General features: G+C 45.1%; 3 protein-coding genes and 1 non-coding gene across 8 annotated transcripts; 3 read left to right on the top strand and 1 right to left on the bottom strand.

Annotated features, from left to right (window-relative positions):
- The first annotated feature begins 443 nt into the window (after window positions 1-443).
- Window positions 444-4382, top strand: LOC106561648 (dnaJ homolog subfamily B member 9). 2 transcript variants are annotated; one of them, XM_014125807.2, is made up of 4 exons: window positions 463-547; window positions 1157-1210; window positions 1373-1603; window positions 2313-4382. In XM_014125807.2, exons 3-4 carry the CDS (start codon window positions 1387-1389, stop codon window positions 2753-2755), a joined length of 660 nt encoding a protein of 219 aa, XP_013981282.1. In that variant the 5' UTR covers window positions 463-547; window positions 1157-1210; window positions 1373-1386; the 3' UTR covers window positions 2756-4382. The 2 variants fall into 2 exon arrangements, with proteins under 2 accessions (XP_013981281.1, XP_013981282.1); XM_014125806.2 differs by lacking the exon at window positions 1157-1210 and having other exon boundaries at window positions 444-547.
- Window positions 4383-5292: 910 nt separating this feature from the next.
- LOC106561645 (dynamin-1-like protein) lies at window positions 5293-27950 on the top strand. 4 transcript variants are annotated; one of them, XM_014125798.2, is made up of 20 exons: window positions 5293-5710; window positions 6779-6923; window positions 7923-7958; window positions 8932-8978; window positions 10469-10540; window positions 11887-11973; window positions 12246-12408; window positions 14102-14222; window positions 14480-14611; window positions 14793-14999; window positions 15698-15818; window positions 16093-16248; window positions 21893-21982; window positions 22152-22244; window positions 22345-22398; window positions 22934-23005; window positions 23615-23776; window positions 23982-24091; window positions 24883-25042; window positions 26063-27950. In XM_014125798.2, the coding sequence occupies exons 1-20, from the start codon at window positions 5609-5611 to the stop codon at window positions 26117-26119; spliced, it is 2187 nt and encodes a 728-aa protein (XP_013981273.2). In that variant the 5' UTR covers window positions 5293-5608; the 3' UTR covers window positions 26120-27950. The 4 variants fall into 4 exon arrangements, with proteins under 4 accessions (XP_013981273.2, XP_013981275.2, XP_013981274.2 ...); XM_014125800.2 differs by lacking the exon at window positions 22934-23005 and having other exon boundaries at window positions 5294-5710; XM_014125799.2 differs by lacking the exon at window positions 7923-7958 and having other exon boundaries at window positions 5294-5710.
- On the top strand, window positions 25788-25862 carry trnaa-ugc (transfer RNA alanine (anticodon UGC)). The gene has a single exon. It is a non-coding gene; the product is annotated as a tRNA-Ala (tRNA).
- On the bottom strand, window positions 27066-33756 carry LOC106561647 (troponin T, cardiac muscle isoforms). The gene is made up of 12 exons (XM_014125804.2): window positions 33584-33756; window positions 31606-31654; window positions 31484-31494; window positions 31209-31230; window positions 30426-30483; window positions 29909-30025; window positions 29724-29801; window positions 29393-29506; window positions 29109-29221; window positions 28803-28893; window positions 27993-28030; window positions 27066-27249 (listed from the first exon to the last, which is right to left on the bottom strand). Exons 2-12 carry the CDS (start codon window positions 31635-31637, stop codon window positions 27210-27212), a joined length of 714 nt encoding a protein of 237 aa, XP_013981279.1. The 5' UTR covers window positions 31638-31654; window positions 33584-33756; the 3' UTR covers window positions 27066-27209.
- Window positions 33757-71242: the final 37486 nt, after the last annotated feature.

The raw sequence follows: 71242 nt of genomic DNA on the forward strand, positions 1-71242 counted from the left end.
GGAGCCACTTGATGCCTCTAGGGCAATTCAGAAGGCTGATTGAGGACCTTATTACTGATGAATGTGTTTGTTTTTTATGACCGACCATGTTTCTCTTTCTACTTGCATTTTGTATTTATATTGATGAGTGTATTTTCTGTATGACTCCCATCTCATTGACTCCCTGATAAAATAAAGGTTAAATAAATCAGTGTTTTATATCTGTGGTCATGTCGTCTTCAACAGAGGAAAAGAGGGATGCCGTTTACAGCGTTCATTTACACCAGTACATTCGTAACAACCTAAGCGTTACGAAACTAAAATTGGATCAAGGGCCTCACGTTGGAAATGAGCAGTTTATCTCCATAGAAAAACAAACCCGCTTCCACAAGGTTTATTTTCCCGCGGAAAGTGAGGAAGTAAGGGCGGAGTCAGAAGTCACTTGGTCGGGAACTGTCCAATCGCATTGCGATTTGTGTTGTTTTCGTTCAGTGTGATGGAGCGTCAAAACAGAGCGACGCGATAACCGCTAGCTAACTGAAGTTATCCTTCCCAGTTCAGCGAGAAGGTAAGCAAAGCTGTATTGTCGCAGCTATGTGTCCTCGCATAACTTCATTATTAGTGTCATTGAATTATTGGTTTTAGATTTACTGGGCAATCAAGCTTGCTAGCGCTAAATGCCATCTAGCTAACGTTTGCTAACCACCAATATATAAACTAGCTAAATAGCAAACTAATTTAACATCATCAGCGTCATTGGGATTAATGAAAAAGATACATGGAAAATATTGGTAACATCGTGTCAGTTCAGGTAAACTGACTTTTTCTTAGGGAATTCATACTTCACTCATCCAAGCTCAATTTGTCTGGCTGGCTCCATCAATATTGCTTAACGTTAGTCAAGATGACCGTGACTCAGTGTGAGCTATGCAGATGATCAGTGTAAATTTGATAGCTGTATCACTGCTCTCAACTCAAGGCACTGTTTAACTAGCTGCTATACAAGTTTATGTGGGAACAGGGGATCTTTATGTTGGACATGATATTACTACTAGTAGACATTAAGACCTTTTCTGCTCACTCCTTTGCATAATCTACTGTATTATTGACTGTATGTTTGTTTTACTCCATGTGTAACTCTGTGTTATGTCGAACTGCTTTGTTTTATCTTGGCCAGGTCGCAATTGTAAATGAGAACTTGTTCGCAACTTGCCTACCTGGTTAAATAAAGGTGAAATAAAAATAAATTAATTAATCACAATTGGCACTTGTTTCAATGCGTTGAAGTTTGGAACATGTGTATGCTCTAGTGTAGCTTATCTCAACCATAGACGTATAGGCCAAGATATGGGATCTCAACTGTTCTTCTACTCTCCCCATATCTACTTTACAGAAGCCACCAGCACCATGGCAACTGCACAGTCAGCATTAACATTTGCGGTGTGTATCCTGATGATAACAGAGTTGATACTTGCCAAGAAGGACTACTATGACATACTGGGTGTGCGGAAAGATGCCAACGAGCGTCAGATAAAGAAGGCTTTTCACAAGCTGGCAATGAAGTATCATCCAGACAAGAACAAGAGCCCAAATGCTGAGGCAAAGTTCAGAGGAATTGCTGAGGGTAAGTGTGTAATAGGAAATTCCAGGTGAACAAAATAAGTAATTCAAAAGTAATTCCGGTTTATTATAAGTTGCAACAGTGAGTCTCCTCCAGAGCAGAAGCAGAGAAAATGTCTAACTGGCCTTTTCAGCGTCGGCCCTTTATATCCTATTCAGAGAGCACAACATGTTCTGTAAACACCAGCCCGAGAGGCTTGTAGGAAGTCAAAACAAACAGGCAGTGACTTGGTCAGCTGCTACAGAATCACATGGTGTTCACAGAATGTCATCAATACAGCCGTGAATAATCAGTGTCCTCGGTTCTTTTACCTCCACTCTGGAGTCAATCACTATCAACAGACATGAGAGTAATCCATAACAACATTCAGCTTCTAGTCTAGTGACCATCAACCTGCACCTTGACTGTAACACTGGAAATTATGTGTACTAAAGAAACTCCAAATATGCTAAACATTGTGTTGATCACTCTAAACTAAATATGAACTTTGGTCATCTTAAATATTCCCATTATTCTTTACTCTTTCGTGTCTTTTATTTATGTAAAAATGTCCATCTTCTCACATTCCTTCTAGTGTGTTATTTCTTTATTATTATGCTGTAGCCAAATTACATCATTGTTGTTAAAAACGAGTGTTTTTATTTTACACTGTACTGCTAATAGAATCATTGCTATGATCTGAAACCTTTTCTTGCACTTATGTCATCTACAGCATATGAAACATTATCAGATGAGAAGAGGAGACAAAAGTATGACCAGTTTGATCACGGCACATTCTATAATGACATAACCAAAGACCGAAACGGCCCAAACGTCCACCAGCCCTTCAACTTCAACGACATGTTCAAGGACTTTGATATTTACAGCCAGAACCGGCACGCCCATCAAAGGCACTTCGAGGACCACTTCCGGACCCACCAGGAGGCCCACCACAGCAGACACAAGAGACACTTCCAGGGTGCCTTTGGAGCAGCAGGTGGTGGTGGCTTTGATGACGTGTTTGACGACATGGAGAAGATGTTTACTTTTGACAGGGACGCCACTAAGCGGACGGAGAGCACATTTCAGGGTACTACAACGAAGCAACACTGCAGAACAGTGACACAGCGCAGGGGGAACATGGTCACCACTTACACTGACTGCACTGGCTCCTGAGGACAGAGGTCTTGTCGGTATCCACGTCCCCTGAGTCGTGTTCATCAGGCACAAAATGGAACAAAGCAGCCTGAAATGGGGAGGTACTATCTGAACTTGTCCAATAAGAAAGGCTTGTTTTCCATTGCATAACATTTTGAAATGTTTCTCTATGTTGTGCTCTAATGAACATGACCCTGCCACAGCTTGCACATGGGTAGGCCCCTGTGGTGGGAGCAAGCTGTTTTTGTTGCTGCTGTGACCTAAGTGCTGGTCATTGCTATTTTGTTGAGTCACAGTAGCTAATGAAAACACTTTTTAGCACACTCAGTTTAATTTTTAACAATTAATTAAAGCACTGAAAAGCTTTTGAAGCATATCGCTCACAGTATAGTTAGGAATTTAAATGTTGTAGAGAAATATTTTTGGGGTAGTGTTAAGTCTAATCTGGATCCAGATTTTCATTAGCTACTTAGAATGATATATATCATTCTATATACCGTATATTTAGAAACCCCCTTAATATTTACATAGGCTTTTTGAGGAGAAGCTATTCATTATATAGTCCCTTGCAAACCTAAAGATGCAATTGAACATAGTATCAGTATTGTTGCCTTAAGCAACTTCAATTGTTCATGAGTTATTTTATTTCATGTTTTTTTTTTATGGAAGAATGTTTTTACTTGAGCGTTGTTATTGGAATTCGTCAGCCAAAACGTTTCAGTAACTACTACCACTGCCGAACCCAGACATTTTCTGTGTGCATGTAGTATTTTGTATAGCCTACGGCTCCATTGTGTGAATCCAGCAGCCTTTGGTTGGAACAAAACAGTGTGGATAATGAACTGTGACAGGTTTGCTTTAGCTTGATAAATGGACAATGTCTGCAAAAATGTTCCCTCAGAACATTTACTTAAACTGTATGGCAGCATTTTGATGCTGCCTGAAGTTCCTTTTTTTTGTGGTAAGGGATGCTCGCCACTTTAAGTTGAAATTAGGAAATAAATATTCAGATCGACAAGAACTTGTACTGGCAAAGATCATAACATGTAAACTTTTTGCTGTTGATGTAGCTAGCTACATTGTTATGATTTTCACTCCAGAGGAAATTTTAACATCTCTTCTGCTGTCTGCATGGACCATTTGAATTTATAAGCTAACATTGGTGTAAATAAAATCCAGAGTTGTTCATCCAACACCTCATAACCACCCCATTACCTCATGTTTCACTAGTCTGTAGACTATAAATATCTGTTCTCCTGGGCTTGTATTCAGAAATGTTCTATGAGTAGGAGTGCTTATCTAGGATCAGTTTTGCCTTTTTTTAAAATATTTTTTTTAGATCAACATGAGTAACATTTTACATGGTCAGGTGGAACTGATCCTGGATCGGCAGCAAACCTATTCCGAGACGCTTAATGAATATGTCCCCAAGTTTATGTCATGTGCAATATTTGAAAGCCAGCTCCTCTTGTATTCATATGTTTTGCCACTGTTACTAGCTGGCTTTGTCATTGTGATATGTTGATGTATGACCCATATAGCACTTTCGTTATTGTAATCCTATGGATAAAATGTGTGTTACCTTGACTGGAAATAGGGTATAGTCCTTTGAAAATGGAAAAATAAAAGGCTTCAGGAAATTAAAGATGAGAACAAACTGTGTATTTTCATTCTGTGAAATTGTACCAATCTTTGTCAGGTGTGTGGCAGGTTTGCACACTCTCAAGTCAAATTTTCTCTGCAACCTAACTTTTATTTGGGGTAGTGCGATGATATGGTGTGTGGTCCTACGAGGGAAACCATACAGTTTATTAGGCTACAGATGAAATAAGGTTGAACGGCGATGAGCTTGATGTTTTCCAATAAATATCGAACGTCATATTCTGGTGACATGATGATCGACGCTTGACTGACGTTTGACATCCATAATAATTTTATTGTAGAGTAGCCTTCCCCGCACGCTATCTGCGAGCAGTTTCCTCGAGCGCACGTGCCAATACCAGAGTAGGTATATTTTCTATTTAACGCAACCGTTTTCGTGACAACTAATCGGTAGAGTTACATTTTTATTCGGAACATGTAAACAGAAAAAGTACATTTTGTGTGCACTACGTCACCACGCACTGGTTTTTATGCGCAACAAGTCCGTTTGGAGGAAACGCCACTCAAAGATGTTTAACTTACCCAAGATAGATCACAGCGTTTTAAGCTGAATTAAATTAATCATAGTGGTCAGAGACAAGCGAGTATTTCCGTTAGGGAACGCCTACTCTGAAGTGCGCGTGTGCATTAACTCAATTCGCCCTTTGCACTCCTAAACAACGCAATTTTTGTAAACAGTCAACTCTGTTCGTAACATATTATAGTTTTAGAAACCGAAAACTGTTTTGAGATCAAATGTTCCATTGAGGAAATTGTCGGCCCAAATCTATATTCTCCCACATCCGGCCACTGCTCTTCCTCTCACCACCATATTTGGTAGTGAATGGAAACGCCAACCGGATGCTTCACATTTATTCATCCGGTTAAATCTCAGTCTCATTGTTCTATCTGTGCGCCACTCAAATCTGTCGCCAATTGGATGGAAACCAAGCTACAGTAACATTGGTGCGTCATGATGTCAACGCTTGTAAATGTAGTTTATTTTTGTACTTTATTACATTTTTTTTTACTGTTCCTTTGACAGTTTCCCTATGTAAAAACTCCAAGTCCCATAATGCAACGCTGAATATTATTATTTTTTTGCGCAGTTTTCAGGGCAGTTTACATTGTAACCGTGTGAGGGACATTGGATGACTTTGTGCCTGTGGTTAGCAGGGTTGCTTTTTTTAGTTAGTCCATTTATTTGGCAGGTATAGCTTTTTCAGAGCTATGGAGGCCCTTATCCCGGTCATCAACAAATTACAAGATGTGTTTAATACAGTTGGCGCGGACATTATCCAACTGCCGCAGATTGCTGTTGTTGGAACGCAGGTAAGAATCAGCCAGTTAGCGAACTTTAGCTATCTAGCATGCTACCGAGTTTCATTCACTCTTACGACGTTAGCTAGCTACTGTTGTCTATCACGCAGATCCAGTCATGGAACATAGAAATGTAGCTTCGTGTGCTCTGTTTTCAAGGCAAGGTTATCTGACGTTAGTTACTTAGCTGTAGCTAACCACTATCACGTTAATTAACGTGTTAGCTAGCTAGTTTAGCACTATTGTGAGCCGATAACTGGAGCGAATTTGACAGGCAGTGCAACATGGCCAAATACCCCTGTAATATACTGCTATGTTCAGCAGCAGGTGTCATAAGCCGTGACCAAAGTAAAGCAAACAACTAACTAGAGGTGATTTTGAAACGCTCCAGTGTTTTGGTTTGTTTACACTCACTTGTATCCAGTCTTCTCCTTGCCTTGGAAGACTTGAATATTTTTCAATGAATGTGAACATAATTGAACTCTTCCAAGGCATCCTCTTTGTTTGATTTCTAGAATTACCTTCCATCTGCTTAGATGAACAGAGATTATATACTTCAAATAGGCGGCACCTGTACCCTTCTCTCCAGGGGGTACACCCTTCTCTTGTAGGTGTTACATAACATGTTTGCAGTAGCCGCCATCCCCTCCCAGGCACACACAATTCCACTAATTTGCTAAGAGGATGGCACTGTCTCAGCCCTTTGGCAACCTCTGAACTGAAGGTGCCATGGCGACAAGAAGGCAGCCATAGGATGTTTCCCCAATTATCTGGCCTCCAGAGTGTTTCTGCATTGTCTTGTTACTGCTTTTCAAAGGACAGATTCACTCAGAGGGGTTTGTTAGAACTGACAGTGATTTCAGGGATTTTTCTGTTTTCCACATGACCGAGTGCAAACTAAAATAAATAGGTCAACTACAGCAAGGCGCAGCTGAGGTGAGATCAGGCAGGTTAAAATCAATGTTGTTGTGGCAAGATTTAACTCTGTCAATGCATCAGTTCTTTTGTTTTGTAAGTGATGCTGACTTGTGTTGTTTACTTTTTGTGTTGTTACTGATTGTGCTGTGTTTCTGTCTCCAGAGCAGTGGGAAGAGTTCAGTGCTAGAGGCTCTGGTGGGGAGAGACCTTCTGCCCCGTGGTACTGGCGTTGTCACCCGTCGGCCCCTCATCCTCCAGCTGGTCCATGTGGATCCAGAGGACCGCAGGAAGACCAGCGAGGAGAATGGTACTGTGAAACACGACACCATCACTGCTCTAGGGTTGTACAATTCTGGGATGCTTCTCATCAACGTTCCCAGGTTTTTCAGAAACCATGGTTAGAGTATTCCCTCTCTGCTGAGGCTATTACCTTCTGATTCTGGAAGGAAGTCCTCAAACCAGGGTTTCTGAAAAATCTGTGAACTTTGGCAAAGTGACATTCTGCTGGTGGCTGCTCTGTGTCTCCTGGCAGTTAACTGAGGATGGTGTTGTGGTTTTCATCCTTCCTGTCCCTCATGTCTACAGTCCACAGATTACTATTTAAACCAATTTAGTTGAGTGTGTGTGTCCTAGGTTGTGTGTTGTGTGTCTTTGTGTCTGTCTGTCTGTGTGTCTGTCTTGTCTGTCTGTGTGTCTGTGGCATGCTGTGTTTTGATGCTCTCTGTGCCTGTGTGTTTCTGACTCTGATTGGCCAGCCTTTTTTAGCCTGGTAGAGTTTCTTAGGCCAGGACATGCTCGTATGAATGACTGCACCAGCAAGTCATGTCACAGTGCATTATTCAGTTGGACTGTGAGAAGTGCCATGTCACCTCAGCAGATATAGAAGTCTGCATTCACAGCAGTGGACAAGCTAGCAAGTTCTAGCCGTAAATTAGGCATATAAGCTTTAACAGTGTTTCCCTTATCAAAGTTCTACAGGCACCTGAATGTTCTTACACAGCCACCAAGTCACAACAGCGCTCAATGTCATGATACTCCATCCACAATGACATCCGAATGCAAAACCAGCTTATGAGATATGCCGCTATTAGGCTTTCCCCAATAGAATGACAAATGTAGTAAAGCCTGTGTGCTTTATGAGACATTCTGCCCTATAGGCGGAGTGCTTGAGTCTGCCCTGCAGCAGGGAATAGTCACATGGAGGATGATGTAAACCACTGCACTGCTGCAGATGGCCTTGATGCAGGAGCTGCATCTATAACTACTAACCCTTCTCTCCTGTCGTCTGATCTCTTCTGAACCACAGACCCCAATGCTTGGAGAAACATGCGCCTTTACCAAGGTCTCTGTTTCCTTGTTCCGTTATTTCCTGTTGTCTGTGTTCAATCAGCAGCTTCTTACTCTAGTCTACCCCTTTCTGTTAGCCCCCTCTCCCATCCTGCCTTTTAGCCTGTTGGTTTTGCGCTGACAAACCCTGTGGCTTAGCTTGATTCAGCGAATCAAGCCCAGGAAGGTCAAACTCTGATTCAGACAAAGCACTGTATTTTCTGTATAAGGAAAGAACATCCTAAGAAAAACTATTTTGGAATGCATGGTCACAGTGTGATAACTTATTAGGTGGTAAGTATGGCCCTTAAGGGCAAATAAAATGTTATGTTTCAATTCACGCCCCTTTTTAAACATGCTGAAAAACAAACACCTCTTAAAATGTCCTCAAATAGCTGCTTATAGCTAACTAACAGCTGAATCTTGTTTATTTTATTTCATAGATAATTATAGGTAATTATTTCAGTTGAATTAATCCAACTAATGCATGTATTATTAGTTTAAATAATAACATTGTTTTATGAAAGGTGTTTGGTAGCTAGGTAGTAGTAATGCCTATTCCTGTGCTTCCCATAATGCACCAACCATGCTTTTCTCACAGCTGGCATATTTTTTTTGCTTTTGTCAAAAAACACATTTCTCACTGTATTGTTTGTTCAGATCTGTGTCTGTATCCCTCTGGGTTATTGGCCCGCATAACGTATTCCCATCCCAGCTGAACAAACAAATAAATAGGTTTACATCCTCCCTTGACACCAGTCAACATGGCAGTTTAATTACAACACAATGGGCTGCTTTCCAAGACACAGATGAAGCCTAGACCTTGAAAATCAGGTACAATGTAGCGTCCCCGTTGATGTAGTTTAGTCCTAAACTAAATCTGTGTCCGGGAAACTGGCCCTAAGAGTAGGCTGCTAGGCCCACTCCAAATGACATCTGGCAGATAGACTGGGAAAGGGGACTGAGACTGCCTTGTCATATTCCCACAGGTGTCGACGGAGAGGAATGGGGCAAATTTCTACACACCAAAAACAAGGTAGGCGATGTCTCAGTACGAACAATGCAGGTTGGTGACAAGGCAAAGCACTCCCTCAGCATTCTGTTATTCTCAGTGGAGTTCCCTTTCACTGCCACAAATAGACACACAGCTTAAACGTTTCATAAACCTAAGCAGATATAAACACACACAGAAGGCTTTCGCAGAGCCACGGGTTCCCAAGACTGAGTTTGGGAACCCTTGGCTATTGTATTGATTTGTTCACATTGGAATAACTAGATGTTTTGTGTAGGAGAGGAACTATCTCTAAGTCACATGATCAGTCGCGCACCCCCCTCTCTTTCTCTCTCTGTCGCACCCCCCTCTCTCTCTCTCTCTGTCGCACCCCCCCCTCTCTCTCTGTCGCACCCACCCTCTCTCTCTCTCTCTCTCTGTCGCACCCCCCTCTCTCTCTCTCTGTCGCACCCCCCTCTCTTTCTCTCTCTGTCGCACCCCCCTCTCTTTCTCTCTCTGTCGCACCCCCCCTCTCTTTCTCTCTCTGTCGCACCCCCCCTCTCTTTCTCTCTCTGTCGCACCCCCCTCTCTTTCTCTCTCTGTCGCACCCCCCTCTCTTTCTCTCTCTGTCGCACCCCCTCTCTTTCTCTCTCTGTCGCACCCCCTCTCTCTCTCTCTCTGTCGCACCCCCCCTCTCTCTCTCTCTCTGTCGCACCCCCTCTCTCTCTGTCGCACCCCCTCTCTCTCTGTCGCACCCCCTCTCTCTCTCTCTCTGTCGCACCCTCTCTCTCTCTCTCTGTCGCACCCCCTCTCTCTCTCTCTGTCGCACCCCCCCTCTCTCTCTCTCTCTGTCGCACCCCCCTCTCTCTCTCTCTGTCGCACCCCCTCTCTCTCTCTCTCTCTCTCTCTCTCTGTCGCACCCTCTCTCTCTCTCTCTCTCTCTGTCGCACCCCCTCTCTCTCTCTCTCTGTCGCACCCTCTCTCTCTCTCTCTGTCGCACCCCCTCTCTCTCTCTCTCTCTCTCTGTCGCACCCCCCCTCTCTCTCTCTGTCGCACCCCCTCTCTCTCTCTCTCTCTGTCGCACCCCTCTCTCTCTCTCTCTGTCGCACCCCCCCTCTCTCTCTCTCTCTGTCGCACCCCCCCTCTCTCGCTTTCTCTGTCGCACCCCCTCTCTCTCTGTGGGAATAGGGCTGAATATACACTAGAGGGAAGGGAATGGGGCTGAATAGGTCTATATAAAGTAGAGACCTGTGCAGCGAACTGCTCTCTGGTGCTCTAGATGTCTTCATGGTCACGAACAGAGAAGGCCTTGTGACGTGCTGTAAATGGATGCTGTGGGTGATACAGGATTTTTTTTACCTTCATGCTTACATTTGTAAAATCAAATTATATTTAGATTTTTGCAGTAGCCTTTTGATGTTGGGACCAGATCATAGTAAATCATATTTAAATTGATGTCATATGCACCTAATATAAACCCTAATGTAATAATGTGTTATTCCATTTTAAGGTTAAACTGTTTTTTTTTTTTTTAGATCTACACAGACTTCGATGAAATCCGTCTCGAGATCGAAGCTGAAACGGAAAGAGTTTCTGGCAATAACAAGGTATGTCAATAACAGGGTATGTCTAACAAGGTATGTCAATAACAAGGTATGTCAATAACAAGGTATGTCAATAACAGGGTATGTCAATAACAATAACAAGGTATGTCAATAACAAGGTATGTCAATAACAAGGTATGTCAATAACAGGGTATGTCAATAACAATAACAAGGTATGCCAATAACAGGGTATGTCAATAACAAGGTATGCCAATAACAATAACAAGGTATGCCAATAACAATAACAAGGTATGCCAGTAACAGGGTATGCCAATAACAGGGTATGCCAATAACAGGGTATGTCAATAACAAGGTATGCCAATAACAAGGTATGTCAATAACAAGGTATGTCAATAACAGGGTATGCCAATAACAAGGTATGTCAATAACAAGGTATACCAATAACAAGGTATGTCAATAACAATAACAAGGTATGTCAATAACAATAACAAGGTATGTCAATAACAAGGTATGTCAATAACAAGGTATGTCAATAACAATAACAGGGTATGTCAATAACAGGGTATGTCAATAACAATAACAGGGTATGTCAATAACAATAACAAGGTATGTCAATAACAGGGTATGTCAATAACAAGGTATGTCTATAACAAGGTATGTCAATAACAAGGTATGTCAATAACAGGGTATGTCAATAACAGGGTATGTCAATAACAGGGTATGTCAATAACAAGGTATGCCAATAACAAGGTATGCCAATAACAAGGTATGTCAATAACAGGGTATGTCAATAACAGGGTATGCCAATAACAAGGTATGCCAATAACAAGGTATGTCAATAACAAGGTATACCCCACAAGACATGCCACCAGAGGTCTCTTCACAGTCTCCAAGTCCAGAACAGACTATGGGAGGCGCACAGTACCACATAGAGCCATGACTACATGGAACTCGATTCCACATCAGGTAACTGATGCAGCAGTAGAATCAGATACTTTTTTAAGTACAGCCTATGGAACAACGGGGACTGTGAAGAGACACACACAAAGGTACAGGCACATGCATCAGCACACATTGTGATATTGTTGTATGGTGGTATTGAACATGTTGTGGATATGTGGTGGTGTAGAGATGTTATATGATGTACTGTTTTATCTTTAGTTCATTCAGTACGAACATAGTTCACTGTTTTAAATGTAATGTGGGTGCTTTGGTGTGTCTGGACCCCAGGAAGAGTAGCTGTTGCCTTGGCAACAGCTAATGGGGATCCGTAATAAATACGAATGTCAACAACAAAATAATTTAGTGTGAAGATAGTCCCAGACAAAGTCAAACACGTGTTATCTTTACCAACTGCTGAACTGACATTTCTGTTTGTCTTCTTCCAGGGAATCACGGATGAACCCATACACCTGAAAATCTTCTCCCCTCACGTAGTCAACCTCACACTGGTGGATCTGCCAGGTATCACAAAGGTACACACAAACAAATGTTTTATTTCAAATTGAAATGCTAATTGAGTTGCGCAAGTGGGATCGAGTTGGTTTGAACCCACCTCAAAACGTACTTAGTCTGCTGAGCTAAAGTCAAGGCATTATCTCTTGGAGATAATTCAAGTCTTCAGAGCTCAGGCAAGGGTATTCATGTTACCAGCATGGTTCACTGAACATTGAAGGAGACAGAACCCCAAGTATGGTTTGAAATATGAGATGGGCAGGCTACGTTGACAGTGTGTATGTCCACCCAGGTGCCGGTGGGAGACCAGCCCAAAGACATAGAGGTGCAGATCAAAGACTTGATAGTGAAGCACATCTCTAACCCCAACTCTATCATCTTGGCTGTGACTGCTGCCAACACAGACATGGCCACCTCAGAGGCCCTCAAAGTGGCGCGCGAGGTCGACCCTGACGGTAAACACCGTCAGGTTTCTCCCGCTCTCAATTTCTTCTCTTTTGTGTGTAGCTGACTGTCTGTCTCTCGCTCTTTGTCTCTCTTCCGTACGCTCTCTCTCCTGCTTTCGCTCTGTTAATCTCAATTGGCTGTCTCCTACAGTGGTTTCTCAAAATCCTTTAATCCTTATGTCAGACATGCCATGGCATACACCACCTAGTATAAACCCCTTGGTTACCTGTGTGTAGGATACACCGCCTAGTATAAACCCCTTGGTTACTTGGCTGTAGGATACACCGCCTAGTATAAACCCCTTGGTTACTTGGCTGTAGGATACACCGCCTAGTATAAACCCCTTGGTTACCTGGCTGTAGGATACACCGCCTAGTATAAACCCCTTGGTTACCTGGCTGTAGGATACACCGCCTAGTATAAACCCCTTGGTTACCTGGCTGTAGGATACACCGCCTAGTATAAACCCCTTGGTTACCTGGGTGTAGGATACACCGCCTAGTATAAACCCCTTGCTTACCTGGCTGTAGGATACACCGCCTAGTATAAACCCCTTGGTTACCTGGCTGTAGGATACACCGCCTAGTATAAACCCCTTGGTTACCAAGGTGTAGGATACACCGCCTAGTATAAACCCCTTGGTTACCAAGGTGTAGGATACACCGCCTAGTATAAACCCCTTGGTTACCAAGGTGTAGGATACACCGCCTAGTATAAACCCCTTGGTTACCTGGCTGTAGGATACACCGCCTAGTATAAACCCCTTGGTTACCTGGCTGTAGGATACACCGCCTAGTATAAACCCCTTGGTTACCTGGCTGTAGGATACACCGCCTAGTATAAACCCCTTGGTTACCTGGCTGTAGGATACACCGCCTAGTATAAACCCCTTGGTTACCTGGCTGTAGGATACACCGCCTAGTATAAACCCCTTGGTTACCTGGGTGTAGGATACACCGCCTAGTATAAACCCCTTGGTTACCTGGGTGTAGGATACACCGCCTAGTATAAACCCCTTGGTTACCTGGCTGTACGATACACCGCCTAGTATAAACCCCTTGGTTACCTGGCTGTAGGATACACCGCCTAGTATAAACCCCTTGGTTACCTGGCTGTAGGATACACCGCCTAGTATAAACCCCTTGGTTACCTGGCTGTAGGATACACCGCCTAGTATAAACCCCTTGGTTACCTGGCTGTAGGATACACCGCCTAGTATAAACCCCTTGGTTACCTGGGTGTAGGATACACCGCCTAGTATAAATCCCTTGGTTACCTGGCTGTAGGATACACCGCCTAGTATAAATCCCTTGGTTACCTGGCTGTAGGATACACCGCCTAGTATAAACCCCTTCGTTACCTGGCTGTAGGATACACCGCCTAGTATAAATCCCTTGGTTACCTGGCTGTAGGATACACCGCCTAGTATAAATCCCTTGGTTACCTGGCTGTAGGCTACACCGCCTAGTATAAACCCCTTGGTTACCTGGCTGTAGGCTACACCGCCTAGTATAAACCCCTTGGTTACCTGGCTGTAGGATACACCGCCTAGTATAAACCCCTTGGTTACCTGGCTGTAGGATACACCGCCTAGTATAAATCCCTTGGTTAACCTGGAGTTTCTCCTGACAGGGAGGACCTGATCCTAGATCAGCACTCCTACTCTGATTATTTTATGAATATGGGTTCTGCTGTGTGTAGGCAGGAGGACGTTGGCTGTGGTGACCAAACTGGACCTGATGGATGCTGGGACAGATGCCATGGACGTACTGATGGGTCGGGTCATCCCTGTCAAACTGGGCCTCATAGGAGTGGTCAACAGGTCTGCACCTTTACACAATACACTTCAGTCTCTAACATGTTGAATAGAGCAAGACGTCAGCCTTCTTGAAAATCCTGTATATATTTTAAAGGGAGAGGATTGCCTCTCCTCGTGCATCAAAGGGTTTTAGAAGCCAACAGTCCCTCAAGATCAAAATGGAAAAAGGGCCAGCATTCCTTTTGACGTTTGGTTTACAATGTTCTCTAACAATGTCATTAAAAAAACTCACACAGTACCACCTTCCTTCCTTTTCCAAGGAGTCAGCTCGACATCAACAATAAGAAGTCAGTGGCCGACGCCATCCGTGATGAATATGCCTTCCTACAGAAGAAGTACCCCTCCCTCGCCAGCAGAAATGGAACCAAATACTTAGCCAGAACGTTGAACAGGTATGAAAATAGAAATGTATTCTGCAAACAAGTCTTAAACAGAAGACAAGTTGAGGTTTGAAAACATTTGACCAACTTCTGATTTTGAAGTGTAATGTCACTTTGGTTGTGGACGACTATCATGCTGCATGTTGCCCTTTTCTTATTTCTAACTTCACATTCTTCTCATCCTCGTTGCCAGGTTGTTGATGCATCACATTAGAGACTGTCTCCCAGAGCTGAAGACTCGTATCAATGTGCTGGCGGCCCAGTACCAGTCCCTGCTGAGTAGCTATGGTGAACCTGTAGAGGACCAGAGCTCTACTCTGCTGCAGCTCATCACCAAGTTCGCTGCAGAGTACTGCCACACTATCGAGGGCACCGCTAAGTACATAGAGACAACAGAACTGTGAGCAACTTATACTCCCCCCCCCCCCCTTTTAGTATTTAGTTCATTTATTTGAAGAGAAAATTAGGAAGGATGGAAAGAACCTCTTGCACCTCTACTAATTGCCAGAAGGTGGCGCCAGTTCAAATTGAGCTTCACAAGTCAAACAATTGGAAGCTTTTGCAGTCCAATGTTTATTTATTTAACTAGGCAAGTCGGTTAAGAACAAATCATTTGTTACAATGACGTCCTACCCCGGCCAAACCTGGACGACGCTTCGCCAATTGTGCTCCGCCCTATGGGACTGCCAATCACTGCCGGATGTAATACAGCCTGGATTCGAACCAGGGACTGTAGTGACGCCTCTTGCACTGAGATGCAGTGCCTTAGACCGCTGCGCCACTCGGGAGCCCATACAACTGTGTAGGAGGTAGATTAGCTTGGCTAGATTAAGTAGCCTCCTACTTTGATCATTCAGTTACATAGCGAGAACTTGGGACTTCAACATTTTATCTACTAAAAGAGGATTCTGAGATAATTGGCTTTAAAGTTCCAAAACCTCATTGGTTTGAATGGTGTCCGCATTCAAACCATATATATATTTTGCATAACAATTGTGGCATTTAGAGTACTATATAGTAGAACAAGGCTGTCAACTCAATTTTGACAAATGCCGATAGAACCTTAGCTCTCGAAATGACATTGTTGTTCTCTTCCAGGTGTGGTGGAGCACGAATCTGTTATATTTTCCATGAGACGTTTGGTCGGACGCTGGAGTCCGTCGACCCGCTGGGAGGTCTGACCACCATAGACGTGCTAACAGCAATTAGGAATGCTACAGTGAGTTGTATGCTACTGGTTATGTACAGCCTCACATTTGTTGGGATCCATGTTCATTTCAAGTACAATGATGCAATGTTCAGTGTTTTGACGATCAGTTTGACACATCTGTTTAAGGGGTAAGCTTGTTATTTTAGCTTGAGTTCAAAGCAGAAAGACACATTTACCTTCTCTCTTAAGAAAATGAACACTTAACTATTCTTCTAAGCTGTGAGTTGTGTGTTAGCCAGAGACTGCTGGGTAATGTAGTCTCTCTCGCTCTCTCTCTCTGTAGGGCCCGCGGCCAGCCCTGTTTGTACCTGAGGTGTCATTTGAGCTGCTGGTGAAGAGACAGGTGAAGAGACTGGAGGAGCCCAGCCTGCGCTGTGTAGAGTTGGTTCACGAAGAGATGCAGAGAATCATCCAGCACTGCAGCAACTACAGCACACAGGTAGAGGGACACACACACACACACACACACACACACACACACACACAAGTTCACTCTGTTTTGGCAAGGTGGTGGCCGACAGACACGGTCGCCTTGTTCCTAGCTCCTTGCCAACTTTGCAGTATATATTTTTTTTGTGTTATTTCTTACATTATTTGCTCAGAATGTTTCTTGTATTATTGTATACAGCCGGAAATAACTTTTGGATATTAGATCGGCGGTCACTTACCAGACATTCGACTTCCCTGACCTGGGTCCTTTGTTTTGAACTTCCCGAGGCAGTTCTGATCATCCCAGGGGCTGCACCAAACCACCCACGTCGGAGAAGAGATTTACATCTTACATTTTAGTCATTTAGCAGACGCTCTTATCCAGAGCGACTTACAGTAGTGAATGCATACATTTCATACATTTTATTTTTTTTCTTCCCCGTACTGGTCCCCCGTGGTAATCGAACCCACAACCCTGGCGTTGTAAACACCATGCTCTACCAACTGAGCCACACGGGATAGCAGTGGGGCCCTATTCAGACTCAGGCGGCGTGCATACCGTCCACTGCTTCCCAGTATATTACTCGCCAACGTTCAGTCCCTGGACTAATCGTGTTAACCCACACGAGGCTGCAGGCCCAGACGGCATCCCAAGTCGTGTCCTCCGAGTGTTTACGGACATATCCAATCTCTCCCTATCCCGGTCTGTTGTCCCCACTTGCTTCAAGATGTCCACCATTGTTCCTGTACCCAAGAAAGCGAAGGTAACTGAACTAAATTACAATTGCCCCATAGCACTCACTTCTGTCATCATGAAGTGCTTTGAGAGGCTAGTTAAGGACCATATCGCCTCCACCTTACCAGACACCCTAGTCCCACAACAATATTCAGATCCATGGACGATGCAATCGCCATTACACTGCCCTATCCCACCTCAAGATAAATACCTATGTAATAATGCTGTTCATTGACCACAGCCAAGCTTCTACAGATGCACCGTTGAGAGAATCCTGTCGGGCTGTATCACCGCCTGGTACGGCCCGCACGCAACCGCAGGGCTCTCCAGAGGGTGGTGAGGTCTGCCCAATGCATCACCGGGGGCACACTGCCTGCCCTCCAGGACATCTACAGCACCCGATATCACAGGAAGGCCAAGAACATCACGGACCTCAGCCACCCGAGCCACGGCCTGTTCACCCCGCTATCATCTAGAAGGCGGAGACAGTACAGGTGCATCAAAGGTGGGACCCAGAGACTGAAAAACAGCTTCTATCTCCAGGCCATCAGACTGTTAAACAGCCATCACTATCAGGCCTCTGCCCAGTTATATTTTACCTTTTATTTAACGAACAAATTCTTATTTACAATGACGGCCTACCAAAAGGCTCCTGCGGGGACGGGGACTGCGATTAAAAAAAAAAATGAAATATATAAAACACAATATAGAGAGACCTAAGACAAAAACATAGCAAGGCAGCAACACATGACAACACAGTATGTTAGCAGCACAAAACATGGTACAACCATTATTGGGCACAGACAACAGCACAAAGGCAAGAAGGTAGAGACAACAATACATCACGTAAAGCAGCCACAACTGTCAGTAAGAGTGTCCATGATTGAGTCTTTGAATGAAGAGATGGAGATAAAACTGTCCAGTTTGAGTGTTTTTTTGCAGCTCGTTCCAGTCGCTAGTTGCAGTGAACTGAAAAGAGGAGCGACCCAGTGATGTGTGTGCTTTGGGGACCTTTAACAGAATGTGACTGGCAGAACGGGTGTTGTATGTGGAGGATGAGGGCTGCAGTAGATAACTCAGATAGAGGGGCGTGAGCCCTAAGAAGGTTTTATAAATAAACATCAACCAGTGGGTCTTGCGATGGATATACAGAGATGACCAGTTTACAGAGGAGTATAGAGTGCAGTGATGTGGCCGAATGGTAAAGAACATCTAGCCGTTCGAGCACCCTTACCTGCCGATCTATAAATTACGTCTCCGTAATCTAGCATGGGTAAGATGGTCATCTGAATCAGGGTTAATTTAGCAGCTGGGGTGAAAGAGGAGCGATTACAATAGAGGAAACCAAGTCTAGATTTAAATTTAGCCTGCAGCTTTGATATGTGCTGAGAGGACAGTGTACCATCAAGCCATACTCCCAAGTACTTGTATGAGGTGACTACCTCAAGCTCTAAACCTTCAGAGGTAGTAATAACACCTGTGGGAAGAGGGGCATTCTTCTTCCCAAACCACATGACCTTTGTTTTGGAGGTGTTCAGAACAAGGTTAAGGGCAGAGAAAGCTTGTTGGACACTAAGAAAGCTTTGTTGTAGAGATTTATATCAAAATCCAGGGAAGGGCCAGCTGAGTATGACTATCATCTGCGTATAAATGGATGAGAGAGCTTCCTAATGCCTGAGCTATGTTGTTGATGTAAATTGAGAAGAGCGTGGGGTCTAGGATCGATCCTTGGTGTACTCCCTTGGTGATAGGCGGTGGCTGAGACAGCAGATGTTCTGACTTTATACACTGCACTCTTTGAGAGAGGTAGTTAGCAAACCAGGCCAAAAACCCTTCGGAGACACCAATACTCCTTAGCCAGCCCACAAGAATGGCTTGGTCTACCGTGTCAATAAAAATGGCAGCACCACATTGCTTAGAATCAAGGGCAATGGTGACATCATTTAGGTCCTTTTAAGGTTGCTGTGACAAATCCATAACCTGAGCTGAAATCAGATTGCATACCAGAGAGAATACTATAGACATCAAGATATCCAGTCAGTTGATTATTGATACGTTTTTCCAACACTATTGATAAACAGGGCAAAATAGAAATAGGCCTATAAGTGTTAGGATCAGTTTGATCTCCCCCTTCAAATAAAGGACGAACCATGGCTGCCTTCCAAGCAATGGGAACCTCCCCAGAGAGGAGAGACAGGTTAAAAAGGTCAGCGATGGGCTTGGCGATGATAGGGGCAGCAACCTTAAAGAAGAAAGGATCCAAACCATCTGACCCAGATGTTTTTTTGGGGTGGTCAAGTTTAAGGAGCTCCTTTAGCACCTCGGACTCAGTGACTGCCTGCAGGGAGAAACTTTGTAGCGGGGCAGGGGAAAAAGATGGAGAAGCATCAGGGCTAGTCGCATTAGTGCCCTGAATCCTTGTCACTGTTCTAGCCGGTTACCACAGGATACTCTACCCTGCACCTTAGACTGCTGCCCCATGTACATAGTTATTGATCACTGGTCACTTTAATAATGTTTACACACACACTGTTTAAGCCACTTCATATGTATATGTATATACTGTATCCTAATCATTGCTCATCCTATATAACTACTTCTGTACACACCTTTTCTATTCATATACTGTCTACACTCACCAGACAATTTATTAGGTACACCCATCTTGTACCGTATCGGACCCCTCCCCTTTGCCTCCAGAACAGCCTGAATTATTTGGGGTATGGATTCTACAAGTCGGAAATGTTTACAGGGATGTTTCTCCATGCTGATGTGATGGCATCACGCAGTTGCTGCAGATTGGACGGTGTTACACCACCTCCACCAGCCTGTACTGTTGACACCAGGCAGGATGGGGCCATGGACTCCTGCTGCTTACGCCAAATCCTGACTCTGCCCATCAGCATGATAAAACAGGAACTGAGATTTGTTGGACCAGTAAACGTTTTTCCACTCCTCAGTTGTCCAGTGTTGATGAACGTCTGCCCACTGGAGCTGATTCATCTTGTTTTTAGCTGATAGGAGTGGAACCCGGTGTGGTCGTCTGCTGAAATAGCCCATCTGTGACAAGGACCAACGAGTTGTGCTTTCCGTGATGCCGCTCTGCACACTGTTGTACTGCACCATTATTTGTCTGTATGTGGCCCGCTGTTAGCTTGCATGATTCTTGCCGTTCTCCTTCGGCCTCGCATCAACAAGCTGTTTTCGTGCACAGGACTGTCGATGACTGGAAGTGTTTTTTATGTTTTTTCCTCACCATTCTCGGTAAACCCTAGACACTTTCGTGTGTGAAAATCCCAGGAGGGCGACCGTTTCTGAGATACTTGATCCGGCATGCCTGGGCCCAATGAATATACCACTCAAAGTCCCTTAGAATGGCAAAAAGACCTAACGGTCAATCAAACAGTAACTGAACGCTTCCGTGTCTGGCTCCTTTATATAACAAGCCACAGCCACATGTCTCACTGTCTGTAGGAGTGATCCATTTTCGTGAACGGGGTGGTGTACCTAAATAAACTGGCCCGTGTGAATGTAAACTCAGCAAAAAAAGAAACGTCCTCACTGTCAACTGTGTTTATTTTCAGCAAACTTAGTGTAAATATTTGTATGAACATAAGATTCATCAACTGAGACATAAACTGAACAAGTTCCACAGACATGTGACTAACAGAAATGGAATAATGTGTCCCTGAACAAAGGGGGGGGGGGGTCAAAATCAAAAGTAACAGTCAGTATCTGGTGTGGCCACCAGCTGCAGTGCATCTCCTCCTCATGGACTGCACCAGATTTGCCAGTTCTTGCTGTGAGATGTAACCCTACTCTTCCACCAAGGCACCTGCAAGTTCCCGGACATTTCTGGGGGGTGAATGGCCCTAGCCCTCACCCTCCGATCCAACAGGTCCCAGACGTGCTCAATGGGATTGAGATCCGGGCTCTTCGCTGGCCATGGCAGAACACTGACATTCCTGTCAACGCACCGCGTTGAGATTGCCTGCAATGACGACAAGTTCAGTACAATGACACACTGCCCCAGACCATTACGGACCCTCCACCTCCAAATCGATCCCGCACCACCAGAGTACAGGCCTCGGTGTAACGCTCATTCCTTCGACGATAAACACGAATCTGACCATCACCCCTGGTGAGACAAAACCGTGACTCGTCAGTGAAGAGCACTTTTTCCCAGTCCTGTCTGGTCCAGCGACGTTGTTGCCGGTGATTTCTGGTGAGGACCTGCCTTACAACAGGCCTACTAGCCCTCAGCCCAGTCTCTCTCAGCCTATTGCAGACAGTCTGAGCACTGATGGAGGGATTGCGCGTTCCTGGTGTAACTCGGGCAGTTGTTGTTGCCATCCTGTACCTGTCTCGCAGGTGTGATGTTCGGATGTACCGATCTTGTGCAGGTGTTGTTACACGTGGTCTGCCACTGCGTGGACGTTGTCCACTGTCCGTCCTGTCTCCCAGTAGCATGTGCATGTTCATTAATTGTTTATGGTTCATTGAACAAGCATGGGAAACAATGTTTAAACCCAATGAACAATGTTTAAACCCTTTACAATGAAGATCTGTGAAGTTAATTGGATTTTTACCAATGATCTTTTGCTGAGTTTATGTATGTGTAACTTCTGAGTGGTACTAAAGTGTGGACACACCTAATTCCAGGGTTTTTCTGTATTTGTACTATTTTCTATGTTGTAGAATAATAGTGAAGACATCAAAACTATGAAATAACACATGGAATCATGAAGTAAACAAATCAAAATATATTTAAGAATTCAAAGTATCCACCCTTTGCCTTGATGACAGCTTTGCACCCTTGGCATTCTCTCAACCAGTTTCATGAGGTAGTCACCTGGAATGCATTTCAATTAACAGGTGTGCCTTGTTAATTTGTTGAATTTGTGTTGTATCTCTCTAGGAGCTGTTGAGGTTTCCTAAGCTCCATGATGCCATAGTAGAAGTGGTCACATCCCTCCTCAGGAAAAGGTTACCAGTCACCAATGAGATGGTGAGTGTTTTCGCTTACATTTGCATGAATAAGCCATTATAAATGTTTGTAAATGCTCTCTGATTCACTACAATAACCCATAAACCCCATAGATTGAATTTATAGTATAATACTGTCTGTTTTGCTGTCTTTAAGTGTACCAAATCACGTTTCTTGTCTTTCTTTTCAGGTTCATAACTTGGTGGCCATCGAGTTGGCCTACATTAACACCAAACACCCTGACTTTGCTGATGCCTGTGGCCTCATGAACAACAACATAGAGGTATGAAACATTGTTCAGAGTTGGAAATTGCTTCTTTAAATTGTATTCTACTGTATATGAAGTGTTGTACTTAATGATATCATGTGGTTGTGTGTCATAGGAACAGAGACGTAACAGAATGAGAGAGCTGCCCTCGTCTGTTCCCCGGGATAAGGTAACAGACCGTCACGTGGTTAGGATTTGTTCGATTGCTACAAAAAGTACAGTTTTCTCATTGTTTCTTTATGGCTCCCAGTCTACCCTTTAGAGCAGTGCTAGAAGCCATATGTCTTTATGGCTCCCAGTCTACCTTTTAGAGCAGTGCTAGAAGCCATATGTCTTTATGGCTCCCAGTCTACCCTTTAGAGCAGCGCTAGAAGCCATATGTCTTTATGGCTCCCAGTCTACCCTTTAGAGCAGCGCTAGAAGCCATATGTCTTTATGGCTCCCAGTCTACCCTTTAGAGCAGCGCTAGAAGCCATATGTCTTTATGGCTCCCAGTCTACCCTTTAGAGCAGTGCTAGAAGCCATATGTCTTTATGGCTCCCAGTCTACCCTTTAGAGCAGCGCTAGAAGCCATATGTCTGTCTCTGTGTCTGTCCCTGTGTCTTGTCTGTCCACTACTTTTTATTTCCTCTAGTCTTCTGTCCACTCCTCCTTCGTCTTTCACTCTCTCTGCTCTCTGTCTCTTTCGCTCGCGCTCTCTCTAGTCCTTTAAGGGCCCAGGTGTTGAGTCTCTCTCCCCCACTGGTCTTCCTCCCCCAGAAGGAGAAAGATCCAAGGTGTGTCCCTGTGTGTCACTCTATGCCTGCCTGCGTCCTACCTCAACCAGGGTTGGGCTTCATTTCAATTCAGTTCATTTAGGAAGTTAACTTTTAGTCAAATTGGCAGTCGTCAATTGAGAACTAATTCAAATGGAATTGCCCTTGACCCCAAGCCACCCTCATTCTCCCTTGACCCCAAGCCACCCTCATTCTCCCCTGACCCCAAGCCTGTAGGCTGAAGGCCCTACTTTGTGTATGGTGCAATTGTGTTCCCCTTCTCTATTCCCCTTCCACCCCTCTGAGGGTGAACTACATTTCCCATCTGACACCTCCTCCCGGCATGTGTGCTTCTGTATGGAGGGAGATCTTGTACAATATGTGACCCTGCCGCTGTCAGAAAGTCAGTATATGTACAGACATGACTGTATAGTCTGTAGATGTTCCATCATACCAGCCAGGCTGATGTAATAGCCTGGAGAGAGGCATACGTTTTGGGAATACATGGTCACACGTGTATGATTGCGGCTCTACTGAAAAGTTATCTGTTTATAAAAGAGATTTTAATCTCAAGGAGACTGTATAAATGATCTGTAACTGTTCTGTCTGTGTGTATTTCCTGGTCTCCAGGCTGCAGGTGGGGGTTCCCAGGGAGACCAGGATGTAGGGACAGGGAACTGGAGGGGCATGTTGAAGAAGGGAGAGGAGGGGATCGGCGGAGACAAGTCCATGCTCCAGACCTCTAACCCTGGCAGCCCTCAGAGGGGCCACGCCGTCAACCTGCTGGATGTGGTGAGTAGTAGCATCCAGACAAATGTTTAGCCTGCTTTACCACATAATAATACAACAAAACCTAACTCTTAATTCTTAGGAGTAAAAGTTATTCTAAGAGAATTATCTCTAGGCTGTTTGAGAGAAGATTCTAATGCTAAGCAACCACATTACTTTTTGAGTTGTCAGTGATTGGTCTGTTTGTGTCCTTGTATCCCCCCCCCAGCCTGTTCCCGTTTCCAGGAAGCTGTCGGCCAGAGAGCAGAGGGACTGTGAGGTCATCGAGAGGCTTATCAAGTCCTATTTCCTCATCGTCAGGAAAAACATCCAGGACAGGTATGGTGCCCGCTGTGTTTCTACTTCCTGTTGTTAGACTCTCTCCTGTGATTTCTAGAAATAATATGTTGAAATGGTTTTCCTCTGTTTTATTTGTCGTTCTACTTGACTCTCTCAATCGGAATCTGTCCTCTTTTCCTTTTCACCTGCTAAGAAATTGAGAAAGTCATCATTTTTGCCCCTTACACTCCTTCTCTAATCCACCCTTTCTATACACTGAGTGTACAATACATTAGGACCACCTTCTTGATTTTGAGTTGCACCCCCTTTAGCCCTCAGAACAGCCTCAATTCGTCGGGTCATGGATTCTACAAGGTGATGAAAGCGTTCCACAGGGATGCTGGCCCATGTTGACTCCAATGCTTCCCACAGTTTTGTCAAGTTGGCTGGATGTCCTTTGGATGGTGGACCATTCTTGATACACACAGGAAACTGTTGAGCGTGAAAAACCCAGCAGCGTTGCAGTTCTTAACATTTACATTTTACATTCACACACTCAAACCAGTGCGCCTGGCACCTACTACCATACTGCATTCAATGGCACTTCAATATTTTGTTTTGCCCATTCACCCTCTGAATGACACACATACACAATTCATGTCTCAAGGCTTAAAAATCCTTCTTTAACCTGTCTCCTCCCCTTCATCTACACTGATTGAAGTGGATTTAACAGGTGACATCAATAAGTGATCATAGCTTTCACCCCGTCAGTCTGTCATGGAAAGAGCAGGTGTTCCTAATGTTTAGTACACTCGGTGTACTTCTCTCTCCCTCTTCACTTCCTCCTGCAGCGTGCCCAAGGCGGTGATGCACTTCCTGGTGAACCATGTAAAGGACAGCCTGCAGAGTGAGCTGGTGGGTCAGCTGTATAAGGCTGGTCTGCTGGATGACCTGCTCACTGAGTCGGAAGACATGGCCCAGAGACGCAACGAAGCTGCAGACATGCTCAAGGTACAGTTGTGTGTGTGTGTGTAGAACCTGCTCACTGAGTCTGAAGACATGCTCAAGGTACAGTTGTGTGTGTGTGTGTAGAACCTGCTCACTGAGTCTGAAGACATGCTCAAGGTACAGTTGTGTGTGTGGAACCTGCTCACTGAGTCTGAAGACATGCTCAAGGTACAGTTGTGTGTGTGTGTAGAACCTGCTCACTGAGTCTGAAGACATGCTCAAGGTACAGTTGTGTGTGTGTGTGGAACCTGCTCACTGAGTCTGAAGACATGCTCAAGGTACAGTTGTGTGTGTGTGGAACCTGCTCACTGAGTCTGAAGACATGCTCAAGGTACAGTTGTGTGTGTGTGTGTAGAACCTGCTCACTGAGTCTGAAGACATGCTCAAGGTACAGTTGTGTGTGTGTGTGGAACCTGCTCACTGAGTCTGAAGACATGCTCAAGGTACAGTTGTGTGTGTGTGGAACCTGCTCACTGAGTCTGAAGACATGCTCAAGGTACAGTTGTGTGTGTGTGTGTGTGTGTAGAACCTGCTCACTGAGTCTGAAGACATGCTCAAGGTACAGTTGTGTGTGTATAGAACCTGCTCACTGAGTCTGAAGACATGCTCAAGGTACAGGCCTGGGATTAGTTGCAGAACTATGGGAGTTTGAAGTATGACAGATGTGTTTTTGGGGCAGTAACTCCCAGCACCACAAATGAGAAGCTTGGTTGTGTGTTTTAACCCTTTTCTAACATGATCTAACTGAGCCTCCCTGTGGCTCAGTTGGTAGAGCATGGTGTTTGCAACGCCAGGGTTGTGGGTTCGATTCCCACGGGGGGCCAGTACGGGGGAAAAAATATGTATGAAATGAATTGAAATGTCTGCATTCACTACTGTAAGTCGCTCTGGATAAGAGCGTCTGCTAAATGACTAAAATGTAAATGAATGTAGCAGCTATTGTGACTAACTGTGACCTCCTGGCTTTGACGTTTCTGTATGAATTTGCTCATCTAAACTGTGTTTTCCGCTCTGTGTCTGCAGGCCTTGCAGAAAGCCAGTCAGGTGATAGCTGAGATCAGAGAAACACACCTGTGGTGAGGTCCTCTACCTCCGTACTCCCTCCCTCCTACATGGACCCTAAGCACTGAACCCTGTTCTGTCTCAAACTCACCTGGACTGCAGAGACGGCCAACTTGGAAATACACTGGTGTCAATTTGTGTTTGAGTATCAATTCTCCATCCTTCTGAAGTTGTCACTTCCACACTCCCCTGTCATGTTTTTAAAAGCAATGGATTGGTGTAAGCCTTGGCTGGAGGGAGTTTCAACCAAATCCATGACCGGGAGTGTAAAACGACACACTTCTGGTAATGAGTGGAGAATGGGGACACACATTTGGAAATAGTTGTAGATTGTATTATATGGACTTGATCTATACAGTATCAGTCTTCACCTGCATCACATCGCACACCACATGATCTTTCATATGTAAGTATTATATTGATGAACGTGTGAGGTCTACCTCCTGAATAATGTGGAGCTAAATTAAAGATGTTTACTCCAGTTTCTGGCTTGCTGGAATGTATGCTGAGACTTGTAAATGCTGTCTGTCTTCGTCATGTTTACTGATCTATTGTCTCGCATGCCTGTGCTACTGCTGAAAAGGTCCTTACATGGTATCTCTCATTTGTGTTGCTGATATTTACAAAGAGCAGAGAAATGCCACTCTGACGTAGAATAAGTGTTATTTGTTGGTTGAAAGCACCATAATGCAGCTGCAAAACGTACACTTCCATGTTCTCTGAATGTGGTTTGACGTCTTTTCACCAAACAATGCTACACCGTCTCATGTATCTGTCGCTAAATGTGTTTAAGATATCTAGGGTATTCATGAGGTCATTTGTCCTACTATATTGATCATGATAATTCGTTGTCATACCCACAATACCATGTGGTAAACTATTGGTAGTAAAGGCAGAATTGTGTGACATGTCTAACTTGAAGTGGCAGGTTTATTCTGTATGTTCTCAAAAAGTGGTACCAGGGTTGAATGAGTCATTTATTGACTTGTGATCCAGTCTGCTGTTATACCAGACGGAACAATAAACATCAACACGTATACAGACACATTATCATCATGGGCCGATCTCCAGTCACGGCTGCCTGCCCTCGACCATGGCGGCTGCTCCTTTACCTCACACGGCCCATCTTCTTGCCTCGACCTTTGGCGCTGAGGGGCAGGAAGGGGTTAAGAAATCTGAATCACTTGGCAGCCAGGTAGTAAGCCCAGTAGTGAACGTCTCTGTTGCAGCACTTCACTGCATTCTGAGTCTAACGCTTCACCCAGAAGTGTGCACTTGTTCTCACTCCCTCTCATGCAAGGGGGAGTCAGAGACTGGTGGGAAAAGTGGTCCATTTCTGGGTCAAGTGTGAATAAGTTGAATGGTTTGTCAGTCCATCAGGATTTTACTTCTTTTGGCTTGATGTTTATCATTAAATAGTTTTATTGTGCTGTAATTTCAGACCAGACCATGTTGGCAGTTTGCATCGTCACCACTTACAATGTCTTCAAGCTATCGTGCAGTGATCATGCTGTATGCAATGCGCACAGACGGACATAGGCAGTGTAAGCGATGGTCATGGCTGTTTCTTTGGTTTCAATCAATGTTTGTTCCACTGGTCATTAAATGACCCTCCCTGCTTGAGAGTTTGAAAGGAATGATGGGAAATGGAGTTGATAGAATGGCAACCAGTGACTCAGCCCAATTAAAATGAAAACCACAATGCTGGGTCTTGTTCATTAGGCACAACATGGAAGAAACTGTTCCAAACTGTACTCTGTACTTGTCCAATAAGAGATGCTTGTCTGTTTATTAGTCTACGTGTTTTTTCTTTTCATTTTGTACCCTAATAAACACGACTCAGAATTTCTTTGTTCCTCAGTCCAAATTTCTGAACCTCCGTGTTCCTTACCTCTGGTGGTCCTGGACCCGGGTGAGAAGCTGGTTAATCTGTAAGGGCACAAGACTTGCTGTAAGCTTTGATAAACAACACTTTTTAGTTACTGTGGTGGAAACCTGTACAGGTGGAGTCTATCGGAGAGAAACCCAGGAACCTGATGATACTATAGAACACAGAATTCACTTTTAGTTTAACTTGTTGTTCACCTGTAAACTAGTACTGTTGTTCAACTTTCATGTACCCACCAGGGTTGGGGTCAATTCAGGAAGTCATTTTAAATTCCAAGTGTCTTCAATGATTTTCAATGAGGGAAATGTCTATTTGTAATTTCGTTTACTTTCTGAATTGAAATGGAATTGACCCCAACCCTGGTACCCACTGCCTGGGACCTCTCATTGCCATCCGAAAGCAGACAAGACTATATCACAGTATTCCTCAGATCCCAGGGATGTTGAGAGGAGAAATGAACCCAGAAACATGCCGATGACCCTGTAGACTTCAGAATTCAGCTGTAAGTCACCTCTGATGTAGCCACTGCCTGGGGCCTCCCACATTGCCAACCGAAAGAAGAGGAGACTGCATCTCAAGGTGAGAGAATACACTGAGACGGGATTAGGCGACCTGAGACGATAGTCAATATTAAAGGTAAGACCACCCAGATCCCATCCAACTTATGAAAATCTTGCTGCTGTTGAGAAATACTGGAAACTATTGTATTTCATTGAGGGTGACTATTGTATACTTGTTTCTGTGTTAGGTCAAGGTGACTTCATCATACTTCTGTTTCTTGAGTTTGTGATGTGTGTTGTCTAGGTGACTTACATCATACTTCTGTTTCTTGAGTTTCTCACTGAGGTCAAACTTCTCTGCCTCCAACTCCATCATCCGCTGCCACATCTCACTGGCCTTCTCCCTGTTGGGCAACAGTGGATCAGAACACTGACTTTCTTTCCCCATAGAACCCTTGTTGTCTCACTGAAGAATGTTCATCATTCGAACCGTTCACATAGTCATGTCTTCAGTCATAAGCTAAAAAACATCAGACATTAACCATCATAAATAATTATGATAACACTGTCAGCTTTTCTGAGGATGGGCAAATTCTGAATATTAACGATGACGTCATACTTGAGTTTGTCCTCATTCAGATGGTCGATGCTGAGAGGTTTCCTTCGGTCAGCAAGAATCTTCTTCTTCTTCTCTCTCTCTGTCTGTTTCTTGGCTCCTTTGCGGTTTTCACTCTGAGCATTGAAACATCACAAATACCATTGTTCTCATAGATATTTTGGAGGATATATTTTGGAGGAAATGTTCATTGCCTCACATTACTTGATGCTTCCGTTACACTATTATCAATATCTATATGATAAAGAATACGCTGGGGGGTTTTGAAGATACAATATTCCACTGACCTTCTGCTGGATACCTCCATACTGGTGGGTCATGTTGGTGAGAGCCTTCTTCTTCTTGGCGTCATCATCCTGCTTCCTACGCTGATCCTCTGCCTCCTTCCTGTCCTTCTCCTCCTGCACACGGAGCATTAGGGAAGAAATATCTATCAAGATCTATCATAGAAATTACATCCACAATCTGTTGCCCCGTTAGCCATTAGAAGTTATATTGTATTAGTCATATGTGGTCCTGTGTGGGTCAGTTGGTAAGAGTATGCAACACCCAGGTTGTGGGTTCAATTCCAGCATAGAACACACATTAGCTAAGTGTCATAATGGAGAGAAGACTCACCGCAACCCTGGCCTGCCTCTCCTTCTCCCTCTCTGCACGAACCCTCTGCTGCTCTGCCCTCTCTGCGCGACGTTTCTCCTGCACACACGCGCACACTCAGTGACCAAGTTGTTAGGCGTCGCATTGCAATGTTTCTAGGAACAGTGAAAGAACATTCACTCCAGATTCTAAAATGGCCGACTCACAATCCTGTTGACGAGACTGATGAGCTCCTCTTCTTCCTTCTTCCTCTGGATGAAGTGAGACTCGATCAAAGACTGGAGCTCGGACAGGTCCTTCTCCTGACGCTTCCTGTGGATGTCCTGACCACCACACAGACGAATCAGATTAACTAATAAGAATAGTTTGTTTTGTTAAGACAACATACATGTAATACACCCTGAAAATAGTCATTTCCATAGTTAGACGTCATCTTTTATTGACTTTCTGTACCTCTCATTTGCTTCATCTTAACAGGATACAGTTGGAGGCAAGTCTGTCACAAATGGTTAGTTAGTTTTCTTATCATGATGTGTGTATCAGTGGAGGCTGCTGAGGGGAGGACGGCTCATAATAATGGCTGGAACGGAGCGAATGGAATGGCATCAAACACGCGTTTGATGTATTTGATACCATTCCACTCCAGCCATTACCACGAGCCCGTCCTCCCCATTTAAGGTGCCACCAACCACCTGTGGTGTGTGTTTATGTGATTCAACTTACATCAAAGTCCACTTTCTCGCCATCAGGCATCTTTGGTGCAGAGATGTTTGGCACAAACCTATGTAAATTAAAATAGTGTGTCTAATGTGTATATATCATTTCAATTTGAGCATTTCAGTAAATGTCATGTGATCTTTCAAGATAACTTATAATATAACGTATCATCATCTGTCAGTGGGAGAAAAAAAAATGGGCTACCCAGAAACACTTGGAGGAGCGTCCTCCAGGCAGAAATGACTAAGAGTGCCCTCAACTGGTGTGACCTAGAAAAACTTGCCCCGTACCGAGCGAGATGGAGGATATTCATCAACGGCCTATGATCCTTATAAGAGCCAAGGTCTTAAAGCTGGAATCCGTAGCGGTGAAACGGCCACGTCTGTTTTGCAATATTACAACAACAAAGAAGCTACTTCAAACAACCAACACTGTTTCCCCCCCCCGGCTATGACATCACTGCACGCGTAATAGAACAGCAGAATATGTACTATGATTTTTTATTTTTTTTAACAAATGGGCCTGGTGGCGGCCAGTGGCGCTGTTTCCACTTCTCAGCTTCAAGACCTAAAACAAGTAAAAGCTTTATTCAACCCGCATCGTGGAAGTTCAGCTTTACAGCGTGATTTGAAATTTAAAGGCAGAGAGACTGTATTCACGGCAAAAGCTGCATATGTCGGCTCAATCGGAAATGACCTTGACATTTCTATTGTGGAATCTGTAACGCTTCAGCTTCACAGACTGAAAAGAGCCCTGAATCAGTCTGTCAAATTCAATCTAAAAACTTACTTTGGTTTGGGCTTGGATCCATCTGTAATAAAGGACAGTGACTCTTAGCTTGAACATATCATACAATAGGTTGTAAGTATTATTAGAAGTATGTCATGTTAATCAGGATAGTACTTTAAAGCTGTACTGGATGGGGTCATAAAAGTATTATTGTGTAATACAATATACAGTGCATTGGCATATACACAAGCAGTAAATCTTTCAAATAGACAAAAATGACAAAACATGAGTAAAATCTCCATTTTATCGACATACATTCAGATAAGCAATCTTACCTTCTTCTTCCCTTCACAAAAGAAGTGGCATGAAAACAAAATAAATATTTCATTAGTTTGATATAGTGGAAGGTTTTGAAACATGAAATATATGCAATAATAATAATACATATGATACTCACTGCACTTCCTCCACTTCTTCTGTGTCTGACATGTTCTCTTATTTGAACCCTAAATACAAGATACACCTTTACTGGAGTACATGATATAGCTATAACAGTAAGCCATACGGGATAAAAACACATTGTAGACTTGGCTACTATCATCACCTCCCAGCACTACATCTCTCTCACACATCACTACATCTCTCTCACACATCACTACATCTCTCTCACACAGCACTACATCTCTCTCACACAGCACTACATCTCTCTCACACAGCACTACATCTCTCTCACACAGCACTACATCTCTCTCACACAGCACTACATCTCTCTCACACACACAGTACTGCATTTTTATCACACAGTGCTAAATCTCTCTCACACAGTACTAAATCTTTATCACACAGCACTAAATCTCTCTCACTGTACTAAATCTCTCTCACACAGCACTAAATCTTTATCACACAGCACTCAATCTCCCTCTCACAGCACTCTTGACATCAGCACTCTTCTCTTGACTGAGGTATTGAGGTATTGGCTCTGGCTTGTTGACCGGCTCAGAGGACATTGTCGGTCTGATCAGTTACTTAGCTCGTCTTAGAAGAACACTATCTATATATGCCTGAACTGTTTATTTAATGAGGGCTTGATCCAAACAAAATTTCACTCATCCATACTCCCTCCTATAGATACAAAGGGTCTACAGCAGGTCATGATCTCTTCTGACCAGTGGAAAAGGAGACAAACTGTTGTAACTGAGTCTAAACTGGGAATGGTGGCCAAGGCCACTGTCTGCTTTGGGCACGAACAGGACTGTCAGTCATGTGCTTTAGGACAGGTGGCAGTGCCAGACCCTTCACCACTCATGAAATTGATCCTCATGTCTGGTGATATCTAACGGCTTGCCAGAACCCTGTCAGTGGCTTTAGGAATGTCTGTAATTCTTTAAATTGTGTTACATTAAAGCAATAAGCCTAACCCTCTTGGCATATTCTTGCTCAATGTGTTGTGATTAGCCAATGATGCTATCTGAATGTATTCCAGTTTTCTGTTGCTTTTGGTTTGATGTTTTTAGATTTCTGTTGTCCAAGGTAGTGAGTTAATTGGTATTTGTTGGGTCTTATTACGGTGTATCTGTTGGGTCTTATTACGGTGTATCTGTTGGGTCTTATTACGGTGTGTCTGTTGGGTCTTATTACGTTGTATCTGGTGGGTCTTATTACGGTGTATCTGTTGGGTCTTATTACGGTGTGTCTGTTGGGTCTTATTACGTTGTATCTGGTGGGTCTTATTACGGTGGGTCTTATTATGTTGTGTTTGTTGGGTCTTATTATGTTGTATCTGTTGGGTCTTATTACGGTGGGTCTTATTACGTTGTATCTGTTGGGTCTTATTACGTTGTGTTTGTTGGGTCTTATTACGTTGTATCTGTTGGGTCTTATTACAGTGTATTTGTTGGATTCTGTTGTATATAAAAAAAGTCTAAATATTGGTCATAATAAAAATGTAGGTCATTATTTATTTTAAGAGTACCTACATGAGGGCTTCATAACACACACATAACACACACACACCACATTCATAACACATACATAAGCATTAGAATTGTTGAAAGTGTTATGAAGTTCTTATGTACGTACACTTCAAATAAAGAATGAACTAAATGGGTGAAGCCACCCCCCCCCCTTCCCCTAGGCTCAGTTGTAGAGAGAATAAATTGTCTGCAACTTTTATGACTATTCAGAGGATTTTATCATTTTACTATTCCCTTAACATTGCTTCATTTTCTTTTCTAAACGGTATTCACAATTCAGTTCATTAAGTCAATAGTTAATAACCATCCCATTTAGCCTATAATATATTGCAGCAGAAAACCAATCATCTTCAAGCAAAGAACCATCAAAAGTTGATTTCAAGACAATGTAACGGTATGTCTGTGATGAATACCAAAGCAGTTATGTCTAGAGGTATGTTAGTATGAAGTAATATCCCTTACCTGAGCCCAAGGCAGCGATAGAGGGAGAACAGGGATACCAATACAGAGGCTGCAATTCTTTGGGGTTCAGAATCCAAACAGGTTTAGGTTTGGCCATCAAGTCTACATAGTGTGTTCCCTTCCTACTCATGTGACTGCACTGCCCTATGGTTGTTCAGCTATTGTTAGAACCTTAGACAATTGAACCCCAACATATCAGAAGGCAATACTCATGCACACACGCAAGCACTTTACACACAAGGTTATGTTGAAATTCTTACCCTACACTCCCCTCCATTCTTACCCTACACTCCCCTCCATGAAAATTGGCACAGGTCTGTCAACTTTTCATCCATCCAAATATATTTTTTTAAATCTCATGAAAGACAAAACATCAAAACAAATCACAAGACATTCTCAACATTGTTATATTTTTTTGTTGCTGTAGCAGGGACAATGAACAAGCTTCAAACGAGACAGTCCTTTTAAATTATAGGAGTAACTTACAGTACTCTTCATTTACTCAAGGACCATTCAGAGGCAGATACTACCTCATAGTCCGAATGCCACAGTGAAACATCAGTGAGTATAGCACTGTATGTTAATTAGAAGCCAAGTACAGGATTATTTTGTGGTAATAATCAGTGAAGTATGCTGTATTTTAGACAGATGGGTCTTTTATTTTTCCCCTCCTCCTTTTTCCCCTGCTCAAATATCATCTAATGTTAGTTTTCAATGGTGTTTCAAAATGATGCAAATATAATTTGAAAACATTAACCTTTGAAATACAATGAATGATTAGCAATTATTACAACAACATAAATAGAACATTCTCAAAAAGGCTTACATTTTTTGCTTTAGTCACACTTTTCCTGGATCGTCCTTAATCCATTAGCCTTGTCATACACTAAGCCCTTTACATCGTCATGGATAAAAACTGAAGTCAAGCCCAACTTGAGAGGACATGAGAATGGAGCTGAAGGAGATGGCTGCCGTTTTACGATCCCGTGACTAATTGTGCTACTGTGTATATTTTTTTGCATTATTTGTAACTTATTTTGTACATAATGTTTCTGCCACCATGTCTTATGACTGAAAAGAGTTTATAGATATCAGGACAGAGATTCCTCACCCCATACTGGAGGATAACAAGGCCTTCATCCCCGTAATTTGCTGGAGAAAGAGACGGAGGTATCGGGGACAAAGGACCGGGTGCCTCGTTAGGATCCGACGCCGAGAGGGTAATCTACCTTTACCATCGGTCCTGTTAGCCAACGTATAATCAATCAATAATAAAATAGACGGACTATGATCACGTATATCCTAACAACGGGACATTAAAAACTGTAATATCTTATGTTTCACGAGTCGTGGCTGAACAACGACATTAATAACATACAGCTGGCGGGTTTTAAGCTTTTTCGACAGGATAGAACAACAGCCTTAGTAAGACAAGGAGTGGCGGTCTATGTATATTTTTAAACAACAGCTGGTGCACAAAATCTAAGGAAGTCTCAAGGTTTTGCTCGCCTGAGGTAGAGTATCTCATGATAAGCTGTAGACCACACTATTTACCAAGAGTCTGTATTTTTCGTAGCTGCCTATTTACCACCACAAACCGATGCCGGCACTAAGACCGCACTCAATGAGCTGTATACGGCCATAATCAAACAGGAAAATGCTCACCCAGAGGCGGCACTCCTAGTGGCCGGGGACGTTAATGCAGGGAAACTCAAATCCGATTTACCTAATTTATACCAGCATGTTAAATGTGCATGTGGGGAAAAAACTCTAGACCACCTTTACTCCACACACAGAGATGCATACAAAGCTCTCCCTCGCCCTCCATTTGACAAATCTGACCATCATTCCTGCTTACATGCAAAAACTAAAGCAGGAAGCACCAGTGACTCGGTCTATAAAAAAAAGTGGTCAGATGAAGCAGATGCTGAACTACAGGACTGTTTCGCTAGCACAGACTGGAATATGTTCTGGGATTCTTCTGATGGCATTAAGGAGTACACCACATCAGTCACTGGCTTTATTAATAAGTGCATCGATGACGTTGTCCCCACCGTGACCGTATGCACAAACCCCAACCAGAAGCCATGGATTACAGGCAACATCCGCACTGAGCTAAAGGGTAGAGCTGCCGCTTTCAAGGAGCGGGACACTAACCTGGAAGCTTATAAGAAATCCTGTTATGCCCTCAGACGAACCATCAAACAGTCAAAGGGTCAAGATTGAATCGTACTACATTGGCTCCGACACTCGTCAGATGTGGCAGGGCTTGCAAAATATTACAGACTACAAAGGGTAGGCTCGTGTCACTGAGCTGCCCAGTGACACGAGCCTACAAGACTAATTAAATTACTTCTATGCTCGCTTCGAGGCAAGTAACACTGAAGCATGCATGAGAGCATCAGATGTTCCGGACGACTGTGTGATCACGCTCTCTGTAGCCGATGTAAGACCTTTAAACAGTTAAACATTTACAAGGCTGCAGGGCCAGACGGATTACCAGGACGTGTACTCTGAGCATGCGCTGACCAACTGGCAAGTGTCTTCACTGACATTTTCAACCTGTCCCTGACTGAGTCTGTAATACCAACATGTTTCAAGCAGACCACCATAGTCCCTGTGCCCAAGAACACTAAGGTCATCTGCTTAAATGACTACCGACCCGTAGCACTCATGTCTGTAGCCATGAAGTGCTTTGAAAGGCTGTTCATGGCTCACATCAACACCATTATCCCAGAAACCCTAGACCCACTCCAATTTGCATACCGTCCCAACAGATCCACAGATAATGCAATCTCTATTGCGCTCCACACTGCCCTTTCCCACCTGTACAAAAGGAACACCTATGTGAGAATGCTATTCTTTGACTACAGCTCAGCGTTCAACACCATAGTGCCCTCAAAGCTCATCAATAAGCTAAGGACCCTGGGACTAAACACCTCCCTCTGCATCTGGATTCTGGACTTCCTGCCGGGCCTCCCCAAGGTGGTAAGGGTAGATAACAACACATCCGCCACGCTGATCCTCAACACGGGGGCCCCTCGGGTGCGTGCTCAGTCCCCTCCTGTACTCCCTGTTCACTCATGACTGCATGGCCAGGCACGACCCCAACACCATCATCAAGTTTGCTTATGACACAACAGTGGTAGGCCTGATCACCAACAACGATGAGACAGCCTATAGGGAGGAGGTCAGAGACCTGGCTGTGTGGTGCTAGGACAACAACCTCTCCCTCAACGTGATCAAGACAAAGGAGATGATTGTGGACTACAGGAAAAGGAGGAACGAGCACACCCCATTCTCATCGACGGGGCTGAAGTGGAGCGTGTCGAGATATTCAAGTTCCTTGGTGTTCACATCACCAACAAACTATCATGGTCCATACACACTAAGACAATCGTGAAGAGGGCACGACAAAGCCTATTGCATGGGTCGTCAGATCCTCAAAAGGTTCTACAGCTGCACCATCGAGAGCATCCTGACTGGTTGCATCACTGCCTGGTATGGCAACAACACGGCCTCCGAGGTACTGCTTAGGGTAGTGCATCACCGGGGCCAAGCTTCCTGCCATCCGGACCTCTATACCAGGCGTTGTCAGAGGAAAGTCCTAAGACTAAAGCTTCCAGCCACCATAGTCATAGCCTGTTCTCTCTGCTACTGCATTGCAAGCGGTACCGGAGCTCCAAGTCTAGGTGCAAAAGGCTTCTTAACAGCTTCTACCCCCAAGCCATTAGACTCCTGAACAGCTAATCAAAGGGAGAGGTTGTTACTCTGGCACCACAAGGCCAGGTCTCTGACCACCTCCCTATAGGCTGTCTCGTCATTGTGATTTACCCTCTGATAAACTTGCTGCAGTCCTACGCATCATTTCTGCAAGTATTGGCAACCAGTACTTATTGTGATATTAAGTTGTAGTTCATGGTTTATGTCACCTGTAGAGCAGAGCTATTCGATATAAACTCAGCAAACAAGAAACGTCATCTCACTGTCAACTGCGTTTATTTTCAGCAAACTTAACGTGTAAATATTTGTATGAACATAAGACTCAACAACTGAGACAAACTGAAAAAGTTCCACAGACATGTGACTAACAGAAATTGAATAATGTGTCCCTGAACAAAGCTGGCCACCAGCTGCATTAAGTACTGCAGTGCTTCTCCTCCTCATGGACTGCACCAGATCTGGACGGCACCAGATTTGCCAGTTTTTGCTGTGAGATGTTACCCCACTCTTCCACCAAGGCACCTGCAAGTTCCAGGACATTTCTGGGGGGAATGGCCCTAGCCCTCACCCTCCGACCCAACAGGTCCCAGACGTGCTCAATGGGATTGAGATCCGGGCTCTTCGCTGGCCATGGCAGAACACTGACATTCCTGTCTTGCAGGAAATCACACACAGAACGAGCAGTATGGCTGGTGGCATTGTCATGCTAGAGGGTCATGTCAGGATGAGCCTGCAGGAAGGATACCACATGAGGGAGGAGGATGTCTTCCATTTAATGCACAGCGTTGAGATTGCCTGTAATGACAACAAGCTCAGTCCGATGATGCTGTGACACACCGCCCCAGACCATGACGGACCCTCCATCTCCAAATCGATCCCGCTCCAGAGTACAGGCCTCGGTGTAACGCTCATTCCTCCGATGATCAACGCGAATCCGACCATCACCCCTGGTGAGACAAAACCGCGACTCGTCAGTGAAGAGCACTTTTTGCCAGGCCTGTCTGGTCCAGCGACGGTGGGTTTGTGCCCATAGGTGACGTTGTTGCTGGTGATGTCTGGTGAGGACCTGCCTTACAACAGGCCTACAAGCCCTCAGTCCAGCCTCTCTCAGGCTTTTGCGAACAGTCTGAGCACTGATGGAGGGATTGTGCATTCCTGGTGTAACTCGGGAAGTTGTTGTTGCCATCCTGTACCTTTCCCGCAGCGGTGATGTTCGGATCCTGTGCAGGTGTTGTTACACATGGTCTGCCACTGCATGGACGATCAGCTGTCTGTCCTGTCTCCCTGTAGCGCTGTCTTAGGCATCTCACAGTACGGACTTTGCAATTTATTGCGCTGGCCACATCTGCAGTCCTCATGCCTCCTTGCAGCATGCCTAAGGCACATTCACACAGGAGCAGGGACCCTGTGAATCTTTCTTTTGGTGTTTTGAAGAGTCAGTAGAAAGGCCTCTTTAGTGTCCTAAGTTTTCATAACTGTGACCATTAATTCCCTACCGTTTGTAAGCTGTTAGTGTCTTAACGACCGTTCCACAGGTGCATGTTCATTTATTGTTTGTGATTCATTGAACAAGCTTGGGAAACAGTGTTTAAACCCTTTACAATGAATATCTGTGAAGTTATTTGGATTTTAACAAATTATCTTTGAAAGACAGGGTCCTGAAAATGGGACGTTTCTTTCTTTGCTGAGTTTATATACCGTCCATATTAGGATAGCCTTCTTATGACTAGGTGGCGGTACGAATATGGACGCCGTAGTCAGATAATAAGTCAAGTATGTAAAGGATCATCAGCCCAGATCCAGCTTAGCGGGAGCAAGACAACAACAAAGTATCAGTCAAATAAAAGTATATTAGGGAGGATAAAAGAGCTGGGATGCAATAATATACATTTTGTCATTTCCACAAATTGAGTACAAAATGTGAAGACATCTAAAATAAATTTGTGATGGTGTTCACTGCTAATTCACTAGTGATACTAAAAACTAAAATGCCCCTGTATGTCTGAATGATGTGAATATGACATATACACTGAGTTTACAAAACATTAGGAACGTCTGCTCTTTCCATGAAATACACTGACCAGGTGAAAGCTATGATTCCTTATTGATGTCACTTGTTTAATCCACTTCAATCAGTGTAGATGAAGGGGAGGAGACAGGTTAAAGAAGGATTTTTAAGCCTTGAGACAATTGGGACATGGATTGTGTATGTGTGCCATTTAGAGGGTGAATGGGAAGACAAAAGATCTAAGTGCCATTGAACGGGGTATGGTAGTAAGTGCCAGGCGGACCGGTTTGTGTCAAGAACTGCAATGCGTGTTCCTAATGTTTTGTACACTCAGTGTATGTCAGACGAGGCTGATGGAAGGAGCTGTAGGACAGGCTCGTTGTAATGGCTGGAATGGAATAAATGGAAAGGTATCAAACACATGGAAACCACATTTGAGTCCGTTCCATAAATTCCATTCCAGCCATTACAATGAGCCCGTCCTCCTATAGCTCCTCCCACCAGCCTCGTCTGGTGTAGGTAGTATATGATCAGACTGCCAGATAATGTCAACCTTATGCAACTGGAAGCTTTCACTTCGCTATGGCTATTTGGACAGATATTTGGACAAATATCTTTCATTACAAACATACATTTATTTGCTACAAATGTGGTTGATCAAATTTCATTTTCACAGCATTGATTCTATTAGGATGTACAAGGGATTGTGCAAAGGCTGTTTCATCAAGAATCTAAAATCCCACATAATATAAAGGGGTTTAAATATAGTACTAATATGTATTTTGAGATGGTATTCAAATTATGGTGCATGTCTCCCATTGACGTCAATGAATGATTTACACAAAAGTAAGAGTTAAACGTGAGGATCTCAACTCTGAATACCAACCAAAATCAATAACCTGTACTCCCTCCCCCTTAAACCTAACGTGAACCCTGTGTGGTTGTTATGGAGATATTTTGTGTTATGAATACATAGTAGAGTCTTGCATTTCATCAGTTGGAGCTTCTTCCTGAGGGGTTTTCCTCTGTATTGTTAACATCCAACACCTGCTGAGAGGCAAGAAGGAAAAGATCATTTAGTCCTGAAGAAATGTCTCCAACAAAAAGCGGCCAAAAGCCTAAGTCTTATAAAATGGAAAAACTGTGCAGAAAGTGGCAAAATGTTGCAAGAAAACCGAAAAGCAACCAGAACAGCCAAACTCTTAAATAAAATAAATCACTTTCAAATAAAGCAGTAAGGTAATTCTAGTACTGAGTCATAGTTAATCAAATGTAACCACTCCTTCAGACTATGGCATAGCGTATTAAACTTTATTAGGTGTTAATAGAGACACTGATTGATAAACGAGTCATCTAATGTAAGAGCTGTTAATCAAATTGTGTGTGTGTGTGTACGTACAAGCATGCGTTTGTGTATGTGTGCGTTGCTTTGAGTGTGAATGCGTGTGTAACTGTGTCAGACCCAGTACACACTCTGAAGTCTCTGCAGTGACACTAGAGGGATTGATAGCTGTACCATTGTCATTTGCCCTTCAATTCATTACCATGGGGATATTTCAGCTGAAGAATTGCAAAGGTTTCAAGGGTGGGGGCGCTATTTAGGGTGACACTCAAAAGGACTGCGACAGCTTTTCCATTCCCCCAAGTCTGACTCAGTGGTAGCATCCTGAGAGGATATCCCTAGTTGGGCTTGGACTGGGCTGAGGGTGCTACTGATAATACAGTCTCTACTGTATTGGGGAACTAGAAAAAGTACCACTGTCGGGTGAAAGATACTTGGGCAGAAAGGCGTACTGTAATAAACATATCAACTTGATGCCCATACAGTAGGTGACACGTCTTTCTGCTCTCTGTCACTACAACTGCATCAGTAAATACTATGTTACTAGTCTCACTCAACAGCCATTGACCTACTGAGAGAACAAGCCTTTAAAACATTAACGTTGAGTGTATAAGCCCGGTGACTTTGCTGCTTAACCGGCTGGTAATCCTCCACAGCACACAGGCGTAATGCAACAGTAATGGGACAATACAAGCAGCTGCTCTGTGGCATGCATGGCATCAAGCCGACGCTCGGCACGGTATTCTGCGGCTCCTGGTGGCGTGGGATGAACTACGTAGGAATGGGTCTGCGTCCCAAATGGCACACTATGTAGCGCACTACTTTTGACCAGGACCCATAGATCCTATTCCCTATGTAGTGCACTACTTTTGACCAGGGCCCATAGACCCTATTCCCTATGTAGTGCACTACTTTTGACCGTGGCCCATAGACCCTATTCCCTATGTAGTGCACTACTTTTGACCAGGACCCATAGACCCTATTCCCTATGTAGTGCACTACTTTTGACCAGGACACATAGACCCTATTCCCTATGTAGTGCACAACTTTTGACCAGGGCCCATAGACCCTATTCCCTATGTAGTGCACTACTTTTGACCAGGGTCTATAGTAGTGCAGTATTCAGTGAATAGGAAGCCATTTGGGAAGCAGGACAGTGACACTGTAGCCATCTAAGGAGCGTGAAAGGTTCTTTCTACAGGGAAACAAGGTCAGGGGGAACAGCCTCTTTAAATATAGAACAGCAATGCAGTGAGGCAGGGACCTTTGAAGGAGCCATGCCCAAGATGACTAGCAGATTTGATTTACGGTGGCCAGCAGAACACAAAGAGGACGATGGTTGTAGGAGTTGGGAGTTGAAGACACCTGGTTTCCATGGGAGGGGGTCGTAAATCAATTCGACCTGTGTGTGTGTCCATCCTTCAGAAGAGACACTTTTCTTAGTCTCACCTCCTTTTCATGTGTGACGATGTCACTCACAACAGGTTCGGAAAAGCCCTGTTTCAAAACACACACAGACACAGAGACCATGGTGAGAGAATTTGCTTACCATTTCTGACAGATTTGCTCTTGCCTCTCACTGTCTCCTGTGAAAACAAATGAGACTGTATTTAAGGGTGTATCCTGTCTTGTTACTAGGCCATGTGACCTTTACCAGCGTGACTGTATTTCAGGCTGTATCCTGTCTTGTTATTAAACCATGTGACCTTTACCAGCGTGACTGTATTTCAGGCTGTATCCTGTCTTGTTATTAAACCATGTGACCTTTACCAGCGTGACTGTATTTCAGGCTGTATCCTGTCTTGTTATTAAACCATGTGACCTTTACCAGCGTGACTGTATTTCAGGCTGTATCATGTCTTGTTATTAAACCATGTGACCTTTACCAGCGTGACTGTATTTCAGGCTGTATCCTGTCTTGTTATTAAACCATGTGACCTTTACCAGCGTGACTGTATTTCAGGCTGTATCCTGTCTTGTTATTAAACCATGTGACCTTTACCAGTGTGACTGTATTTCAGGCTGTATCCTGTCTTGTTATTAAACCATGTGACCTTTACCAGCGTGACTGTATTTCAGGCTGTATCATGTCTTACCAGGGGCCAATCCTTATTACTTATTAACATTTCTTTGTGGAGCTCAGATTCACAAACTGAACAAAAAATGTAAAAGCAACATGCAACAATTTCAAAGATTTTACTGAGTTACATATAAGGAAATCCGTCAGTTTAAATCAATTCATTAGGCCCTAATCTATGGATTTCACATGACTGGGATTACAGATATGCATCTGTTGGTCACAGACCCCCACCCCCAAAAAAAGCTAACAACGTGGATCAGAAAACCAGTCAGTATCTGGTGTGACCACTATTTGCCTCATGCAGCGAGACACATCTCCTTCGCATAGAATTGATCAGGCTGTTGATTGTGGCCTGTGGAATGTTGTCCCACTCCTCTTCAATGGCTGTGTGAAGTTGCTGGATATTGGCGGGAACTGGAACACGCTGTCGTACACGTCAATCCAGAGCATCCCTAACATGCTCAGTGGGTGACATGTCTGGGGAGTATGCAGGCCATGGAAGAACTGAGACATTTTAAGCGTCCAGGAATTGTGTAAATAATGTATTGTGTCATTTTGGAGTCACTTTTATTAGTTACAGAGGGTCAAAAGATGTAAGTGTAACTAATAAAAGTGACTCCAAAATTACACAATACATTATTTACACAATTCCTGGACGCTTAAAATGTCTCACAAACTTTCTCACTCATCATTATTCACGATTCATGCAGGACTATCTGTAATCATGGTAGCATCCACATTAATGTAGAAGTGTTTAGAAACATATTCTATTCTTAACAAATATATTACTTGTTAAACAAAATCTCTTTCTCTGAGCAATTATATTACAATAAAATAATATTATTTCCCAATTTCTTTGAGCAGACAATATAGCTCAGTATTTGAATTATTTATTTTATTCAGTCGTTATTGCTCATCTTTATCAAGGGTGTCAATAATTTCGGACCCCTCTGTATGTCCTGACTGGCACAGATGTATTTTGCCTTCGCACCAAACTGCTGATCAATGCAATCCATATGTCCCTTCACATAACATGTACAGCATTTCTCTAAATAAGGATTTAAATATCAATGGTGAAAAGCCACATCAGAAGACTACAGTTCCCAAAATGCCATTCTTCTAGTCAAAGCCACTATGGAAATTAAGGATGGCCACATACTGTACAAACAGATATACTGCATGTGAGAAGGCGATATGGTGTTTGATTTGATAGGGCATAGTGGGAATCTAACCCACATGAGTCAGACCTGTTTCTGTTCTGATTGTTTTCTTCCTATAGAGGTGCAGCTGACCCATTCTGTGTCATGGTGTTGGTGTTTGACGGTGAATAATTACAGCAAGTTACAATAACTCAGTAGCCTGCTGTTTTGACATCTCCCATGGTCATTGTTTGGTATGACAGAAAAACAGATCTGTGATCAGACTAGACTGAGTGCCTGGTGGTATAATCTGTAAAACTTTACTTATGCTCAATACCAATGACCTCTTCTGCCCATCGAGATTTAAATGTGCAGTCAATTAAAGGACTGCTTCAAATGGGGAGGGATCACAGAATCCTGTTATTGTACTGGACACCCGAAGAAGCATTCGATATCTTTGTCACTCTGTAGATAGTTACTACAGTATTGTGGTCCAATCTCCTAATTTACCCCTAAACCCAACACACAATTATTGGACAGGCGTTGGCAATAATTATGGAAAAATTCCACCTAGCTTATAAGAGGGCAAGATGAAGCTATCACAACCTTGTTTACACCCATCAAATCCTCTCAGGTCTCCATAAGTGTCTGGGGCTAGGGGTTGATTTGGGACAGGGCCATCGTCTGGTCTACTAGCTCACCTTAGAAGGGGAGGAGCCCTTTGTTTCCCCATAGGCTGCACTTTTTGCCGACATCCACGGGTTTCAGGTCCAGAAACAGAGCGCAGAGCGCGCCGTGGGGAAGGAGACATAGTGAGGCTGTAGTGCATTTAATCTGAACTAAAGCTTGGATGGAACTACGCTGGATGCTAACAAGTGCGACAATGTTTGGTGAATGATCATGAGTAAATTATTAATAATCTATTGGCTAACAGTAGGTTAATGTTTCTATTAATGGTGCATTCAAGAATGTACTTTTTAAAGATATTAAATGCATCTCGCTAATGTAAAGTACGCTTTGGACCATACAGTACCTGTCCCACAGTTAAAATGAAGCAGGAGACAGAACAGAAAAGTCCAGCAGAAAGGAAAGTTGAAGTGGAAGACCAAGAGGATGAAAACTGCAGAACTAGCAAAGTAGAAGAGAAGAAAATAAGTTGCTAAGCAACAGTAACTGATAGATATATAGAAATGTCCTCAAAAGAAATAGCCTACCTCAAAGGCTAAATACAAATCTAACCTAAAGATGTTATATTACATACAGAAGAGTGCTATAGAACTTCTCTCCATGAGAGGGAAGCCTTGTAGTGTTCACATAAAAGCAACTTGGCCCCTACAAGTTCTTGTGGCTGGTAGGAATGGGACTAAAGATATCCCCTCATAAATAATGAGGTTAGAACAATGTGCCTTGTCAATCAACAGTAGGTCTGTATGTGGGAACATAGGTTCACAAACTGTCCTGAGTGTCTCTAAAAGAACAGGAAAGATTAGCCTGCTAGCTCGCTATAAAGAATAGGACAAATTCACTGTCATCACACTATTTCAAATGACCTTCCTATCACTGGACATGGCTAGGATATGTGTACAGAAATGATCTAGTAATTTTGGTCTAAATTCGAAATTAAAACAAATCAACTGTTTTGAGAAAGAAAAAGTTGTCTGTTATGAAAATGGTCGTCAACTGAAAACATTTGAGGGACTTGACCTTTTGTTCTCGTCTTAAACAGAACTCCAGATGGAGCCGCTCTCTGATTGGTCAAATATGGACAGCCTCACAATGTCACCAAGATCTACAACGTCCCCTTGAGACGCTGTTTACACACTTATATATGCCATGATGTACTCTACCAGCTGTAAGATAACCTTGAACCCATAAGAGCCAAAGGAGGTGAAATATTGACTCTGAGAGTGGCTGGTGTGGTGAGGGCAGAACCAGGAAGTTATGTTGGCTCGATGCCACCTGCCACAGAGCTATCAATCTTCTACTGCTCGCTTGGTCTTTTTCTGAACAGTAGGCGACACGTTTGACATGATGCGTATACAAATCCTATTTCAACAAGTGTAGTAGACAGGTCTATGTACCTGTAGCTACCACTACCAGCTCTCACAGCCTCATGTCAGAATTAGATGTTCATCCATGTTTCTCAAATGTATAAGTGTTTAAGGTTAAGTTTAGGTATTAACTCTGAATTTTTAAGGTTAAGTTTAGGCATTAAATGCACATTTTGAAGTTTAAACATTAACTCCGAATGGTTAAGGTTTGGGATAGGCTTAAAACAAAAAATATCAAAAACAGATTTCTATCACTGGATTCGAACATGCAACCTGGAATCAGTAGCTGCTTAAGCCGATCCGCCATCCCCTTCCACAACCCTCTAGCAAAACCCTCTAGCAAAACCCTCTAGCAAAACCCTCTAGCAAAACCGAACCCTTCCACAACCCTCTAGCAAAACCGAACCCGACTTGAAGGTAACAGCACCCATTGTTGCCCCTAGTGTCCAGTTTCCACATCATCTCCTGACGTCCTCAGACATGGATGGACGTTGAATATTGACATGTATCACGGGTGGCCTGCCTGGCTATCACCAGTGTAGGCCACAAGTTGAAGGGTAAATGGATAGTCGTTCACACTAGACAACAGAAAGCCTGACATTCAAGTCAAAGAGCTCAATCGTGCGTGTGTGTGTGTAGCCTTACTTCAGCCTTGTCAGCTGCCTTGCCCGTGTCTGCTGGGCTCTTTCCCCAGCATTTAGTCCGTCCGGCCACGCCTACTTTAATATCAGCAGCATCCTGGGTAGAACATGAGAAGTACGTTCATTCACTTAGTAAGAGAGCCTCTCTCTCTCTCTTTCTCTCCTCTCCTCCCTTGCCTTATTCATAGCTTTGGGGCATTCTGTGGCCCCCACAACGTTGCCTTTCTCCCACATGGTCTTGATGTTGCGGATGCTGGGGGTCTCAGGCAGGTCTGAGAATGGAGACTTGGAGGATCTGACATCCTGGTTGGTCTGTGGATAGGAAAGTAGACATTTTATCAGGATTTTATTCAACTAAAATTAACCAGACGTGACAGCTAACAATACATTCTTATTTAGGAGGATACCACATTTGAATAAAAACGAGGGAATGGGAGCCAAGAAGGTATTGAATATCTTGCCTGATAGCATCTTTATTCCATGTCCACAATGTGTCCACAACCATATAGGATTGGATCAACTTAAAAACTGGGTGGTTCAAGGCCTGAATGCTGATTGGCTGAAAGCCATGGTATATCAGACCACGGGTATGACAAAACATTTATTTTTACTGCTCTAATTATGAATGTAACCATTTTCTAATAAGGAACCTTGTGTCAATATAACAGGTTTTTAATTTAATTTTTTTATTTAACCTTCATTTAACTAGGCAAGTCAGTTAAGAACAAACATGGACGACGCTGGGCCAATTGCACGCCGCCCTTTGGGACTCCTAATCACAGCCGGTTGTGATACAGCCTGGATTTGAACCAGGGTGTCTGTAGTGACACCTCTAGCACTGATATGCAGTGCCTTAGACCGCTGTGCCACTCTGGAGCGCCACTGTTAGCATACAGTACAGGTACAATCACCTAACATGTTTAACTTTTCCCAGCCTCTCTACTTTATTTGATTTTGACCTGTGAAGCGCTGTGTGCCCACTGCTTACATAATCATTGTGAGGATGCCGTACACAGGAGGCTGCTGAGGGGAGGACATCTCATAATAATGGCTGGAACGGCCCCAGTGGAATGTTTGATGTACTGTACTTGATACCGTTCCACCCATTCTGCTCCAGCCATTACCACGAGCTTGTCCTCTCCATTTAATGTGCCACCAACCTCCTGTGATGCCATATTTGACATCCAGTAACATGAAGTATAGGCCTAATGACAGTGTGATAGAATACAGTATGCTCTATTTATACAGTATGTGTAGCATTGAGTCTTATTAATGTCCTGTAGGTCTCACCTGAACTGCAGCAGTGTAATGTTCCAGTGTGTTACCTATCTTGGAGACAATAGGCGTGTGTGATGTCTTACAGCTGTAGGAGGAAGAACACAGGAAGCAACCTCGGGTGCTCATCGGAGACCGAGTCTCCAATATGAACCCGAGTGGGCAGATCTCGTCTTTGAGGACAGCGACCGCGCAGTCTTTTCTGGCGTGACCGGCAGAATTCAGAGAGATGGTATGAAGATGTCCGGCAATATTTGGTTTATTCGTAATCAAAGTTGAGTCACAGCCTTGCTCGGTAACAAACAACACACATACTTTCTCTCCTTTCTCCCTTGGAGCCAACAAGTCTCTCTGTTTGTACCTACAACGGGTTTGTGTTTTTTTTTAAGCACACAAAATGCTATGCTGTTGGTGCTGCAGCTTTTTCCCAGCACGATCAGAGACCGTTGACGTTGCAGGATAGCGATCACCGTCTCGAAGGTTTTCAGCGCATCTTTGCCCTTGATGGAGCCGAGGCCCGGCTCGAGCATCCTCATCTTTCTCTTACGAATCACCTCGTCAAAGTTGCCCTTGAAGATGTCCCCCGAAGCGTGTAAATCTCATTCAGGCCGTCTCTAATCACGACCAGGATGAGGTTGAGCTTGCTTGGGGAGACAAGGATCTTCTCCACCACAGCCGCTTTCAGGGATCCTATCTCTCTGAGCACCCACACGCTCACAGGGACGGCTTGCAATAAAAACCTGGATACCATCCGGTCGCAGATCTCCAGCCGGCTGCCTTCAAGCTGAGAGCAAGGAACGACGCCTAGCTCTGTGGCGTAGGGTCTCCTGAAGTCGTTGAGGTAATTTTTTAACTTCTCAAAATTCGCAGCGTCGAGATTCTCCATGGACCTGTTCAGTTCAGAGCCGGAGGTCCTAGTTTTCAACTGGTGCAAAGGAACACTGGTGAAACAGACTCAATCTGACAGAGCAGCAGCCTCGGCCCGCGCGGATCGAGCGGGTAGTCTGCGCGGTTCTTCAGCGGAGGCCGTGTGTTTCGTTGGGCATTGCGTGCGTCAAGACGTTGAGGTGTCCTAGATCTTCCAGGACTGTCCTCATCTCCTCGATGCTGGAGCTGCAGCTCATCATGTCGGCGAACGTCTCGGGGTCAGTGGCTTGCAACTCCAGAGACTGGGCCTAAATCTACATGTCCACTACCGCCTGTTTCAGCTGCCGATACTGGGCCACCGATATGGTATCGAAGTAGGGGACCATAGCGACGTAGTAGTAATTGTGTTCAGTCTCCATTGCCGGCGCATTGCTCGTCGTCGATCTTCCCCGCTTTATTTCGGTCCTCTTAGTTTGTTCGATGGCTGCTGTCTTTTTTTGTAAGACATATTAGTTCAGTGGAAGCCGTGGTTATTTAATAATGCAGAACGACCTAGGTTTGATTTTTTGCCCAACGGACATGGTTTTGATGCTTTGGGACCAAGTTTTTGCCCGACAGAACCTAGTTTTTGACCACTGCCTAGTTTGCAGAACAAGTTTTTTGGTCAGTTTTTATAAATCCGCCTCTCGGGTTATTTATGTCAACCCGAGGGTCTTGAGCTCCGCAGTACTAGACTGAGAAGTATCCTCAGCAGGCCCCGGATAAGATTTGTTTTACAAAACGAAAAAGGACTAAGGGTCCCACAGGCCGAAGCGAAGTGGAGCGAGATTAATTTCCAGCCTGATCGCTCCGGCAGTCCCACAATCTACCCGGACATCGTCTTTAGAAATGGAAAGTACGTCCCCATCGGCATCGATCCATACTGGGATGCCAGCATGGGGCTCCGCATCAAGTGGATGGAGGCTATGAACGGAGGCAGGAACATTCCGCCTTCCGACGATTCCCCCTTTGCTATGAGAGTGAGATGAAGGCTCGGATGGCCCTCCATCGAGTCGACAGCTGAGACCCGCTCCGAACTGGACTCAAGACACCCCGCGATTTGCCTGCTGCATAGGCTCAGACAGGGTGGCCGGTAGGCTGCCCTCCGATCGGTTCGCCTGGCTGGGAAATAGATGCACAAGTGCTCGTCCTGCGACCTGATTGTCTCCAACTTTGTTGAGGGAGACACGTTCCTGAATCAGCACGCATTCTTCACCGGAGGTAACTGCCCATACCTGCAGGCCAATTATACCTCGGACCGTCTGGTTATCGAGATCAGGCAGGAGCGGGCCCGGCAATGACACATTGCTCATCCGACGGCGATAAAAGCCCCGGACCCGCACCCTTGGAGCAGGCCCGTCCAGTCTCTCCCGATGTCGAAGCAGAACTACGTCAACTTGGGAGGAGGCGAGTGATGCTACATGTGCGGGAGAAAGCCCTTTGAGCACAGATCCGAATGCCACAACAATATAATTTGGCTTAACCAGATTCTCAAAGATAGTCTACAGCTCTAAACTGATACCTAGAATGGAAAGTCTCTGACAGGAGGTGTTTGTTAGTTGGTTGGTTGGGGATTGCTGACTGCTGCACCCTTGGGGAACAGACTGCTGGGCGATTTGGTTGGGCTGGGGATTGTAATGTGGTTGTAATGTGGATGGGAATGTAGGATGTGTAAGGATGTTTATTATTGCATGGGACAGGAAAGAAAAGTCTATTTGTAACGAGAATTATGTTTATCTTGACAGTTTACTGAGTTTTTGACTTAGGGACAAGTGAATAGGGACGAGGGAGACATACAAAACCGAGGCTGAGGGGCTCACTAGAATCTCTCAAACTCCAGGTCCCGGCCACATTGAGCAAAAATGAATACATAAAATGGTGTTTCAGACTCCGAGCCATCGCAGACCTCAAAATAAATGGAGGCCCAGCTTCCGACTCGACTCTGTCAGCAGCGCTCGTGTGACCATGAACAGCGTGATGTTGGTGGTGCCGGCTGGGACAGGCGGTGTGGTCTAAAAACACGCACGGGAGACAAACAGTCAAACAGTACAACGAGCATGTGACGGATATTAGAACCCCTCCGATGGGTGTACATCTCGTCCGTCTGAGTCTGGTGACAGACAACAAGTTTTTAACTGTCTCGGAGGTCCTTCTGAATCCAAGCCGATCCAAACTCATTCGTAAGATTTGTCCGTCGGAGTCTGCCCTAACCATGTGCAGTATGTCGGAGTCTGGTACGAGCGAGTCTGTTTCAGATTGACTCAGATTGATATACCATGGGGTTGTCTGAACAGTGCACGGTCCATCGGAATATTGTGAGCTCAGTCTGAGGTCTGCACAAACAAGATTGAACCGGTGAGGAGGCCTTTCGAGCTCAAGGCACGAAAGGCCTCCGGGAGCTCAACAACACGCCACCTGTAGTACGAGAGAAAGTACAACGATCTTAACAGATGTTGAATTGAAACCCAAACAATTCCATGTATTGTTAATTCCCTTTTCACCTATAGTTTATTGACCACTATTACTATGCGTTGTGTATTTATCTTTGACTATTCTTACAGCCCCCCCCCCCCCCCCACACACACACACACACACACAGACACACACACACCATTTAAAAAAATTTAATACCGGGTTCACAAGGCAAACCAAACTCTTTCGTCTCTTCGGTGGGGGTGAAAACTTGCCCATCCGTTGGGATTTTGTGAGGCCAATGCTGGAGAGGACAAGGAGTCGTGGAGTCTGTTATGACGGAGTCTGGTATGAACGAGGTGGGGGCCGGCTCAGAGTTCGAAAGGCTTTATCGACAGTTCCAACTTGGTCGTCTCTGAGGGGAGAGATGGTAAAACTTCGGAGTCTGGTGAGGACAGTTTGTACCAAACGAGTCCCGGAGTCTGAGAACGAAGGAGATTAAACCGACAAAGAGGCCGAAGGTATCTCATGTACGAGTTCGTCGGAGTTTGTACGAACCGTGTAATCTGTCGGAGTTTGGTACAACCAAGTTGGGACTGACAAGGACTCATTTTCTGGTTCCAATCTCAGATTCCTCCGTTTCAGAGGGAGAGTCTAAACTATGTGTGCCGACCGAGTAAACCGTGTATGTGGACCGAGTTCTGGGCCCGAGTCTGACAATGCAGCCCCCAACTTGACCCTATAAACACACTTTAGGAACGAATACTCCAGAGACATTGAAGTTCAACATTCTCCAGAGACACACCGACTGCGATTATCAGCCAGGCCGACCCAGACATGAGTAGCCAAGAGAGGGCCGACTTTGTGGACACGTTTCTCCGAGCACTAAGTTTTAGAGTAACCTACAGTGAGCTGCCCATGGCCGACGATTTATTGGCCAAGGGACTGCTAACTAGCGAGAGTTACCATGAAGTCGCAAAGAGAGAGCGGATGGATACGGCTGGAATGTCTCATCTGTTGGAAGAAACGACACTCCACCAGCATGTCTAGACCCTACTCTTGACTCACGAACCTCACCTGATGACGAACCTCACCCAACTCGGTGATTCTTACGAAGATACAGTGAGCTGAATCGAATTCCATGGTTATTAAACTCAATTTCCAGACCGGTTTGCATTTGAATTTTGCTAATTCTGTGTTCTTTTTTTACAGAACCTATCAAGAAAGAGCTCATTGAGTCCCAAGTTGAGCATGTGGAGATGTTGGCCAATTTGGGGGTCGACAATATTTTCAAGTCGCTGTACTCTTCGGGTGTGTACCACAAGGAAGAACTAGATATTCTGACACTTTGCTTTCAGACCGAAAGCGACAAGGCACGCTCTCTTTTGATCTCCATCCACCTAAAAGGAGAAGAGACTTGCGATATCCTGCTGAAAAATGTGCAGTATGCACGATCAAGCTCACAACGAAGTCCTCTCGTGGATCGTCAAGCTGATCAAGACCAAATTAAGGCTTGCTCCCCCAGTTGTTAGCTGGGCACAAGATTGTCTAGGAATGTCTCAACAACCCCATTCTTTTTTTTCAGGACAATCTATTTGATAAAATGCTTTCAAAGAAGAGCATCCAGAAGTTTATGTGATGTATGGATATTTTTTTTAGAGGGAGATCTATTTTCTAAATAATCATACATTCATTTTCCAGGAATGTTGGACCCTGCTTGGCCATAATTCATATATTCTATTCAGTGTTATGTTCCCAAAATAAAGCAATGTATATCTCAAAACACGTGGTTCTTATTTAATTTGTTGGGTAGTAAGTCCGAGGTTTATTTTTTGTTACGGGTAATCCAAGTAACCATACATTTATTTACCAGTTATATTTACCAAAGGCACCCCGTCGAAAAAGGACACCTGACGCTTTCTTTCCATCAGGACCTGAACCCCGCCGCTCGGCAGAGCTTTGTTAGAAACTTATGTGTTCGAAACTTATACGTTGATCTACCTAAGGTGGTAACATTTATCCTACTGATCTGAGAAGGTGTACCTTTCTTAAGGACAGTACAAAATAGTTTTGGGATGTTATACTTTGTCGATAATAATAACATTTGAAATTCGTAAGAGAACAACATTGACATGGTGTCCCCCAGAGGTGTTGTTTTTATTATCAGAGAGATGTCAACCACACAGAACATACCAATATCTGAGATTATACAAAATATACAATAAATAATGACACTTAGAAACACGAATTCAGGTTCATTACATCAGATCCATCAGCTCGTCTCCCTCGTTGGCAGTACGTTTGAATTTCAACCTGCCGGAGAATCCCTCAACGCCCGGCTCTCCGTCGCTGCCAAGTCTGGTGTGGTTCGTCACAGTAACATCTTCGCCGGTGACAATCTCCAAGACGTCATAAGGGGACCGCTCCAAGGCGGTGTCCGTGACACTCCACTCCAAAGAAGAGCCATCCGTGGTCTTTGTAGACACACAGTAAAATCATCGCGGTGACGTTTGACGTCTAGTGTCTCGCCGTCCTCATACGATCGCAGCGTCACGTTGGCGGAGGTCTGGTGTGGTTCGGGATAATCAAAAGCCACCTCAGGCCCCTTGACGACCACTTCCTTCTCCAGCGAGATCGATCGACATCGGCGCCGAGGTGACCAACAGAGATTACGATCCGTTTATGGATAGGCAGCTGTCCAGGTTGTGTTTCTCCATTGCGTTTTTCCACACCCCCACCTCAGTGTCCCAACGCCCATAATCGGCGGCGGCAGCGAATCACGAGGACGTCACCTAGTTTTCCTCTCCGAAGCCTACCCCTTGCGGTGGTACTGGTCAGCGGAAAGACAGTGGGTGCTTTTGTGCTACCAACAATGTCAAACACACCGTTGACGAGAATCGCTCCCGGGAAGTCCTTCTGAGCGATCAGTATCTTTTTGCCATCGGGGTCGACCGGCGCATTTATATACAAAATCATATCACCAGACTCGAGCCATTCCTGCTGAGAGCGGGATGCTCTTGTCGTCAGCACATATGCCCTCACTGCAGAATCTCCTACCCCAACTATAACTGTAGTCTCGGTACATACGCTGCTCCCTGCACGGATAGTACGCAATACCATGGTGACTTAAACTTCCTAGTCTCTTCACTTTGACTCTTGTCACTCTGAACTTCTCGCATTTCATCTGATTTGATAGCGTAGCGAAATACCTAGAGACACAACCTTATTCGCAGCAAGGATGGTTTCGAGCAGGGCTTCTCCGATGTTCCTTGATGCCGGTTTCATCAAACATCTTGCCAGTAGATCCTGTTGCAAAGCGTCTCTGCTAGCACATGGCTCCGAAGGAGCTCGGTCCCCCTGCCTGTATTGCCGTAGCAATCGACATATGCCAGTCTGCTCCCTTGCCGTCTGTCTCGCAATCGTAGTATGCGTGCGTTATGCACATTTTCTGTGACATTTCGAAGCACAGAAAAGTCTCTTTGAGGGGGATGTCTACAGATAGGTCAATTTCAGACAAGTCGTGTACGTTTTGATGATTCGGTATAGTTGTTATCGTAGTCTGCGGCTCGATGCAGGTCCAACTTGTTCTTTACGGTCACCATCGGCGGAAAGGCCACCACTGCCTTCGCGATGAGCATCTCCAAGGCGCTGTACATCAAATTCAGAACATTTTCCAATAGCAAGTTGTAGTTCCCCAATGAGCCATAATAGTCGACGACGCTCTGCACGCTGAAAAACGCCGCCGCATGTAGCCTAGCCCAACCCAGCGTCGTCATATCCAACATAGTCCCAGCGTCCTCCAGTACAAGTCTAGCTTCTTCCAGCTGTACTGTTACAGTTATTGTGATGTCTACCAGCATCAGTGGAACAAACGCATGACCCAGAGGCTTAAAGATCATACCGAGGAGCTGCTTTGTCGAGCGCACCAGCCCGTAGTAGTTCAGGGGGCGAGCTTCGCCCGAGATCACCGCCTCCAGACTCTGGGCATAGAAGAAAGCTTTCCTGCGATCTTAGTCAGTGGATTTTTAGCGAGCTTCCGAAAAACCGAGCCCGCTGCTTGAGTCTTGGCCAACCTATCGTTGACGGTCTCCGCTAAGTCTATGGAGGCAAAAAACTGTCCAGCTCGTTCCCAAAAGCCAACACGTTTATGTTATCGAACGTGCCGTAAGCAGATGCCGTGATGAACCAAGCTCCCATTGCTCCCGTGACCTTGCCTCCGGACACCCTCCTGGTGACGAGTCTCGAAGGCTGCTCGATCCACGAGGAAGCAGACTTCAGATTCAGCTTAGCCTCCTTTGCCAGGGTGGAGAAAGCACCGGTGGCGAGTGTCGCCCGAGATCACCGCCTCCAGACTCTGGGCAAAGAAGAAAGCTTTCCTGCGATCTTGGTCAGTGGATTTTTGGCGAGCTTCCAAAAAACCGAAGCCGCTGCTAGAGTCTTGGCGTGCTGAGCCAACCTATGGGCTATCATATTGTTGACGGTCTCCGCTAAGTCTATGGAGGCAAAACACCTGGCCTGCTCATTCCTGAGCCCGAGAGCGGGTTCGTCCAACGTGACTGTGTACACAGCTCCCGAAACCACCATTTTGGTCAAGTCTCACCTCGTCATTGTCGCGTTGGTCCTCAAGGAAACCGAGGACGGAGATTTTATCCTGAACAAGGCGGTGTCGATACGACAAGCTTTGTATTTCTCGGTGCATACAGCCGACGGACGTGTCGTCACTTGGTCAGCGTATCATGCTCACCAGCGCCTGGCGGCCTGGCGGCCTGCCTCCAGCACCTGGTAACCAGTATCAATTTCAGGTCACCCTTCAGCCTGGCGGTGGCACAGGCGACAAGGTTCTTGGCCCCCTTAGAGCTCACCACCAAAAAGTACACTCCCCTCCTCCTCACCACCGATGTGCCCCACTTGCCGTCAAATTTGATGTCTCCCGTATCGACTTCCACTGAGTAACGGCCATTGTCATCAAATCTGCAGAGACTCCTCTGCGATGCTTGTTGGTGCCCTCACACAGGCCTATCGCTTTCAGCAGCTCGGATGGACTGTCTTCCGACTCTGCGTTCTTTTGCTGTTGCGTGTCCGAGCGAGCCGTCCGAGGAGGTCTCATCGAAATTGGCCGGCAAGTCCTGTCTCTGGTGGCCGTCGTCGAAATCGACCGGCGAGTCCTGTCTCTGGTAGCCGTCGTCGAAATCAGCCGGCGAGTCCTGTCTCTGGTGGCCGTCATCGAAATCGTCCGGCAAGCTCGATCCCCAGTCGCTATCACTGTTGCCGACATCGACGATGACGGGGCTCTTGTTAAAAATCCTAGCCATCAGCCGTTCTTTTTCCAACACCTTTTGTTGGTCGATTCTAGTGAACACAGGAATGTCCTCAGTTTTCAGGGGCTGTTCCCCAAACCATGAGTTGGCATCCTGACGAGACACCGCTCTGACCCATTCGGGGAAGTTGTTCAAGTTGATGAAGTTGTTCAAGCCCTCCGCTTTTCCATAAAGCAACATCGACCGGATGTATATGCCCGTCTTGTGAGAAATTGATCCATGGATCGGCACATTGTTCTCCACTCGGAATGTGTTAAACTGTTGCTCTAGCACTCTGTCGATCGGGTTTAGGCTGACTGCACTGATGACATTATTTCTCAGAGACTTGAAGCTGATGGCCTCGTACTTATACGATCGGCTTCCCCACAGCAAGTCCTTTGCCGGCGTGGCGAACTCATCAGGGATGGGTAATTCTCCCAGCTCCTTGAAAATCAAGTCCGACTCTCTCTCGTCCGACGTTCTCTCTTCTTTCTGGGACTCGGGGTCAGTTGATAAACCTAGCTCCTTAAAAACCAAGTCGGACACCCTCTGACCGCCCTCTTCTAGCGTAGCGCTCTGAGTATCCTCTCCCAGCTTCACAAAGCATGCAGAGTTCAGCTTGGCAGAGACGGTCTTGTAGTGGATCATGACGCAGTCTTTACGAGACCGCCCTAGAGGGATCGTCGTTGTTGTAGTAATCTCTTCTTTTGTCCCCGTTGTCTCGCGGAGTATCTCCCCCCACCTTGAACAGAACACAAACTGCTGGTTAATTCCCCACCTGGGTCTCACACTGGTACCAAACCGGGTGAAAAGGACAGGCTAGTTATCGACGGAGAGCTGCTCATCCCGATCTGTACCATCTGGTCATTCATCAATGTCCGGCACAGACATTGAGGCTCACCGTGTTCTCTCCTCGGCTTCCAGATGCGCATGCTGCATCGATTCGGAGGCCTGCTCAGTGTCGTCAACGTCGACGACTGGCGTAGGCTCACCGTACTATCGGGGGTCCTGATGATCGCGATCGTCCTGGGAGCCATGGTTCGTTGGACGATGAAGAGGCTGCCGTGTCACATAGATAGACGCAATGTGGGTTCTGGGATCTGCCCTATGATATACCCTTGGGCTGTGTACAGGAGCACCACTGAGCCATTTCCCGAGGACGACGTGAAGGTTGTTGTCTCAGAGCACTTCCCTTCGGTCTTGGGAGTGAGGAATACTTCTCTATTGTCATTCGAGCCCGCAGTCTGAGGCTCAGGTGATTATTCGGGGACCGGTTTAGTCTTATGATGCAAAGCTGCAAAAACTCTCGGCTGGGGCCTTGCTGCTGATGGTTATTTTCTGGCTAGACTTGGCTCTTTAAATGTATGGCGCCCACAGCTCATAAAAAAAACTACAACTGCTGAAACATGCCCCCGTCTGTGTCATTTGTATCTGTCATTCTCTCTTTCTCAAAAAAAAAACCCGGTCCCAAGACAAATTGGAACAGCCAAATTTGGAACAGCCCCTGCATAACCCACCGTGGTCTCTAGAGAAATAATAACTCTCCCTTTGCTGACCTATTTGCAATGAGGTTACCTGTAGTTACATAAAGAATATACTATTAATAAAGTTCTCGAGTGCTTGCAACATTTTCCCTAATTCAAATAGCTTATTGACTGTTCTACCGGTGGAACATTTCCATAATACATTCATACTTTTCGAAATCAGTATTCGTAAACCTGTGCGCAGTCACCCACCTGAATCCATTATCTGTCAAACTCACTCAAAGCGCAGCCTATTCGCTTACGCTTGCCTCACCATTCTGCTGCTATCAGCGTAATATAAACCCTATGGTGGGCATCATTTCCCTCATTCTGGTCATGCAGGTGTTTTTGTGTGTGGGGTCTGATTTTGTATACTTCCTCCTCCACAGGTGTTACCTCGGTTGCGGTGCAATTCCCTTCTACATTGAAGCCTGTAAGGATACTTTGTACAGCTACCCAGTTTGTTCTCATCTGTTGTAGGTACTGAAACGTTAAACAGTAAAAGATAATAAAAAAAAGACAAACAGTATCAAGTGAAGTTATGTGTTTTTATTTCCCATTTAGAACAAACAGAACAAACATCATAGGACATACATCGCAGGACTGCTCGTTTGTGTGTGCTCAGTTTGTAAGCATCGACCCAAATTATATGTAGAACCCTCACTTCTAGCCACCCAACCGCCTTTCAGAGACACCTCAAAGCCAAAAGTTGGCTTATGGTAAGGCCCTCGGAAGGGCAATTGTTTGTACACAGGTACTCCTAGATTCCTCCCCTCCGTGTATTCTTGCAGCCAACTGGTCATTGGTTTATGAGCCATTTTTTTTATATACACCACTCTATCCAATATCCACACGGCGATGTAAGTCGACTTCGAGATTCTGGCGTGCACTGATCTAGACTTCTGCGTAAGTGAGAATTAAATACACGCGAGGCGGTGACTAGACAGGGACAATATGGGGCGGTACTTCTACGCAAACATCTGGTCCTCATATGTGTGCAACCGAAACTAAGTCCCCATAGAGATCCTCAAGGATTATGCCTTTTAAAAGTTATTGTATGTGATAATTTAATAATGTACCTCGCTTAGCCCTGGGGGGGTCTAACCTGATAACTTATCACTTTCAAACTCTCCACTTAAACTCACCATGGGTCATAACATAAAACTTAAACTCCATGGGGGGGAGGCATAACTCAGTCTCCGTACACGGGTTGACCATAACTCAGTCTCCGTACACGGGTTGACCATAACTCAGTCTCCGTACACGGGTTGACCATAACTCAGTCTCCGTACACGGGTTGACCATAACTCAGTCTCCGTACACGGGTTGACCATAACTCAGTCTCCGTACACGGGTTGACCATAACTCGGTCTCCGTACACGGGTTGACCATAACTCGGTCTCCGTACATGGAGGTAGAATTTATACACATCATTTTAGAGATAATTGGTTTCCGGTTTTTAACAAATGGGATTGTGTGCAATTGAGGTATAAACATAAAAACATATTCTGGCCTATGAGTAATGCAGGATGGGTATGTTGTAGGAGGAAAAAGGCATTTACAAAAAGAAGCAAGGAGTATGAGGTTATACAAGGGTGTGTGGAAAAAAGAGGAGACAGGGCTAGATGGAGTTCTCGTCAATCAGGAGGATGGCAGATTTTCTCCTCTCCATTTGCAGGTGCTGCATGTGTCTGGACAGTCTCGGGAACCCTGTCACTCTGTCATGCGGACATACATTTTGTCGCGAGTGCCTACTTAAAGCTGATCGAGAGAAAAAAGCAAGTGATTCCAATGCCCAGTGTGCCGGGCATCCGTACCCTCTCACGTTAAACCGGCGCCAAACATGACCCTCGTCCAAGTACTGGAGTATCTGGGATCGCTGGGTCCCTCCACCGAAGAACTGGAAGAGAATGCCTTTATGCCCACGCCCGACCAAGCCACAGCTCACAGTCACATAGTGGTCACCGGCCCTCCGCCAGTGAAGTGCAGTCCCCAAGGACCGTCGGTTCTGGCGCTACCCCCAGCTGCTCAGCGACATAGTGGTCACGGACCGGCGCTCCCCCCGAAACGATCTGCGCTCCCCACGAGACGCTACCCCCAGCAGCTAAGCGTGGAGAACATGGAGTCTACTCACTACTGGGAAATAAGGAATCAGGCGGTACAGAAGACAGGAACTCGAGCCTATTCGGGCAGAATAACGCATGGAGTCGGAGGACGGCAGCAGCTTTTTCTATAGGTTCGTCCACGAAAATTAGTGTTCCGCCGTGTTCTCGGGGTTCAACGCCTCAAGACTCGGGGTCTACGTGGACCACGCCAAGGGGCTGCTGTTTTTCCACGCGGGAGATGAGTGATGTGTCCGCCTGGTGCACTGGGTTGAGACCAAGTTCAGCAGGCCCCTACACGCCGGGGTCTGCATGTTGCCCGGGATTATAGTCGCCTTCAATCGGCTGAAGAAGAACTCCGGACTATATGCATGAGCTCGTGTATTATAATGAAAATAATCACATATCAAGTGTATGTTTTTTTGGGTGGTGGGTTTTTGTTAGTTATTGGAAGTCTATTGTTATCCTTCTAGTGCTGGGCTCTGTGTGTGCTGGGCTCTCCGTTTTAATGTGTGTATTTGTAAAGGAAGCCAAATTAAAACAAAACACTGAATGTACCATGTCTCATAGGGTTTTTAGACCCGAGTCTCTTGGATATGTATTGTGGCGTACAGCAGGTCAGCCACCAGGGGGAGATTCGTTGAGGCCTGGTGGCAGACGGAGTCTACATCACGAAGCGATGGCTCCCTCTGCTGGACGTGCCAGGTCTCGACAGGCCTATCCGGCCAGGACTAATTGGGGCTAATTGTGGTTGTGAGTAATCAAGGGCTGATTGCTCATCAGCTGTACAAGTCCCATAAAGCTGCCAGAAGGGCAGCATACAAGGGAAAGGACTGGGGGAAGAAAGGTGACTAAAAGGAGGGAGTTCAGTTTTTGTGCCCGACAAGACCCAGAGCCCAGAAGATGGTATCCCGGAGAGAGTCTCATGGGGGAGACCTGTCCTTTTCTTTTGATTTATTTTTTTAAATAAACACCCTTGAAACCGAGCTAATCCTACTCTGTCCATGTCTGATCTGTGTAAACGTCTTGACCAAATCCCCTGGTCTGCCACAGTATCGAGACTGAGTTTCTAGGCTATACATCGGGATCGATTCTCTTGGCTATGAGTCTCTTGGCTATGTATCAAAACCGAGTCTCTTGGATATATACTGCTAAAAAAAATAAAGGGAACACTTAAACAACACATCCTAGATCTGAATGAAAGAAATAATCTTATTAAATACTTTTTTCTTTACATAGTTGAATGTGCTGACAACAAAATCACACAAAAATAATCAATGGAAATCCAATTTATCAACCCATGGAGGTCTGGATTTGGAGTCACACTCAAAATTAAAGTGGAAAACCACACTACAGGCTGATCCAACTTTGATGTAATGTCCTTAAAACAAGTCAAAATGAGGCTCAGTAGTGTGTGTGGCCTCCACGTGCCTGTATGACCTCCCTACAACGCCTGGGCATGCTCCTGATGAGGTGGCGGATGGTCTCCTGAGGGATCTCCTCCCAGACCTGGACTAAAGCATCCGCCAACTCCTGCACAGTCTGTGGTGCAACGTGACGTTGGTGGATGGAGCGAGACATGATGTCCCAGATGTGCTCAATTGGATTCAGGTCTGGGGAACGGGCGGGCCAGTCCATAGCATCAATGCCTTCCTCTTGCAGGAACTGCTGACACACTCCAGCCACATGAGGTCTAGCATTGTCTTGCATTAGGAGGAACCCAGGGCCAACCGCACCAGCATATGGTCTCACAAGGGGTCTGAGGATCTCATCTCGGTACCTAATGGCAGTCAGGCTACCTCTGGCGAGCACATGGAGGGCTGTGCGGCCCCCCAAAGAAATGCCACCCCACACCATGACTGACCCACCGCCAAACTGGTCATGCTGGAGGATGTTGCAGGCAGCAGAACGTTCTTCACGGCATCTCCAGACTGTCACATCTGTCACGTGCTCAGTGTGAACCTGGTTTCATCTGTGAAGAGCACAGGGTGCCAGTGGCGAATTTGCCAATCTTGGTGTTCTCTGGCAAATGCCAAACGTCCTGCACGGTGTTGGGCTGTAAGCACAACCCCCACCTGTGGACGTCGGGCCCTCATATCACCCTCATGGAGTCTGTTTCTGACCGTTTGAGCAGACACATGCACATTTGTGGCCTGCTGGAGGTCATTTTGCAGGGGTCTGGCAGTGCTCCTCCTGCTCCTCCTTGCACAAAGGCGGAGGTAGCGGTCCTGCTGCTGGGTTGTTGCCCTCCTACGGCCTCCTCCACATCTCCTGATGTACTGGCCTGTCTCCTGGTAGCGCCTCCATGCTCTGGACACTACGCTGACGGACACAGCAAACCTTCTTGCCACAGCTCGCATTGATGTGCCATCCTGGATGAGCTGCACTACCTGAGCCACTTGTGTGGGTTGTAGACTCCGTCTCATGCTACCACTAGAGTGAAAGCACAGCCAGCATTCAAAAGTGACCAAAACATCAGCCAGGAAGCATAGGAACTGAGAAGTGGTCTGTGGTCCCCACCTGCAGAACCACTCCTTTATTGGGGGTGTCTTGCTAATTGCCTATAATTTCCACCTGTTGTCTATTCCATTTGCACAACAGCATGTGAAATGTATTGTCAATCAGTGTTGCTTCCTAAGTGGACAGTTTGATTTCACAGAAGTGTGATTGACTTGGAGTTACACTGTGTTGTTTAAGTGTTCCCTTTATTTTTTTGAGCAGTGTATATCGAGACCGAGTTTCAAGGATATACAGCGAGACCGAGTTTCTAGGATATGTATCGGGACCGAGTCTCTTGGATATATATCGAGACCGAGTTTCTAGGATATGTATCGAGACCGAGTTTCTAGGATATGTATCGAGACCGAGTCTCTTGGATATGTATCGAGACCGAGTCTCTTGGATATGTATCGAGACCGAGTCTCTTGGATATCTTGCATATGTATCGAGACCTAGTTTCTAGGATATACAGCGGAACCGAGTTTCTAGGCTATACATAGGGACCTGTGTATCGAGACAGAGTGTGTATTGATACCCCAGTTTTATATACTATGTACGAAGACCGAGATTAGACAGCCATATGTTCTAAAACCCGGTCCTGATGCACTTGCTTGATAAGAAGGGGGATATTGAAACCAGGAAGATGATGTGAAACTACTTTGATGTGGGGTCACTTCCTATCCCGGCAACAGATGTTGCTGGGGTGTCTAAACAACAAATGAATCTCATCTCCACACATTTCAGCTTTATATAAGAGAGGTTCCAGTGAAGCTTTCACTAACAAGGCCTGCTGGCATGGTGACAGATGGACAATTGTAACTGAACTGAGCAACAGGGTAATTTATATGATCCCCTTCAATCAGAAGCCTTGAGAATATCTGAAGTGGGATTTAGATAATTGACAACAGGGATTAATGTCACCTGTTAGGTCAGTCCCTGCTTTTTTAAGGCATTGCCTCCTCAACAGAAGATTCTCAGAATAACAAGGAGTGTGTACCTCTTTCTTACGCTTTATAAGTCTTTTTTTAACATAAAGAGAATTTTACAACTTAAACCTATATTTTTGAGAGTAACTCTCCTTACCTCTTTACTTTTACAAATATATTGTAGTTTTACTCTGGGTATTCTTTTTTTTACTTTTACATTTTTACATTCTTGATTCTGGATATAATTTGTTTTTAATTTTATAATCTTACATTATTATTATTCATATTATAATAATGGTTCTGTCTATTACTGTATGACTGTTATATTTACATGTTTACGTGAAGATGGGTGTGGTGTTTCCGGGGAAGTTCCCCCACTTTAATTTCTTGAGAAATATACTTGGCTCTGTATTCATCCTGTATTCACTCTGCCTGAATAAGAACCCATTATCCCTGTCTGCAGACTCCCCTGGCACTCACTCTAAGTGAGAACTCACTGCACCCTGTTTGCAGACTCCCCTGGCACTCACTCTAAGTGAGAACTCACTGCACCCTGTTTGCAGACTTGGCGTGTCCTATAACTGTCACTCATCTTGCAGTTGTTTTAATGCGAGGGAAAAGCAAATCTCCCCAAAGAGAAACTATAAACCCTTTCCTGTAGAGATACACCGGGACATCAATGTCCTGCCTCAGGTGTATTATTAAATAAATATATGTATCCTTACTATTTTATGTAGCCTAGTTTATGTAGCCTAGTTTATGTAGCCTAGTTTATGTAGCTTAGTTTCGCTTTGACTGTATCCTATTTCAGAGGGCGATGGCTTGCGTAACTGCACACACTGACATGATAACTATGATATATGTTTTGTTAAAAAACAAATTTGAATGTACAGTCGTGGCCAAAAGTTTTGAGAATGACACAAATATTAATTTCCACAAAGTTTGCTGCTTCAGTGTCTTTAGATATTTTTGTCAGATGTTACTATGGAATACTGAAGTATAATTACAAGCATTTCATAAGTGTCAAAGGCTTTTATTGACAATTACATGAAGTTGATGCAAAGAGTCAATATTTGCAGTGTTGACCCTTCTTTTTCAAGACCTCTGCAATCTGCCCTGGCATGCTGTCAATTAACTTCTGGGCCACATCCTGACTGACGGCAGCCCATTCTTGCATAATCAATGCTTGGAGTTTGTCAGAATTTGTGGGTTTTTGTTTGTCCACCCGCCTCTTGAGGAATGACCACAAGTTCTCAATGGGATTAAGGTCTGGGGGGTTTCCTGGCCATGGACCCAAAATATCGATGCTTTGTTCCCCGAGCCACTTTGCCTTACGGCAAGGTGCTCCATCATGCTGGAAAAGGCATTGTTCGTCACCAAACTGTTCCTGGATGGTTGGGAGAAGTTGCTCTCTGAGGATGTGTTGGTACCATTCTTAAGTCATGGCTGTGTTCTTAGGCAAAATTGCAGCAGACTTTGTGAAAATGTATATTTGTGTCATTATCAAAACTTTTGGCCATGACTGTACATTAAACTCAATTGCAAAAAGACAACCAGATCTCTTCTTTTGTTCTCCCTTACAAACCAACTTTAGAGACCGGAAAAGGGGTGTGGGTTCCTTAAAGTTCATTGTCTCCTAGTTGGTCATCTCGATAAAGGTCAAAGTAATGTTGATTAGTTTTTGCCTGTAGAGAGATCGAGTTTTGATAACTTCTACATCGACCAAGTTTTTTTTTTTTTAACAAGGGGAGTAAACAAGTCGTTGATAAAAGCTGTTGATGTTTGGTGGCAGTCAGCCAGCCAGAAGCCTGTTCTGGGAACATCGCTTGCTGCTTCCTCCACAGAAGATAAAGAAACACAACAACGATGCAGGGACTATTGGTACTAACCGGAGTGATAGATGAATATATGGTCGCTTCCGCATTGTTGTGTAATGTTTAGTACAATGATGCCAGAGGAGGGGGGTGATCCTGATGATGCTTGATGTATCGGGATCGAACAGCAAAATCTTACACATTTTACAAACTATGTGTGGGGTTGGGTCTGGAATATATTTGTATATCTATTCGGGTTGCCGCTAGAGGGAGCTGGTAACTGATACCCATGAGGTTCATTGATAAGCTGGTGTTACTTGATCATGTATCATGGTACCGCTAGAGGGTAACTGTTTCTCCCATCAATATCTACCCTCACAGGGTATTGTCTGTGTGTCACCATGGATCTGCCCGTTTATAGGGGTAAAGATTATTACGCTACATACGGCGAAAACAATTATGATCCCGTGTCGCGTGACCAGTGTCACACGGATGACAATAAACGACCAAGAAAGCTCATTCTTGGAAGAGGATTACATATTGTCGTGGAGTTTGAATTCTCTAACAGTCAAGAATCCCACCTGCCAGACCACCAGGATTTATAGTTTAGAGGACTGCACAGTGGACCTCAAAGTGACGTGTTTCATCGAATTACGGGTCACAGTCCCCTCATCAATGTTAAACCAGAAAAGACAGTTCATATATTTTCTTCTCCTTCCTCAGATAGGACAATCAATGTGAAATTGCCAAGTGTCACCGCTGGGATCGTGTCAGCGATGAATATCGAGATAAAGTTAGACAACGTGAATAGCGTACAAAGGTAACTCTTTGAGGTTGCGATTATAAAAACAAAATCCCCAAAATAACAGAGTTGTTTTTGTAATACAACTCTACAAAACACTCTATCTATACAGAATTGAATTGATATAACACACCGAATGGAATTGGTCGTCTCGACTCTGGTCTCGACTCTGGTGCGAGGGCTGGTTCTGTAGGGGGTAGTTCTCGCTCTGGTGTACCTGGGGGTCCTCACCGGTCCCGCAACTGTGTCGTTCTGGAGATGCCTTGGTATCCCCAGCCGGTAGATGTCACTCTGGGCCAAGTCGATCAACAGAGTATCCAGGTCGAGGCTATTGGGGCTGTTGGTTACAAAGACACACCTGATCGAGTATCCTTCTATTCTGATGTGACCATCTTGAACCAGCACATCCCTCATGGTCAGTGCCGTGGTGGAGTAATACACGTAGAATGTTGGGTCATCCCCCCGGGACTGCGCTTTTGAGCCCTTCAGGGCGCTCGCTCTACAGATCAGAGACGATACCGAGCGATGGAAAGGGGAGCTGGCCTCCGACTCCTCGACCGGCTCAGTTTTTGCCGCAGAGCTCACCAAACTCTTTGCAGAGCATCAGCAAGAGCAACATCACTCCAAGCAGAAGAAACAGATTCTATTCAATTCCCATTGTCAATGAAGTGAACCCCATATATTGGAAAAAGAAAAACACATCGGTTCGTTCTACAATCTCAAAATATTGTACGTCTCATCATGTTGTCACGACCACTCGATATGACCCCTGTAACTCCGGAGAGGCCGGCGGACTCACCGTGTTGCTGGGAAGAGGTCGAAGTAGACCGGGACGAGGCTGACCGCCGCTGCAAGGAGACTCTGCTGGCCACGTCTCTGACTTCCCAGGAGCGCTGGGTGTCGGACACGATCGACCTGTACATGAGGTTGGAGGGGCTGACTCTGACACTGCTCAGCGGTGACGCTGGCTGTGGCAAGTCGTACGCCCTGTCCTTGCTGTACGGCAGGCTCACCTCCATGGGAGTCAGTGTGTGCCTGAGCGCCATGACCAACAAGGCAGCGGCCTCGCTTTCCGAAGCACGCCCGGCCGCGACTCCAATCACGTTCCAACTAGCCATGGGCTACAAGGAGAAGTTGGTTCGGCCCGTCCGAGTTCAAGCTATACTACGAGAGGCTGTACTATCAAGAGGCCAGAACATTCTCCGCTACGAGACTCTTGTTGGACGGCTTCACTGGTGGTGCTCTCCGGGAGCGTGTCACCACTGCAGCCGCCGGGCGATGGGGCCCCGCTGTGGAAGAGTCTCGAGTTCGAGCGGGAGCTCGCCAGCCGCACTCTGCTGATTGTTAACAGGAGGCAATTTGACGACCCGCCTTACGGGGCCCTTTCCTACTTGCATTTCAACACCGTCACCAAGAACGCCAAGAGGATATTTCAGGCTCGGTTGCTGAACCTGGAGAAGATGATGAACCCAGAGTTCAGACCCGACAGCCTCCAGGTCTTCCACAGCAACAATATGAGAGAGAGAGAGAGAGAGAGAGAGAGAGGTTCAACCTCTACACAAGTGTGGAATATTCAGGCAGAAAAGTGACCACTTCTCACAGTCATCTGTACCAAACAACACAAATGCAGACAGACACACAGACTCAAAGCCTGGGTATTGTCTGCTAACAGTAAACTTATCTCCTACATCTCTAACTCATACCCCTTTTTCTACAGCATACTTTGGCTTTCTGTCTGTTAAACTTCGTCCACCTGGTAATAGGGGCAACAGTGCTAAAGAGATTGTGAATTATTTTTGTAGTATGAGAAATGCATTTGGCCCAAAGAATCTACTCTACATGATGTGTGCAGTCATCATCATGAACTAACTGTACAACAAACATTGTAGCAATTTCAAAGACATGCCCAACATCTGACTCTACTGTCTAAATGAAGTCAGCTTAATGTCCTGGCCACAACAATACAGGAAAGCACAATGCTGCCAACTACGCTATTATTCACTGTTGCACATTACAATAAAGCTCCAAAAGAGGACAGTTGCTGAGATGAACTGGGTATCATCTGGTCTCTGTCAGTACTGTCCTTTCCAGTCTGCAGGAGAGGAGCAGAGCGGCTGCATCCCAGACCCACAGGAGTGAGATCTGACAGAGGCCAGAGCTATTCTGCAGACTGGAGACACACACACAGAGAAGGAGACCTAGCTCTCCAAACAGCACAGCCAACCTGTTCTCTAATGAAAGAGCAAAGCAATAGAAACATTCCCTTTCAACGGTGCATAGCCAAAAAAGGGGCGATCGGATTCAATCTAGTGTAGAGTAAGTCAGTCAGTCAGTCAGTCCGGTTTGGCCGAGGATCAACACTGCTGAAACTAACCAGCCTATGACTGAGGGGATGGGAGACTGGCCCAAAGCTCTCTGGCAACAGTTCTTCAGTTATCCTATGCGCTCGAATACAAGCGAGTGTGTGCGTGCCTGCAATGCTTGCGTGCCAATACTGACTGAGGTTTACCAGTGCATGCCCAGTGACAGGGATGAGTTTGGCACAGAGATCAGAAAACTCTTACTGAGTTCAGAGGAGACAGTCCTGAAAGTCTCATCCACTATATTAGATCCATATCACATTGTTCACATCCTGTATGCTGATGTCATTACTTTACTGCTTCCTGGCTGGTTTACTGTAAAACACCTTGTGACATCGATCGATCGATCTGATTGAGATTGATTAACAACCAGTGTTGGTACTATTACAAAGTGCATTACCTAAGGTCATAATATTTCCTACATGGGAAAATCCAAGCTGAACACTATCACACAATACCCTACAGAATGTACAGAATGATCACGACCTGCTGCACAACATGCCTGTTCCATGTACTCCTCAGAACCCATCCCCTGTTCCATGTATTCCTCAGAACCCATCCCCTGTTCCATGTATTCCTCAGAACCCATCCCCTGTTCCATCTAGGTACACTGAACTAAGCAGGGGAGTGTGTGTGTGTGTGTGTGTGTGTGTGTGTGTGTGTGTGTGTGTGTGTGTGTGTGTGTGTGTGTGTGTGTGTGTGTGTGTGTGTGTGTGTGTGTGTGTGTGTGTGTGTGTGTTTAGACCGGGTCACTCACGCCTCTGCCTCCTCATATCCATGCGCTGGTCCAAGCCGTCATCCATGATGGCCTGGGTGCCTTTCTTCTGTTCAGACTGAACGAGACCAACACAGACTGGTGAGCTTAACATCATTACACAATTAAGGCAATCTTTCTCTGAAATAAGACTCTTTTCTGTACAGAGGTCAGAATGCTGAAATGAAGATTGTGTAAAAAGGTTTTCCTTGATGTATTAATTAAGTGAAAAGGCCCTGTCTGTAGGGGGTGTCATAACCTTTGACCTTATATCAGAGGAACCCTGAGAGTGACATCATTGATGATAAAGTGTTTGTAGTCCCATTCACATTAGATAACACGGCACCATTAAAACCCGCACAAAACATTTGAATAGTTCAAACTGCTGCTGTATATTGAAAGCATAACCAAACCCTGCTTTTCTCACATCAGAGCTCCGGGTTGTCACTCTTAAGGATGCAAGAAAAACTCAACGGTCTAACCAGCCCTCAGATGATGAAATCTGATATCCTCATCATCATCTTCATTGCAATCCGCATTCTCTGCGACTAACTAGGCTAATAACATAACAGGCTGACCATGCATCGCTATGGAAACATTCCCAAATACAACAAACACTAAGTGCAGGAAACACAGAAACACACTAACATGAAACCCACTGGGACATGTACTGGTTCTGTATGGGCTTGAGGAGGAGGAAAAGTCCCTGAGCTGTACAATAACTTAGCTGCAGTGAGTAGCAATTCTTAGGCTTAGTCCATGTGCAGCCCTCCCTCCTCTCTAAGAATATCAAGTCCACAGTCTGGTTTATATATCTCTGCTCTCTCTCCTACTGCACAAATCATTCCTGCTTGCTCTTTCAGCAGCTATAACTATCAGCCTCCCTCCCTCTTCCCTCTCAGCCTCCCTCCCTCCCTCTAGCCTCTCATCCTCCCTCCCCCTTCCCTCCCTCTCTCCCCCCTCATGCTCCCTCCCTCTTCCTTCTCTCCCTCCCCCTTCCCTCCCTCTCTCCCCCCTCTCATCCTCCCTCCCTCTTCCCTCTTCCCTCTCAGCCTCCCTCCCTCTAGCCTCTCATCCTCCCTCCCCCTCCCTCCCTCCCTCCCTCCCTCCCTCCCTCCCTCCCTCCCTCCCTCCCTCCCTCCCTCCCTCCCTCCCTCCCTCCCTCCCTCCCTCCCTCCCTCCCTCCCTCTCTCTCATCCTCTCATCCTCCCTCCCTCTTCCGTCCCTCTCTCTCCCCCTTCTCATCCTCCCTCCCTCCCTCTTCCTTCTCTCCCTCTCCCCCTCTCCCTCTAGCCTCTCATCCTCCCTCCCTCCCTCTCCCCCCTCTCATCCTCCCTCCCTTCCTCTTCCTTCTCTCCCTCCTCTCCCTCTCTCCCTCCCTCTTCCTTCTCTCCCTCCCCCTCTCCCTCTCTCCCCCTCTCCCTCTCTCCCTCCCTCTTCCTTCCCTCCCTCTCCCCCCTCTCCCTCTCTTCCTACCTCTTCCTTCTCTCCCTCTCTCCCTCTGTGCTGCAGAAGACATTGTCTATGGCACTCCGTGTTGGACAATTTCCAACTTTTCTAAGGTGTGTATGTATTCTTCTCATCATGTGGGAAAGGGGGAAAAAGAGCATCTGAAATTCACCACCTATTGTAAATGTAAATAACAAAAGAGATTTAAGAGATAATATTACACTGGGTATCTCTGCCAAAGCATATATACTACTCTATCTATAAAACACTGTGTTAGTTAGTCATAATACATCTGTATTTAGGGCTGTACAGCCAGGCAGACCAGGATGTATTTAGTGAAGTGCAGTCCATTACATAACATTCTAAGTCTTTAGAAACCCTTGCCAACTCACTAATGCCAAGACTCTGAACGACAGGCTGATACAGCTCCTCTGAACTGAGATGTCAAATCTGTCAGAGCAGCCCAATTTCTTAAAAGATATGTCACAATAATAACTCAACATTATTTGACGTAAGAAATGTATGATTTTCCGTTCACAAGTGACTGACTGACTTA

This window comes from Salmo salar, chromosome ssa10 (genome assembly GCF_905237065.1).
Source record: "Salmo salar chromosome ssa10, Ssal_v3.1, whole genome shotgun sequence".
Lineage (NCBI taxonomy): Eukaryota > Metazoa > Chordata > Actinopteri > Salmoniformes > Salmonidae > Salmo > Salmo salar.

What these genes read in the sequence shown, in the direction of transcription:
- LOC106561648 (XM_014125806.2), top strand. Translation starts at nt 1,387, where the DNA reads ATGGCAACTGCACAGTCAGCATTAACATTTGCGGTGTGTATCCTGATG. An exon ending in GTTCAGAGGAATTGCTGAGG is followed by an intron (nt 1,604 to 2,312) that starts GTAAGTGTGTAA and finishes TGTCATCTACAG; the next exon opens with CATATGAAACATTATCAGAT.
- LOC106561645 (XM_014125798.2), top strand. Translation starts at nt 5,609, where the DNA reads ATGGAGGCCCTTATCCCGGTCATCAACAAATTACAAGATGTGTTTAAT. An exon ending in CAGCAATTAGGAATGCTACA is followed by an intron (nt 15,819 to 16,092) that starts GTGAGTTGTATG and finishes CTCTCTCTGTAG; the next exon opens with GGCCCGCGGCCAGCCCTGTT. An exon ending in CAGAAGGAGAAAGATCCAAG is followed by an intron (nt 23,006 to 23,614) that starts GTGTGTCCCTGT and finishes CCTGGTCTCCAG; the next exon opens with GCTGCAGGTGGGGGTTCCCA.
- LOC106561647 (XM_014125804.2), bottom strand. Translation starts at nt 31,637, where the DNA reads ATGTCAGACACAGAAGAAGTGGAGGAAGTGCA. An exon ending in TCAAGAAACAGAAGTATGAT is followed by an intron (nt 28,031 to 28,802) that starts GTAAGTCACCTA and finishes GTGCCCTTACAG; the next exon opens with ATTAACCAGCTTCTCACCCG. An exon ending in CGGGTCCAGGACCACCAGAG is followed by an intron (nt 27,250 to 27,992) that starts GTAAGGAACACG and finishes CCTGCCCCTCAG; the next exon opens with CGCCAAAGGTCGAGGCAAGA.